The sequence below is a fragment of the Choloepus didactylus genome, chromosome 18, assembly GCF_015220235.1.
Source record: "Choloepus didactylus isolate mChoDid1 chromosome 18, mChoDid1.pri, whole genome shotgun sequence".
NCBI lineage: Eukaryota > Metazoa > Chordata > Mammalia > Pilosa > Megalonychidae > Choloepus > Choloepus didactylus.
Window position 1 is genome coordinate 12,399,201 of NC_051324.1, and position 70,701 is coordinate 12,469,901.

The window sequence follows — 70,701 nt, forward strand, 5'->3', positions numbered from 1 at the left end:
AGTCTCCCACAATTATTGTGGAAACATCAATTGCTTCCTTTAGTTTTGCCAGTGTTTCTCTCATATATTTTGTGGCACCTTGATTGGGTGCATAAACATTTAGGATTGTTATTTCTTCTTGTTGAATTGCCCCTTTTATTAGTATGTAGTGGCCTTCTTTGTCTCTCAAAAATCCCTGCATTTGAAGTCTATTTTATCTGAGATTAATATTGCTACACCTGCTTTCTTTTGGCTGTAGCTTTCATGAAATATTTTTTTCCATCCTTTCACTTTCAATTTCTTTGTGTCCCTGAGTCTAAGATGTGTCTCTTGTATGCAACATATTGATGGTTCATTTTTTTTAATCCATTCTGCGAATCTATATCTTTTAATTGGGGAGTTTAATCCATTTACATTCAATGTTATAACCATGAAGGCATTTCTTGAATCAGCCATCTTATCCTTTGGTTTATGTTTGTCATATATATTTTTCCCCTCTCTCTATTAATATCCTTTAATGTACCCATACCGAATCTCTTTAGTACTGAACCTTTCTCCAAGTCTCTCTCTCTTTTCTTTGTTTCTCTGACTGTAGGGCTCCCTTTAGTATCTCCAGTAGGGCAGATCTCTTGTTAGCAAATTCTCTCAGCATTTGTTTGTCCGTGAAAAATTTAAGCTCTCCCTCAAATCTGAAGGAGAGCTTTGCTGGATAAAGTATTCTTGGTTGGAAATTTTTCTCACTCAGAATTTTAAATATATCATGCCACTGCCTTCTCACCTCCATGGTGGCTGCTGAGTAGTCACTACTTAGTCTTATGCTGTTTCCTTTGTATGTGGTGAATTGCTTTTCTCTTGCTACTTTCAGAACTTGCTCCTTCTCTTCCATGTTTGACAGTGTGATCAGAATACATCTCGGAGTGGGTTTATTTGGATTTATTCTATTTGGAGTTCGCTGGGCATTTAAAATTTGTGTATTTATGGTGTTTAGAAGATTTGGGAAGTTTTCCCCAACAATTTCTTTGAATATTCTTCCTAGACCTTTACCCTTTTCTTCCCCTTCTGGAACACCGATGAGTCTTATATTTGGATGTTTTATATTATCTATCATATCCCTGAGGTCCATTTCGATTTTTTCGATTTTTTCCCCCATTCTTTCTTTTGTTCTTTCATTTTCCATTCTGTCATCTTCCAGGTCACTGATTCGTTGTTCAACTTCCTCTAGTCTTTTACTATGAGTATCCAGAATCTTTTTAATTTGGTCAACAGTTTCTTTAATTTCCATAAGATCATCTATTTTTTAATTTAGTCTTGCAATGTCTTCTTTATGCTCTTCTAGGGTCTTCTTGATATCCTTTGTATCCGTACTATGTTCTCATTGTTCATCTTTAGTTCTTTGATTAGTTGCTCTAGGTACTGTGTGTCTTTTGACCTTTTGATTTGGGTGCTTGGGCTTGGGTTATCCATATCGTCTGGTTTTTCCATATGCTTTATAATTTTCTGTTGTTTTTGGCCTCTTGGCATTTGCTTAACTTGATAGGGTTCTTTTAGGATGTGTAGACCAATTGAAGTCCTTATCTCTAATTTATCAGATGTACAGCTTCGTGGAGTACACTTTCTCTAACTAACCAGCAGTTGGCGTCCACGAGCCACCTGTTCTCCACAAGCCAGTTCTCCCCTGCTTTGCTTTTGTGGTGAGTAGGGGAGTGAGTCTTGTGGGGTCCAACTGGTGTATCAAGCTTGCGTGTGTAGTTGGTGTTGCCTGCCCTGTATATGGGGTGTGTGTCTGGACGGTCGGGGGGGGGGGGGTGGCTCTAACAATCAAATCTCCCTGGTGTTCCTGGAGTTTTGAAGCTGCTGCAATAGTCTAATCCTTCAGTTCAGTCCTGCCACAGTTTGTCTCTGCCACTGACCCACAAGTCCTTGGTATTGGCGTATGGCTCCTGAGACTTGCAAGTGGGCCCCTCTTCCAGGCCGTGCACCCCGGGTCCTCTGTTGAGGGATGACTGTGCTATGTCACAGGTGAGTGCTGTCCCCCCAGGGTGGTTCTGTGCTGCTGGGCTGTGTAGGGAGGCTCCCAGTCTGCTGAAATGGTGGCTGAATGGGGCTTTGTTAATTCACACTGCTCCACCTTCCCAACTCTGGGACAATCAGCTGAGGGTACAGGGAAGGCTAATGTCCACACCCAGTTTTGTGGTGTGTGCCTGTTATTTGAAGCACTTCCGTCACACTGGGTTGTCTGGGGCAGCTCGGGGCAATGGGGCTGGCGACGGGCAGGAGTGTTTCCTGTCCACCAGGATGATGGCTGTGAGCGGACACCCCCCTTTTCTTGGGAAGTTGTGGTGTTTAGTGAATTTTCTCAGCCACTGGATTATTGCCTTTTGTCTCAGAGCTCTCTTATTTCTGCTCTTGTCTTGACCTGCCCAAATTGCAAGTCTTTGAGGCTTTCTGTATTGGGCTTCTTAGAGTAATTATTTTAGAAACAGGAAAAAAAAAAGTTAAAAAAAAAAAAAAAAGCCCTCCTCACAGATCTAATGGGTTATTGAAATGCTAAGAGACAAAGCAGTTAGGGCCATTAAGGAAAGATCCAGGGGGCAGTGGGATCAGTTTTTCTTTGGGATTTGCATATGAGCCTCAGAGCCTGAGCTCTGCCCTTCCCCTTTCTATGTTCACCAGAACTCCAAAAATCCTCCGCTTTTATTTTGGAGTTTTTCTTGCTGTTTTTTGCTATGCCTGTCTCCTCTCTGCTGGGCTGGCTGCTCTCAGATTCTCTGGTGTCTGGTCTCAGTCTATCTATGGTTGGAGTTTGGATCAGTAGAATGAGTTTCCGATAAGAGCTGCCACTGCAGTTCTCCCTTCTCCTTCCCAGCGCTGACGGCCCCTCCTCCCACAGGACTGAGCCTGGCAGGGAGGGGTGTGGGTCCCGTGGCCACAGAAACTTACAGATTTCACTGATCTCAGCAGTTTGACGTGTTCATGAGTGTTGTATGAAGTATGCCCAAGGTCAAATTGCTCTGTGGTGTCCAGTCCACGCAGTTCCTGGCTTTCTACCTACTTTCCTGGAGGAGTAACTAAAACATACAGCTCACCAATCCACCATCTTGCCCCGCCCTACTTTTTTATTGTAGTAACATAATATGACCTAAAATTTCCCCTTTTAACCACATTCACATATATATTCAGTGCTATTAATTACACTCACAGTATTGTGCTACCATCACCACCATCCATTTCCAAAACTTTGCAATCAACCTAAATAGAAATTCTGTTCAAATTAAGCAGTAACTCCCCATTCCCTACCCTCAATCCAGCCCCTGGTGTCCTATATTCTACATTCTAACTCTATGATTTTGCGTATTCTAATTATTTCATATCAGTGAGTTCAAATAGTATTTGTTCTTTTGTCTCTGGCTTATTTCACTCAGCATAATGTCTTCAAGATTCATCCATGTGGCAGTATATATCAGTGGCATAATGTAACAAGAAACACAAACTCCTTATTTTTTATTTCCTCCTTGTTTTTGTTTGTTTGTTGCTTTTGTGTGTGTGTGTGGCTTGTTTCTTTCTCAGATGAAATGATTTTCTCAAATGATTTTTCTTCTTCTCACATTTGCAGATCTTTCACAATCTCCTAGTGAAATAAGCCAAGATGTCTGTTGATCCAATGACGTATGAGGCCCAGTTTTTTGGCTTCACACCCCAAACTTGTATGCTTAGGATCTACATTGCATTTCAAGACTACCTGTTTGAAGTGATGCAGGCTGTTGAACAGGTTATTTTGAAGAAGCTGGACGGCATCCCAGACTGTGAAGTTAGCCCAGTCCAGATTCGTAAATGCACAGAGAAGTTTCTATGCTTCATGAAGGGACGTTTTGATAACCTTTTTGGCAAAATGGAGCAGCTGTTTTTGCAGTTGATTTTGCGTATTCCCCCAAACATCTTGCTTCCTGAAGATAAATCCCAGGAGATGCATCCTTATAGTGAGGAAGAATTCCAACTTCTCCAAAAAGAAATCAAACAGTTACAAGAGAAGTATAAGATTGAATTGTGCACTAATCAGGCTCTTCTTGCAGAATTAGAAGAGCAAAAAATTGTTCAGGACAAACTCAAACAGACATTGACTTTGTTCGATGAGCTTGAAAATGTTGCCAGAGATCATGGGACTAGTGATTTTAGAGAGAGTTTGGTGTTCCTGGTCCAGAATTCTAGAAAACTACAAAATATTCAAGACAGTGTAGAAAGGGAAGGCAAAAAACTGAAAATATCTTAATTTCTAAATAGTAAAAAGAAAGAACCTGTCACAAAGTACAATGGTAAGGGAGGTATGCCGATGATTATTATTACTCTAGTGAATCATATATTTTACTGGATTTTCTCTGTTCACTCTTTCTTGTATTCCACATCTTCCTCTTTCTTGGCCCACTCTTCTAAAGGATTTATGCACTAGTCCTTGAAGCATCTGTTTCTTAGAGGCCTCTAATTTGTGGAAACGGATCCCTGATGCAATAATGGCTCATTTGTGGACATAACTGAAGAAGCAAAGTTATTTCCTGGCTAAAGATGTTTTGTGAAGTCATATCTTGGTCATGATTCCCTTTGACTTTGATCCTTTTGGCTTATTGTTTGGATGAAACTTACTGAGAAAAAAGGTCTAATGGGTGGCCCCTTTATTAGCCAGCCATTACACCATGGGGCAGCCAAAATAGAATGCTTGCTCTTGCCCAGTAACTTTTCTTAGGTGAGGAAGTTGATACCTGGTTGAAAGAAGCAAGTTATCAGAAAAGACAACCTTGATCTTTGATAAAAAAGAAAGAAGTTGTTTTAAATTCCGGAACAAATCCTTTCTATGACAAAGGCCTCAGTGATGTTAAGAAATTTACCATCTTGGACCCCAGGTATAGAAGACCTTGGGCAATAAAGAAGCATATCCCACTGGAACAGGAAAAAAAAAAAGCACAGAACATACCCTATAGCAAAATTTACATGAACTGACTGTTAGGTCTTTATACCAAATATTTTTTTTTTTTAATTTTTCAGTTAGTTTTCAAATCTGTTGTGCTAATATTTAATTTATTTATTCATGCTCTAAGCATCAAATATTTAGTGCCCTCAGTGGGAAATTTTAGCTGAGTCTTGTGCTTAAATTCGGTGGAGCCTAATATTTCTTTTTTCTAATTAGTGCATGAAAAATGTTAGCTCATCTAATGAATGGGGAAAAATAGCAATATTTGTTCTTAAGGTAGCTTAAGCTCCGTGTCTTCTTCATGTAGAGAGAGATAACTTAAGGTATTAGTATTTGCAATTAAATATTCATAGAATTAGTCTTAATTTACATGAAATATGTATATTATCAAACAGTACTTTTCTGAATCCTGTACATTAAATGCATATGCTTTAAAAGCTTTGGGCTTTTGGTTTTTCTGCTATCTGTGTCATGGTATGTTTCTTTCCTCAGTATGACTTTGTACCCAAGTGAAATTTTTCTATTTTTTTTCTATTATTTTAACATTTATAGCTTATTCAGAATCTCCTAGTATAATGTTTCTATTATTTTAACATTTGTAGCTTATTCAAAATCTCATAGTATAGTGTGTTGGATGGTGCCTGCCCCCCCCCCCCCCCCCCCCCCGCCCCATATGTCCCCACCTTAATTCCTGGAACCTGTGAATGTTACCTTATTCAGGGGGGAAAAGAGACTTTGTAGATGTAATTAAGTTAAGGATCTTGAGATAAGGCCCTAAATCCAAAGGCAAGTGTCTTTAAGAGAGCAAGAGGGAGATTTGAGATAAGAGGAGGAAGAAATGTGACAAGTATCTATTTACTCTCTTTAGTGCATGTCCCCATATACCCCAAAATAGTGTATATCCCCGAAAAAGACTTTTTCCATTATTCAGCAGTGACAGCCAACTAGGGAGACAGCTTAGCATGATATTAATAAAGAGAGGACACTGCTAATGACCTTACAGAAGTAAAAAGAAGTATAAGCAGATACCATGAATAACTGTAGGCCAACAAATTAGATAATTTAGATGAAAAGGATAAATTCCTAGAAAGAAACAAATTAGGGAAACTAACTCAAAAAGAAATAGGAAATTTCAATAGACCTACAACAAATAAAGAAATTGAATTAGTAATGAAAGAACATTCCACAAAGAAAAGCCCAGGGCCAGATGGCTTCACTGTTGAATTTTAACTAGCGTTTAAAGAATGATACCAATTCTTCACAAACTCTTCCAAAAAAATAGAAGAGGAGGGAACACTTCCCAACTTATTCTGTGAAGCCAGTATTACCCTGTTGCCAAAGTCAGACAAAGACATCATAAGAAAACTATGACCAATATCTCTTAAGAATATAGATGCAAAAATCCTCAGCAAAACACTAGCAAATCCAGCAATATATAAAAAGGATTATATATCATGACTAGGAATGTTAGGTTGGTTAAACATCTAAAAACAATGCAATACACCATAACAATAGAATAAAGGGAAAAAACCCACAATCTATACATCAACAAAAGCATTTAGCAAAATCAACTTTTGATCTTGGATCAGGTAGTGATCTCTTAGATACAACAACAAAAGCACAAGCAACAAAAGAAAAAATAAGTAAACCAGACATCATCAAAATTTTAAAACTGCTTCAAAGGATACTAATCGTGAAAGTAAAAAGACAGCTCAAAGAAAGGGAGAAAAGTTTTGTAAATCTTATCTCTGGTAAGAGCCTTGTTTCTAGAATATACAAAGAACTCTTACCACTCAAAGAGACATCTCAATTAAAACAGGCAAAAGATCTGAATAGACATTTCTCCAAAGGAGATATACAAGTGCCCGATAGGCACATCATTAGCCATCAAAATCACAATGAGCTTTATATAATTTTCTTTTTCATAGTTGCTAGGGTATTAGAATAGTTAGAAGGAGAGAATTGAATGATTGAACTGTAACCCATAGCATCCTCTGAAATTTGTTCTATAGCTACTTGTTAAATTGTAATTTGAGAACTATATCTTTTTGTATATATGCTAGATTTCACAATAAGGAAATAATTGAAACTATGGTACTATAACTCAATAACTTTGGAAACTTCCTATATATGTACTTGTTAAATCATATTTTGAAAGATATTATCTTTTAAAATTTGTTATATTTCATAATAAGGAAATACCTGAAACTGTAGAATTGTAACCTATAATATTCTTTGAAATTTGAAATTTGCTCTCTACTTGTTAAATTGCACTTGGAAAGTTATCACTTTTATGTATATAATATTCTACAATGAAAATTATGATAAATCACAATGAGATAGCACTTCACCACCACCAGGATGGCAATAATAAAAAATATAGATGACAAGGAAATGGAGAAATTGGAACTCATACACTGCTGGTGAGAGTGTAAAATGGAGAATTTGCTTTGCAAAACAGCATGGCAGTTTCTCATTTGGTTAAACATTGAGTTCCAAATAACCCAGTAATTCCACTTCTAGATATGTACCCAAGAGATATGAAATTATATGTCCATACAAAAACCTGTACACAAATGTTCACAGTAGCCTTGTCCATAATAGCTGTTGAAGATTAAATCATGTACCCCAAAAAGACATGTTCTTAATCTTAATCTGCATTCCTGCAGGTATGAACTCATTTGTAAGTAGGACGTTTTGAAGATGTTATTATTAACTTAAGGTATGGCCAAACTGAATCAAGGTAGGCCTAAATCTGCATTCCTGGAGGCTTTATAAGAGGAAATTTCAACACAGTGAGAGAAGCCAGAAGTCGGAGAAATAGGGAGAAACCAAGGATATCACCATGACAAGGGGCAGGGGTGCAAGCCAAGGAACCCCCAGGATTGTGGCAAGCCGGAACCAGAATGTGACAGGCTTTGAGGACAAAGCATGGCCTTGGACTTCTAGCCTCCCAAACCATGGTATATCCATACATGCAATATTATTTGACCGTAAAATGGAATAAAGTACTGACACAGGCTCCATTGTGAATGGACTTTGAAAACATGTTACGTGAAAGAAGCTCATCACAAAGGACCACACATTGTATGATTTCATTTATATGAAATGTCCACGAAAGGCAAATCTATAGAGACTGAAAGTTGCCTAGGGTTGGGGAGGTTGGGTGGATTGGGGAGTGATGGCTGAGGAGTGCAGGGTCTCTCTTTCAGGTAATGAAAATGTTGTAAAATTGTGATGGTTGCACAACTCTATGAATATATTAAAAAGTCATTGAATTGTATACATTAAAGGAGTGAATTCTATAGTATGTGAGTTTTATCTCAAAGCTGTTTCAAAAATAGTAAGAATATACACTTTGGAAATAGTGCCTGAGTGCAAAATCATCATTAATGCTGTGACTTTGGGTAAATCACTTCACCTATGCCCATTTCCTCATCTTCAAAATTGGAAGAGTGATAGTAGCTAACACATAGGGTTGTGAGAATTCAGTGAATCCATACTATATAAAACACTAAGCCTGGCACATGTTAAGTTCCATTAGCAAAGTGAGCTCCAGGAAGGCAAGGGTTTTGTTAATCACTATTCCCAGTGTTTGGTACCTAATAAGTAGTTAAACACTGAAAAAAAAACACTTAAAAAAAATCCATTATCCTCCTGATTTCAGGTTCTGCTGTCCCAAATAGCTAAATTCCAACCTTCTCCTCCAAATAAACTTTCTGCTATCCCGGGATATTCAGAAATCACTCCTTGCTTCACAGACTTCATATATTGACCCACCACCCAATACATAATAGGATAATTGTCCAAAACAATTGGTTCACCCCTCATCATTTGTGATCCACTGAAAGTCAGGTTAGTGGATGTCTATTGTTTTCGCTTGCCCATCACCCATGCTCTGGATAAAAGTACTTCAGTGCTCCTTTGGGAGACTGTCTCTTTCCTGTTGCATGCTATTTTTGGGACCACTTGTTAAGGTATCTGTTCTGCTTTCTGGTCACCAGCCAGGCCAATAAGACTCTAGAACTTGATTTTTGGGCAACATGGCACAAGGACCTAAAAAAGAAGACCCTTTTGTTTCTATGGTCAAACCGTGGAAAGGGTACTTAGTATGAGTGGACAGGGAAAGGCTTGATATTTAGGGCAAGGAGCCCTCTTCTTGGCATTCCAGAAATTAGGGAACAATTTAGAGTTCAATGTAGGGAAGCAGTAACTCTGACATTAGGTGGAAAGTGGGGAGCAATGTGATCAAATATCCTGGGATGCTTAAGCTACATAAAAGGAAAATTGGCCAGATCAGACACATGAGGATGCTAAAGCTTTGGATCATGTAGGAACAGTGGACATTTAATACTGGCTAGAAAATAGGGGCCAAACATTGGAGCTCCACGAATTTCAAGGAGAGTGGGTGGCAAGTTTGGGGAGAAGTAATGCACTGACAAGGTAAAACATGAAGGTATAGGGAGAAGATGGTAGGAGTTTGAGTATGGAGTAAGCCTAATACTGAAGGTGGCAGAGATGGGGGAAAATGTTAGGAAAGTTTGGAGCATAATATTGGGGAGATGGTAAGAATCTAAGCAGTGGGGAATAATGTAATAAATCTGAAATAAGGGGATTAAATAGAGGTGGATATTTAGGGGAATGAGCCAATGTTAGGACTGAAGAGGCAATAGGATCTAATGTTATAGTTGTGGGAATCAGATATTGGAATTTGGGGTAGAAAATGGAGGCCCAGATTTGGTAGTACAGGATGGGTCATGATCTTGTGGAACTATCTATCAAACATTTCCAGAATAGAAGGGGGCTACTATCAGGGGATTAGCTGAGGGAAGGATACTTGGGGAGCATACCCTGTGTAGTCACTGAAGGTCTGTATAATAAGCAATAATCTGGGCTGTATGAATTTGAAACATTGGGACCACATGTTTGGGAGCGCCAGACCACAGACTAAGATTCAATGGGTTGTCAATATTAAGGGACAGTGTTCAAGACTGAATACTGAAGATCCAGTATGCATGAGTGAAAGCTGGATAAACAGTGAGGGGTACCAATCATGGTACTTTATAGAGACTTGATTGTGAGGAATAGTGCCCCACTAATTGAGGGGATGATTGTAGTTAAACTGTGACGTTCAAGTATGGGCTGACTCTAGGGGAACAGTGGGTGTCATACTTGTGGCACTGAAATCAAGTGTAGATATGAAGGCACAGTAGTGATATGGGATAACCAGAAGCTTGAACTGGGGAGTGACAGCGTATGCTATTGGAAAACAGTGAGCTCATCTAAAGACACACACCGGGTGAATCAGGGGCAAATTCTAGAGCTCAGCGGAGGGACTATACTGGCAATTGAGACAACTGGGGGCTCAACAGTGAGCGGAAGCGGGCAATGCCCTAATGGCACAGGGGCAGACCTGCTGTTAGGGGGTGGCAGGACTGGATACTGGCATGTTGTGGGGATCTGATATAGAGAAAGATGCCACTGAGGGCCTGTATTGCCATTGGGTGGCAAGAGACACCGTACCTTGGAATGCTGGATAACGGGATGAAGTCTGTTTTGGAGGGGCGGTAGGAATGTTGGTGAAGATAGTGAGGTGAATCTTGGAGCTGACTAGGGCCTAATGCGTGACTGGAAATTAATAGGAAGTTGAATATAGAGGAGACTGAAAAAAGAGATTTATTCCATCAGAGGTACCACAATCACAGACATTTCCAAGTAAAACATACACTGTTCAAGTGTGCATTTAACATTTTTAACATTGAACATTTAATATTCATGGGTACACAGAAGTGTGCAGGTAGGTGAATAACTCTCGTAGGTGGGTGAATAACTCTCATATTAGGCCTTCTGGGTCTGAGATACAAATCCCTCGGGGTCGGGTTTCAGGACAAACACTTTTCAGTGTCAAATCCCACCCCCTTCGTCTTGGATCCCACAGGATGAGGCCGCCGCCGCCGCCGCCTGCCCTCCCGCCGACCCCAGCCAGGGCCCCCGCAGTCTCATTCCGCGCATGGGACACGCTCTGGGCCTGCGTCCCGCGCTGTCTGCAGCCGCGGGTCCCTAGCAGTCCAGGATCCGTCCGGAGCTTGCCTTCTTGATGATACAGTCTTCACAGCTGTGGGGCTTGGTCCGACTCAGCAGCAGCAGCAGCAAAACCTAAGGCAGGAAAAACGCCCGGTCCGGGTCAGTCGCAGCCCTTGGGGGCGCAGCGCGCTGCTTGGGCGAACCGCACTCACCCGGTCTAGCGCTCCCGCGGCGTCCGCTGCGCGCTCCGCTCCACTGCCTCCCGCTCTCCGAGTGCTTTCCCCTCGCCAGCTCCCGAGCAGAACCGGCTCCCCCCGAGGGCCATGCAGCATCACAGGGCTCCAGCCCAGCCCCGGCCAGGGCGTCAACCCTCCCCGCGGGGCCCTCTCTGGAAGGCCGCGGGCCGGGGTCTGGCTCATCCCTTAAAGAACAAAAGGTTGGGTTTGCTGTGCGCACCCCAAACACAAAATGATGGGCTCCCTGCGCGTGGCCCCAGCTCACCAAGAGATAAGGTCCTGGAACATTATCTTAATCGTAAACAGGTTCAACCGCACCCCGGAATTCTAAACGCTGGGGGTTGACTGTGCCCCTCCCTCCAAATCTCCAGGTGCAAACAGCACCCTTATTCCATTGCCGACAGCTACTTTGCACCTTCCTACTGATGGACAATTAGACAGAGTGACAAGCAAAGAAGAAAAGAAACAAGCATCGAAAGCTAGATGAAGGGGGTGCAACGCGTCCCCAAAACGCAAAATGCCGAGCCCTTTCCCCGCTTCACCCGCGGCCCTGCGCCGACCGCGTCCCGCCCGGGCTGCTCAGGCGAGCTGTAAATGGATATAGGTAAAGATGCAAGAGGTGATGGAGAAGGCGATGGCCGCGTAGATGAAGATGGAGAGGTGCGGAAAGTGGTCGAGATAGCAGCCCTCGTCCTGAGGGGGAGCCTCCTCCTTGGGCGGGGGGCGGGCGGCGGCCTTGAGGGGCTGCCCGGCGCGGGCCCCCTGCGCCTTCCAGCCTGCGCGCCGACCAGCCTTGTTGCTCGCGGCCGACGTCGACCTGGGCGCGCGGGCTGCGGGGGGCTCTTCCGGGGGAGGCTTGTCAAACAGGCCTTCGGAGTCCGAGTCGGGGTCCGGGCCAATCTGCTCGGGTCCCCAGGGCTTGCGCTGGAAGGGTCCGTCAGCCATTGGCGAGGTCCGCGGGAAGGTCGTCCTGCGGGTCTCGGCGGTGGTCTCCGGAACGACAGCGCAGTGCGCGGCTGCAGCGACCGCGGTTGTTGTTCTCCTACTCGGGAGGGGGCGGCTGGGGGCGGAGCCAGCGGAGTCGGGGGGCCTCTGCAGGGTCCGCTGGGCCTCTCAGCGAAGGCGCCGCTCCCCCCGCCTCCTCCTTCCGCCCCCCGCCTGTTGCAGAGGTTGGCTCGCCCTGTTCCAGCCCCCGGACGCGCGGCTGGTAAGTCTCTGCGCAGCCTGGTTTGTTTCCATGGCAGCTGGACAAGGGTCGCACGGGGGAGGGGGCGCGAGTGATAGTGGGGACCCAGGGGCGCGAAGAGGGGGCTTGGCGCGCCAGACGCTGGGAGCCCAGAGGCGGATCCGTGAGCAGCTGAAACGCAACGGGTTTCCTTCTCCTTTTAAAAGAAATATTTATTGTGGGGTCTTTTTAAAAATTTTTATCTAAATTTTAATGCATGAAAAAATATTTATTACAAGATCTTTGTAGAAAACTTAAAATTAGAAAACAGCAAAGGCAAAAACAAAAAAAAAATAAAGCCTCCCATAACCCTAGCGCCCAGAAATAGTGTGGTTAATATGTTGGTGCATTTATCCCTCTGTCCCCTCCTTCCTCTCTCTCCATCTACATATGTATTCTGGGTTTTCTCTTCTTGCCCCTCACCCACAAACACTGGACCCCAGCCTATTGGGCATCTCAACTATGAGGAGGAAAAGTACGTTCAAAAACCCTCCTAGCCTGAGCCCATTTTCTCCCTTCTTTCTAGGCAGGTCCCTCTTTGCATCCACCAGGCCCTTCTCTGGCATCCACTTGTGTTACGACAGGCTGCTTGGCCCCACCATCTCCTGGCACACCTGTTGTGCCAGAAGTTAATAGGCTGGCTGGTGTTCCCTCCTGGAATAGGAGAACTGCCTTTTGGACTTATTTGGGTTCCAGTGGGCAAGAGGGGTACACTGGCAGGGCCTGCCAGTTGGAACTGACTCAATTCAAACTGCCATCAGAGAATTAATTGCCTCCTGCAACTGAAAAGCCCGGGGGTAACCAGTACTAGGGCATAGAAAAAAGGTTACTGGGGCACTGACTCTCCATTTTACAGTGGTGTCATGGACTTCTGGCAGGGCTAGAGATCACCAAGTAGGGACAGGTGTTCACATAATATTTGTTGAATGAGTGGTAGCAGCAGACTCAGGTTCTCACAGTTTAGCAACTCCAGCTGAAAGACCTTCTAATTGGCGAGGATGTGAAGAATATGGAACCCTCATATATTGCTGTTTAGAATGTAAAATGGTGCAACTACTTAGGAAAACAGTTTGATGGTTTAGTAAAACGTTAAACATACACTTAGGATACAGCCCAGCAATTCCACTTCTAGGTTTCTACCCAAGAGAAATGAAAATGTGTGTCAACATAGTGACTAGTACGCAAATGTCCACAGCAGTATTATTCGTAATAGCCGAAAACTGGAAACAATCCAAATGCCCATCGACTGGTAAATGAATAAGGTATGGCTTATCCATACAAGAGACTACTATTCAGCCATAAAAAAGGAGTGAACTACTGATACATGCTACAACGTGGATGAACCTCAAAAACACTATAATAGGTTAAAAAAAAAAAAAAAAACAGATGCAAAAGACAGATTGTGTGATTCTATTTATGGGAAATGTTTGGAAAAGACAAATGTATAGACACACAAAGCAGATCAGTGGTTGCCTGGGCTGGGTTGGAGAGGCAGTTCACTGCAAACAGGCCCAAGGGAACTTTATAGAGCTGTAGAAATGTTTCAAAACTGGATTGTGGTGATGATTGCACAACTTTGTAAATTTTCTAAAATCCACTGACTTGTACTTGTGATAGGTAAATTATACTTCAAGAAAATGTAAAGCAACACTGAGTCATCATGTCTCGGGTATCAGATGGACAAAACAAAACAAAGGAAAAACTCCTTGATTTTATCTACAATTCTGGGGGTTGATTGGGAGGCTCTCCTGTTTGAACTGGTTCAGCTGATCTCTCCTGGGTTCTCTCATTTGTCTGACAAGTGGGCTGGGTGATCTAGGATGACCTCACTCACATGGCAGAAGGTAGGGCAGGAGAGAACCGAGAGGCCATGCTGTCCAGGAACCTGTGTGGGTTTGAAGATCAAATGCCCCTCTCCCAGTGCCCCTCTCCCACACACCTTACTGGTTCCCTGGTGCCTTGACCGCAACAGGGAAAGAGGGAAGGGGATTACAAAAAAATACCAAAATTAACATTTCCTGCCAGTCTATGGGGATGGAGTCTTGAACAAACATTCTGTTGAAGAATAAGTGTAAAATCTTATATTCTTACTCCTCTGTGGAGTGAGATTCACACCTGCTCCTTATGCACAGAAAATTTGTAATTATTCCCTTCCCCCAACCCCAAGTCTTGAGTCCTCCAGTGAATAATGGACTGGACTTGGAGCTAGGAGCCCAGGGTTCTTGATTGCAGAGGCAGTTTGGCCTAGTGATTGAAAGCACCGACTCTGTGGCTGGATGGCCTGGGGTACAAATCCTCCTTCATCATGTACAAGCGGCATGACCTTAGACGGGTAAAGTCACAGCCCAATGTGCAGGTTTGTATATTTACGTCCCCCAGAAAAAGCCATATTCTTTAATGCATTCTTGTGGGAGCAGATGTATTAGTGTGGATTGGGTTGGAACCTATTGGTTCAGTGTCCATGGAGATGTGACCCACCCAACTGTAGGTGATAACTCTGATTAGATAATTTCCATGGAGGTGTGGCCCCGCCCATTCAGTGTGGGCCTGATTTAGTTTACTGGAGCACTAAATAAGCTCAGACAGAAGGAGCTCACAGGTAGCTGTAACTGAGACAGACATTTTGAAGACGGCCGTTGGAAGCTGATGCTGACATTTTGGAGGACACCATTTTGAAACACAACCTGGGAGCAAGCAGATGCCAGCCACGTGCCTTCCCAGCTAACAGAGGTTTTCCAGATGCCAATGGCCTTTCTCCAGTGAAGGTACCCGTTGTTGATGGACACTTTATGGCCTTAAGACTGTAACTGTGTAGTCAAATAAACCCCCTTTATAAAAGACAGTTCATTTCTGGTGTTTTGCATTCCGGCAGCATTAGCAAACCGGAACACTCCTCTTTGACTCAGTTTACTGATCTGTAAACTGGGGAATGTAATAGTATCCACCTCCTAGAGTCATTGGGAGAATTACATGAGTTCATAAATGTAAAGTGCTTAGAAACATGTCTGGTAGATGGTAAAGGCAATATCAGTGTTAATTATTACTAATTTAATAAAGATTTATTGTTCCTACCAAGTGCCAGGTGCAGTTCTACCCACTAGGGAGAGAGCAGGAAATGAAACTATTGCCTTCCAGGGACTTACATTTTAGTATGGAAGACAAACAAAAATTAAGAGAAGGAATTAAAATGCATATTATATTAGAGAGAAATAAAGCAGGGAAGGGGATGGTAGGGAGTCAGGATAGTAATGGGGTGGCAATTTTTGAGAGAGCAGCTAGTGAAGGCCTCACTGAGAAAGTGGCTTTTGGGTCGAGACCTGAAGAAGATCAGGGAGTTTTGCTCACAGCTGTTTGGGGGAAAAATTCCAGGCAGAGGAAATGGCAAGTGCCAAAGCCCAGATCCTTCTTTGGCAAGTCCCTTCACTATTGGTAAATGGGGGTTGGGGGCTAGAGGGTGGGCTTGAGGCCAACCCTGTCCTTAGGAAGAGTGGAGGGTATCACCAAATTAACTGTGTGACCTTGGGCCAATGACCTTTACCTTCTATAGGTGTCACATGTGTCCTGGAGTGGATTGGAGCAGTGGTGCCCAAACCGGCCTGAGAGCAGAATCACCCAGGGAACTTGTTGGGGGTGCATACTCCTGGGCCCCACCAAAGACCTACTGAACAGAATATCCAGGGGTGAGCAGAGGAATTCACATTTATTCAGGACCCACAGGTACCTCTGACGTGAACCACAGGACTGCCTCCTTCTAGATCTGATTTTCTAGGTCTTTCTCCCCATCAACACCTCTTCTCTCAGGATCTGCCCTTTGCTGGTCTGTTGAATAATCTTGGCCAAAAATCCAGAGAACCAGACATTTTGGCATTTTGTACTTTTTAGCTTCTTTAAGGAAGTACAACACGTATACAGAAAAATGCAGAAAATCCTGTGTATAGTTTGATGAAATTTCACATATTGAATGCACGCAGATAAAGAAACAGCATTATCAGTACCCCAGGAGGCCCCTCATGCCCCCTTAGTCACTGCTGCCCCACAAAGGGGAACCACTATCTTGACTTTTAAAACCAAGGATTAGTTTCGCCTGTTTTTGAGCATAGCGTAAGTGGGATTGTATTGTATGTACATTTTTAACTGTTTTTTTAAATTAAGATTTATTCACACACCATACAATTATCCAAAGTTGTATGTACATTTTTGATGTCTATCTTCTTTAGTTCAACATTGGATAAACTACGAGTTTTATCCTTTGGGTTGCATGTAGCTGCAAAACATTCATTCTCATTGCTTTGGAGACACTCCATTATATGAATATACCAGAATTTATCTATTCTACTACTGATGGGCATTTATGTCTCTTTGTATTTAGCCATGACCTTGCTTTTCAGAAAATGCTTCTGAGTCAGGATAAAATCAGTATCTGGAACCTCAGTTTCTCTACCCAGACTTAAAACCAAGGGTCAAGGAATTTTTCAAGTTGTAGACCAGAAGAGGCATATGAGAACATGGATGTGTGGTGTGGCATGGAAGAGCTGTGGGTGGGGCCGAGGCACTGAGAAAGCCACCACCTGCTCATGGATTTGGTGGTGGGTAGGAGTCTCAGGGTACCTGGCCTTGGAGGGAAGGCCATGTAGAATTTAATGGGGAGGGGTTGTGGGGAGAAGTAAGATGTGCTTTAGGCACTGCAGGGACCCACTGCTACATATTAAGAAGGTGTGAGATTGAACAGGGAGCTCAGACATCAAAGACGCCATATTCCTTGTTCTTTTCCACCTGATCCACATGGACAGAAATGAACATTATGCAAAGCAACTCTGTTCCTGGCCCAGGGACTCTCTGGAGCCTTTCTCTGGCTGTCAGGCATTGAAGGAGCTTGGCAGTGTTGGTGAGCTCACCTTTGCAAAAGCCCTGCCTAGGCCCAGAATGACAGAACTCCATCTGCCCAGGCCGGGGGCCTTGGGACCCAATCGCCCAGATAAGGCAGACACTTGAGGGTCCCAGGACCTCTAGCACCATCGCTGCAACTTCACTCCCTGCTTGGTGCCAGAGTATTCCAGGAAACACCTCATGAGTCCAGGGCCTGGAGCCAGAATCACCAAAAGGCCCTGAACGGACAAAGGCTGCCTTTAGTTCCTGCTTCTGGGATCTGCCCAGAGCACATGTCCCTCCCAGAGGCGGGAATACCTGCTCCCGTGATGTACCTTGGCAGTTTCATTCCTCCATCCAGGGGGATTTGCCCATGGAAGGAGGATACACCATCTGAATGAACAGAATCAGAGATCTGAGTCTGCCAGGCCAAAGGGGAGATACGGACAGTGGCCACGTCACCATATTGGTGAGGAATCCCTGTGAGGAATCTCAGGACACAGCTATAAATAAATAGATAGATAGATAGATAGATAGATAGATAGTAATGAAAATAATTGAGATCAATTACTGAGCACTAACTGTATGTTAGGAACTGAGCTCAATGCTTCTGCAGAGATGATCTCAATTTTCATGTTCTTGTGAGTTAGAAACCAGCATTTTCTCCAATGCTGAAATGTGGAAACTGAGGCTGAGGGGTGAAGGAACTTATTCAGGATCTGCCACTAGGACTGACAGTGCCAGGCTTTAATCCAGTGACCCAAGGGTAAGAGCCACACCTCCCGACCCCTCTCTCACCTCTGCTGCCCACCCCAGGCCTGCCCAACTCCAAATCCCCCATCCTGCCAGCCAGCCCCTCACCATTTTCTGGGCCTCACCCTGCAGTCAAACAGGATTTGTTCCCTTTAGAATCTGTACACAGAGCAAGAGGCAACTGCACAAAGACCACTTTCTGCTCACAGTGTGCACACCTAGTTGAGGAAACACTCTTTGGCAGTGGGGTGTGTGTGTGTGTGTGTGCAAGTGTGGGTAGGTAGGTGGGAGGGGAAAGGGGTGGGAGAGGGGCAGGAGGAGGGGCTCTCAGGAATCCTTGATGACTGCTGTCTGGCTGCACCTGTTTGTCATCTGGGAAACCACAACATCACATCCAGGACAGAGCATATAATTTGCAAGGCCTGGTGTAAAATGAAAATCTGGAAGTCTGTGCAAAAAGTAGGAAAAAAGTAATGCTAAAGGTGCTAAAATAAAAAGATTTTTCCTTTCTTCTGCAATCTCGTGACCTGACAGATGTTTTTCCAGGGCTGCTTAATGTCGTGCTCCCTTAGGTGCTTGGATGCTCACTCAAGGCGAGTGGAGTCCAGCACAGGCCCTCGGGGAGACCCAAGACTCAGCATGGCCCACTGGCCGCTGGATTCCTTGCCCTGCACCACCACTGTATCTACATGCAGATCTGGCTGGGGACTGGGAAGTCAAGTCAGGCATTTCTCCTTCTCTCGGACCTCCCACCCAAACCCATGGTGGATGGACAACCTCCAAGAGGATTGTAACCTAGGTACCTGATCAGGAAGGGGTGGCAGGCTCAGTCCCGCTGAATCACCTGATGAACAAGCCTTGGCGCTGCCAGCATGGGGTGGAGATGGTGGCCCCAATGCCCAGCCTTGAGACACCACAGAGAGCTTACACTCAACACTGAGCCTCCCCGAGCCTCACCTAGGCCCCTGTTGGGGCTGGAGAGCAGCAGTGTTTGCCAAATGGGGTAGAGAAGGGAGGCTTGGAGGAGCCTGGGGCTCCAAGGGTGGGAGAGTGGGCAGCCAAGAACTTGTGGGGATGTGGGAAGGGGGTAGGAGGCAGAACCACAAGTGAGCTGAGGTTCCAAGTATCTTGGGGTTTGTGCTCCATTGTCCCATCGGACTTCCCTTACAAAACACAAATTCAAAGATAAAATGATTAAACATGAGGCGGGGCAAGATGGCGGCATAGAGAGGAGTGGAAACTAAGTAGTCCCCCTGTAACAACTACAAAAAACCAGAAACAACTAGTAAATAATCCAGAATAACTGCGGGGAGACAAACGAGACCATCCACTCATCATACACCAACCTGAATTGGGAGGAATGCCTGAGAACACAGCATAAAATCTGTAAGTAAAACCTGCGGATCCAAGTCGTGAGACCCCCTCCCCCATAGCCCGAGCTGCAAAGCCTTGTGGTGCCAGAGAGACGCTCTCTCCCAGCAAGCGAATATAGCTCAGCTGAGCTCCAAATGGGGTTTTAAGTAGCAAGTGTGAACTGCTCACTACAGGTACGCATCCCCAAAAAACAGACAGAGGCTTTGGGTGACGACTGACCTTGGAGAGCCGGAGGGTCACCTTGGACTGGGTCTGAAGGGGAATATCTGTTTCTTTTTTGGCTCAGTGGAGAAAGCCCCAGTCATATTCAGTGTCCAGGGCTGTGACTCAGGGAAGGGTGGAGACAGCACAAGCAGAGAGCGAGACCATTGAAATGCTAATGACCTCCACCTGGGGGCTCTGTCTTCTCTAGGAGGAAGGGGGTGGGTCCCTTTCCATTCAGAACCAGATCCGAGAGCCTGGGGGAACACGGCCACACCTCCTCACACCAGTCAAGAATTATAGGCTAACAGGCATCACCTGCTGGGCAGAAAAGCACAGTGACCCGAGGCATCAAAGGGTGGAGCAATTTTCTAAGACACACCCACAGGGAAACCAGATACTGAATATTTCTTCCCTCTGGGACCTGAGCCTGTTCTGGTCTGGGAAAACCCGATTTGGATAACCAAGGAAACCATGCCTAGACAACAGGAAATTACAACCTACGCTAAGAAAAACAAAGTTATGGCCCAGTCAAAGGAACAAACGTACACTTCAACTGAGACACAGGAATTTAAACAACTAATGCTAAATCAATTCAAAAAGTTTAGAGAAGATATTGCAAAAGAGATAGAGGCTGTAAAGGAAACACTGGGCATATATACAGCAGAAATCAAAAGTTCAAAAAAACAACTAGTAGAATCTATGGAAATGAAAGGCACAACACAAGAGATGAAAGACACAATGGAAACATACAACAGCAGATCTCAAGAGGCAGAAGAAAACACTCAGGAACTGGAGAACAAAACACCTGAAAGCCTACACGCAAAGGAGCAGATGGAGAAAAGAATGAAAAAATATGAACAACGTCTCCGGGAACTCAAGGATGAAACAAAGTACAATAATATCCAAGAAGCACAGCGTACTCCAAACACAAGAGATATGAATAGGCCTACGCCAAGACACTTACTAATCAGATTATCAAATGTCAAAGACAAAGAGAGAATCCTGAAAGCAGCAAGAGAAAAGCGATCCATTACATACAAAGGAAGCTTCATAAGACTATTTGCGGATCTCTCAGCAGAAACCATGGAGGCAAGAAGGAAGTGGTGTGATATATTTAAGATACTGAAAGAGAAAAACTGCCAACCAAGAATCCTATATCCAGCAAAGCTGTCCTTCAAATATGAGGGAGAGCTCAAAATATTTTCTGACAAACAGACAATGAGAGACTTTGTGAACAAGACACCTGCCCTACAGGAAATACTAAAGGGAGCACTACAGGGTGATAGAAGACAGGAGTGTGTGGTTTGGAACACAATTTTGGGAGATGGGAGCACAACAATGTAAGTACACTGAACAAAGATAACTATGAATATGGATGAGAGAGGAAGGTTGGGAGCATGTGAGACACCACAAGAAAGGAGGAAAGATAAAGACTGGGACTGTGTAACTTGGTGAAATCTAGAGTATTCAACAATTGTGATAAAATGTACAAATACGTTCTTTTACGAGGGAGAACAAGCACATGTCAACCTTGCAAGGTGTTAAAAATGGGGAGGCATTGGGGGAGGGATGCAATCAGCATAAACTAGAGACTGTAACTAATAGAATCATTGTATTATGCTTTCTTTAATGTAACAAAGGTGATATACCAAGGTGAATCCAGATAAGAGGGGGGGATAGGGGAGGCATGTTAGACACTTGACATTGGTGATATTGTCTGATTCTTTATTCTACTTTGATTTAAGGTTATTTTTCCTTTTGCTGCTTCCTAGCTGTCATTTTTTTTTCCTCTTTCTTTTGCCTCTCTACCTTCTTTGACTCTCCCTCCTGCCTTGTGGAAGAAATGTAGATGCCCTTATATAGATAGTGGTGAAGGTGGTGAACACATAAATGTATGACCATGCAGAGAACCATCAATTATTTACTTGGGATGGAATGTATGGTGAGTGAACAAAACCATATTAAAAAAAAAAAATGGGTTGATGACAAAACCTCAAGGGCAATATACTGAGTGAAATAAGCCAGACACATAAGGACAATTATTGCAGGGTCTCACTGATAGGAATTAATGATAATATGTAAACTCATAGACATGAAATATAAGGTACCAAGATATAGGACGAGGCTTAAGAATGGGGAGTGGTTGCTTAGTATGAGCAGAATGTTGAATTCGGATGAACTTAAATGTTCGGAAATGAACAGGGGTGTTGGTAGCAAGGTGTGAGAATAACTAACAGTGCTGAATGGTGCATGAATGAGGTGGAAAGGGGAAGCTCAGAGTCATATATGTCACCAGAAGGAAAGTTGGAGGTCAAAAGATGGGAATGTATAAAACTGAATCCTATGGTGGGCAATGTCCATGATAAACTGTACAAATACTAGAAATTGCTTCCATGAACCAGAACAAATGTATGACAATACAATTACAAGTTAATAATAGCGGGGCATATAGGGAAGAACTATATACCTATTGCAAACTATGTACTACAGTTAGTAGTATTTCAACATTTTTTCATAAACAGTAACAAATGTACTATATCAATACTATGAGTCAACAATTGGGAGGGTTGGTTAGGGATAGGGGAGGATTAGAGTTTCCTTTTCTTTTTCTCTTTTTTCATCTTTCACTTTATTTCTTGTCTGGAGTAATGAAAATTTTCTAAAAATTGAACAAAAATTAAGTGTGATGGATGCACAGCTGTATGAGGGTACCCAGGGGCAAGTGATTGTACACTTTGGATCTTTGGATAATTGTATGGTATCTGAACAATCTCAATAAAAATGGAAAAAAAAAAAAGATTAAACATTTCAAGACAGTGACCCGAAGCACCAGGGTATTCTGAGCATGGGCCTGCCACACACCCTACCCCAGGCCTAATTTAGGACTTGGGCACTGACTGGTTCTCCACCACCATCAGCCGAGGTCCTATACTGAGCTATTATCCTGCTATAGTAGATTTCTCCCACTAGAACTCAGAGCTTTCAGCTTCACCCAGAGTCTGTTATCCTTGCATTCTAGAGATTCTCATCCCCTTTGTCCCCGTCACCATCTTCTTCAGCGCATATAGATCCTGCTTTCTACACATGATCTTCCTCTGGGGAAATGTTTGTTCATTAAAAAAATAAAGTCCCAATTTAACCACTTTCATGTCTACAATTCAGTGATATTAATCACATTCTCAGTGTTCTGCTACCATCATCACCATCCATCACCAAAACTTTTCCTCACCCCAAACAGAAACTCTATACCCATGTGTTCTAGTTTGCTAATGCTGCCAGAATGCAAAACACCAGAGATGGATGGGCTTTTATAAAAAGGGGGTTTATTTGGTTACACAGTTACAGTCTTAAGGCCAAGGTAACACATCAGCAATCGGGTACCTTCACTGGAGGATGGCCAATGGTGTCCGGAAAACCTCTGTTAGCTGTGAAGGCACGTGGCTGGTGTCTGCTCCAAGTTCTGGTTTCAAAGTGACTTTCTCCAGGACGTTCCTCTCTAGGCTTCAGCTTCTTTCCAAAATGTCCCTCTCAGTTGCTCTTGGGGTGTTTGTCCTCCCTTAGCTTCTCCCGAGCAAAAGTCTGCTTTCAAAGGCTGTCTCCAAAATGGCTCTGTAAACTGCAGCTCCTCTCTCAGCTCCTGTGCATTCTTCAAAGTGTCCCTCTTGGCTGTAGCAAGCTCACTCCTTCTGTCTGAGCTTTTCTAGTGCTCCAGTAAACTAATCAAGGCCCTTGCTGAATGTGTGGGGCCACACCTCCAAGGAAACTATCCAATCAGAGTCATCACCCATAGTTGGGTGGGTCGCATCTCCATGGAAACACTCAAAGAATTACAATCTAATCAACACTAATACATCTACTACACAAGATTACATCAAAAATAATGGCATTTTGGGGGACATAATGCATTCAAACCGGCACACCATCCCAGTAAGCAATAACTTCCCATTCTTCTCTGCCCCATAGCCCTTGGTAACCTGTAATCTACTTTCTTTCTCTGTGAATTTGCATGTTCTAGGTATTTCATGTACACAGAAAATTTGTCCTTTTGTTTCCAGCTTATTTCACTAAACATGTTGTCTTTAAGCTTCACTCATGTTGTAGCATGTACCAGAACTTCACTTCTTTTTATGGTTGAATAATATCCCATTACATGCTACATTTTGTTTATTTGATGTCCATCATCTGTTCATAGACAGTGTGTTGCTTCTACATTTTGGCTATTATAATCCTGCTATGAACACCAGTATAAAAATATATGTTTGTCTCCATGTTTTCAATTCTTTTGGCATACATACCCAGAAGTGGAATTGGTGAGACATGTAGTAATTTTATTCCTAACTTTTTGAGGAACTTCCAAACTGTTTTCCACAGGGGCTGCACCATTTTACATTCCAACCAGCAATGTAGGAGGGTTCCTATTTCTATGCATCCTTACCAGCATTTGTTATATTCAGTTTGTTAAAAAATTTTTTTTTTTTTAAGTAATAGCCATTCTAGGGGGTGTGAAGTGGTATCTCACTGTGGGTTTGATTTGCATTTTGCTAATGGCTAATGATGTTGAGCATCTTTTCTTGTGCTTATTGGCCATGTGTATATTTCTTTGACAAAATATCTGTTGAGTCCTTTGCCCATTTTTAAATTGGGTTGTCTTTTTGTTATTGAATTGTAGGAGTTCTTTATATATTCTGGATGTTAAACCCTTATCAGAAGTTTATTCACTTTTGTTCAGTGCTCTTTTCTCTGTACTGTCCCTAGTAACCAAGGATTGTCAAACAATGGTTGTGGCAAGATCATTTCCCTTCCTTTCTCCTTCTGCTCCCCACCACCCCAGGAACCCACCCAAATTGAACAATTAAGAACCATGAGGATATATTTGGTTCTCACCCAAACTGTGAGCACCCTGGAATCAAGACCTCCTGAAATGAACAATCCACAGCCACCACCAAAGAATCTTGAAATTCCTTTGGATCAGCAAAAAATGTCTTAGGCAGATGTATATATTTTTTCAATTGGAAAAGTTTTATTGTAGCCATGTGCAGGCAGGCTGAATCCTAAGAGTGGCAGCAGCCCGGAACACAGGTGGGAGTACAGTTTTATAGGTTTTTGGGAGGGGGGTTGGGGGGATAATTGTTGGTAGGTAAGATAGAGAAGTAAGGAGTTGAGTCAGGGGATTGGTTTGCTCAGGGTGGAATAAGGAGTTGATGTTAGGGGTGTTTAGATTAAGATAAGGAGTTGATGTTAGGGTAAGATAAGGAGTTGATGTCAGGGAGTTTATTACATTATGGAAAATTTTTGTTTATGTTCTTGCTCAGACTGCTATATTAGCTAAGAGTGGTTGGTTTTTTTTTTTTATAATTCAGTTTTATTGAGATATATTCACATACCATGCAGTCATACAAAACAAAGCATACACTCAATTGTTTACACTGCCATTATATTGTTGTTCATTCATCACCAAAATTAATTTTTGACATTTTCATTACCACACACACAAAAATAATAAGAATAAAAATTAAAGTGAAGAAGAACATTGGGTGCCTTTTTTTTTTTTTTTCCTTCCTCCATTTTTCTACTCATCCATCCATAAACTAGACAAAGGGGAGTGTGGTCCATATGGCTTTCCCAATCACATTTTCACCCCTCATAAGCTACATTTTTATACAATTGTCTTCAAGATTCAAGGGTTCTGGGTTGTAGTTTTATAGTTTCAGGTATTTGCTGCTAGCTATTCCAATTCATTAGAACCTGAAAAGGTTGTCTATATTGTGCATAAGAGTGCCCACCAGAATAGGCAGATATTAGTGCCTTTCCCTTCTCAGTTCCCATGGGTTCTGTGACCAAGTTATGTGCCCCTAAAGACTTTATCTTTTCAACATGTGGATCCTGATGCCTCTTCTCAAGCCTTGTACTCTCCACAGCTCACCAGAGCTTATAATGTACAGATGACCCACCAGGCTGAGGGGCAAGGTCTGAAGGAGAGAGAGAGCCCCCAGGCCTTTGGGCAGTGGTGGTAGGAGTGGCTTTAGGAAAACATGGGGCATGGCTTTGGGGAGAGAGGATGGAGCCAATGGGCTTCCCAGTCAGAGCACTTGTCTTCTCTGTATCATTGCTCTGCTGATTTGCTTGTCTTTCCCATTAGACCACAAGCTCCACTTTCCAAGGGACCATGTTGTCCTTGTTTACACTTATATCCACAGGGCCTGCCATATCACAGCCCACAAGAAACTTTATTTAATGAAGGGATATAGGGCCCTGGCCCCAAACTATGCTGCAGTAACACTTCTATTGCATGATGGGCTGTTTTGAATATTCCTGAGACCAGGCCAAAGGCAGTTTCAGGTAGAAGGGCCTGGGCTGTGTGCCAACGAAGACTTGCCTAGCTGGCCCCAACGACCCATTTCCATCTTTCCAGTCTATAATAGGTTTGTCAACACAAACACACCCTCAAAATGTTTAGGTGAGAAAACAATTATGCCTGTATCTTGTTCTATAGGAGCTAGTAGATGAATTAGCTGAATTCAATCAAACTCAATAACTGGGGTCAGGCCAGGGACCTAGAACTAGGGTTGTTTCTCACTGTGAGACCTTGGGCTAATCCTTTCTCTTCAGATGGTCTCAGTTCCTCTTTTCACAAGTGAAGGAATTACGGTATTATAGCAGGTGAGGTGAGATTACTACATCTCAATGTTGCTCAGTGTGGAGAAAATGGTGTTTTTGGGAAGCCATTTACCAAGCCATAGAAAGTCAGAGGAATACTTGTGTCCTTTGATACAGTCTTCCCCCTCCTTACTCTTGATTTCAAGACAATGATCTAAAAGATAAAGAAAAGCTGTCGGCAGAAAGATGTGCATTGCAGTACTGTTTGTCATGGCAAAAATCAGAAGCAGATAGAATGTCAAAACAAGAGGATAATGCTTAATTAGATTATGGTGTATCCACTGCACGGAACTGTATGCAGAGAGGATTATTTTGAAAACTCTTAAGTAGCTGGAGGGATGCCTGTGATGATTTACATCAAAGTTGAAAAAGTAAGATTTAAAATGACATTTGCAGAGAAACTAAGATGGCGGCTAGGTGAGACAGGGCAAAAAAACACCTCCGTGGAAAACACTAGATAAAAACTAGAAAGTGACCCAGAATACCGGTTACAGTGATGCGCCAGCTGGACGAGGTCTGCTAGTATCACAGGGGCCATATACTTGATGAAACTGGGAGTCTGCATTCTGAAACGAGTGAATAAGCTGGCTGGAAGACCCCTAGCCACGCGGCATTGTGGGGAAGCCAGGGCTTGGTGTTTGGAGACCGACTGGCTCTTTAAAAAAAAAAAAGGGAAAAACCCAGGAGCAGCTGCAGTTGCGGAAGTGGGAACCATGCAGTAAAACACAGCAAGGGAGGCTGGGATGGCCTCTCGGTGGCTGGCCTGGAGGATAGCCTCCTGCAGATACCCGTGGGGCCGGGGGAATAGAGGGGAGAGCTGGAAGCAGAAAGAGACCCCACGGCTAGCAGCTGGCTCCCTGGAGAGCTGGATAAACTCCTGCCCGGGGCCGTGCCCACAGCCCAGAGCCTCACCAGTTGTCCCAGAGCTGGGAAGAAGGAACTGTGTGAGGAGGGGGATGTGGAGATGCCCCGTTCAGCCATCTTTGCATCAGGCTGAAAGCGCCCCGGCACGGCTGGTGGCCCAGGGCTTCCCTTGAGGGATGGCATGCACTGGTGACATGGCATGGCATTCCCTTGGCAGAGCTCCTGGAGGATTGCAGCTGGGAGGCAGGACCCGCTCGGAGAACCCAGGGACGCTATGCCAAGTCTGGTGGTTTGTGGGACAGCGAGAGAGAGGGTCTGGGGCTGAAATGAAATGAAGGCTTAGACTCTTGCGGTGGCCTTGAATCTCCAGGAACCTGGGGGATTTGAATATTAAAGCTGCCCTTCCTCCCTGGCCACCCATACACACGCCCCACATTCAGGGTGGATGGCTCCAGCAACACACCCAAACTGAGTTCTCCAACTGAACCCCACAAGAATCATTTCCCCACACACCACGGGAACAAGGTTGAGAACTGACTTGAGGATACGATGACTCACAGATGCCATCTGCTGGTTAGTTAGAGAAAGTGTATGTCACCAAACTCTGTTTCTGAAAAATTAGATTGATATCTTTTTTTTTTTTACAACTTGAAAGAACCCTATCAAGCAAAACAAATGCCAAGAGGCCAAAAACAACAGAAAATCTTAATGCATATGACAAAACTAGACGATATGGAGAATCCAACTCCAAACACACAAATCAAGATATGAGAAGAAACTCAGTACTTGGCAGAATTAATCAAAGAACTACAATCGAGGAATGAAAACATGGCAAAGGATTTAAAGGACATCAAGAAGACCATGGCCCAGGATATAAGTGACATAAAGAAGACCCTAGAAGAGCATAAAGAAGACATTGCAAGAGTAACTAAAAAAATAGAAGATCTTGTGGAAATAAAAGAAACTATTGGCCAAATTAAAAAGACTCTGAATACTCACAATACAAGATTAGAGGAAGTTGAACAACATCTCAGTGTCCTAGAAGTCCACAGAACAGAAAATGAAAGAACAAAAGAAAGAATGGAGAAAAAAATCAAAAAAATTGAAATGGATCTCAGGGATACAATAGATAAAATAAAACGTCCAAACTTAAGACTCATTGGTGTCCCAGAAGGGGAAGAGAAGGGTAAAGGTCTAGAAAGAGTATTCAAAGAAATTGTTGGGGAAAACTTCCCCAACCTTCTACACAATATAAATACACAAAGCATAAATGCTCAGCGAACTCCAAATAGAATAAATCCAAATAAACCCACTCTGAGACATATTCTGATCAGACTCTCAAATACTGAAGAGAAGGAGCAAGTTCTGAAAGCAGCAAGAGAAAAGCAATTCACCACGTACAAAGGAAACAACTTAAGACTAAGTTGTGACTATTCAACGGCCACCATGGAGGCGAGAAGGCAGTGGCATGATATATTGAAAATTCTGAGAGAGAAAAATTTCCAACCAAGAATACTTTATCCAGCAAAACTCTCCTTCAAGTTTGAGGGAGAGCTTAAATTTTTCACAGACAAACAAATGCTGAGAGACTTTGCCAATAAAAGACCTGCCCCACTTCAGATTCTAAAGGGAGCCCTACCAACAGAGAAACAAAGAAAGGAGAAAGAGATATAGAGAATTTTAACAGACATGTAAAGTACCTTACATCCCAAATCACCAGGACACTCATCTTTCTCTAGTGATCACGGATCTTTCTTCAGAAGGGACCATAAACTGGGACATAAAACAAGCCTCAATAAATTAAAAAAAAAATTTGAATATAGTCAAAGCACATTCTCCAACCACAATGGAATACAAATAGAAGGCAATAATTTTTGAACTGTAACTCCACTATTTACTTCCTACATGATATAAAATACACAAACTCTAATGACAAATCAGCGGTTTTGAACTCAACGTAAAATATGTAATTTTAGACAACTATATAAAGGTGGGGGAATGGAGGAGTATAGGAACATAGTTTATGTGTCTTATTGAAATGAAGGTGGTATCAAAGAAAAACAAGATTTTTATGGATTTAAGAGGTTAATTTTAAGCCCCACAGTAAACACAAAGAAATTATCAGAGAATATAACCATAGAGATGAAAAGTAGAGTATGGGTTAAGAGAAATGGGGGAAGGGGCAATGGGGAGTTAAGAAATGAGTGTAGGGTTGCTGTTTGAGGTGAAGGGAAATTTCTAGTAATGGATGGTGGGAAAGAGCATTACAACATTCTAAATGTGATTAATCCCACTAATGGAAGGCTAGGGAGGGGGTGGAATGGGAAGATTTAGGCTGTATATATGTTTCCACAATTGAAAAAAAAAAAAAAAAGACAGTCTAAATAGATGACAATTGAATGCCAAGGATGAACCTGGATGGGATTGGAGGATGGAGGACAGGAGGCTCAAAGGGTCACAGTTGAGACATAAGGAAAAGGAAATATAGAATGTAAGCTTTGAATCATTGTTGAATCTCTTGTACTTCTTAGCTGTGCTTAATGGGATTGCATAAAAGAATGTTCTTATTCATGGGAAGTGTACATGTGAATTATAGTGTTTGTTCAAGGGTGTGAGCAGCTAGCTCTCATATGTTCAGAAGACAGAGCAATAGATGATGGATGATAGGTAGGGAGGGAGGGAGGGAGGGAAGGAAAGAAATAGCGATGTGACAGCATGTTAAAGTTGGTGGATTGGGCTATTGGGGGGGGGGCAGGGTATGATGGAATTCTGTGTATGGGGTTAGTATTGTTTTTGCAACTGTTCCTATAACTTTGAATTTATTTCAAAATTAAAAAAAAAAATGACATTTGCTAGGATGACAAGATAGAAATATGTGGCCAGAGAGAAAGTCTGGAACAGGGGAGGTAAAGATGGTAGTTCTTATGCTATTTGGCTGATGAGATCATGGCTAATTTCCTTTTCAATTTTTCCAGACTTCATGTACCATTGTTGTGTTGTTATTATTTTTTTTTTTTGGTACAATAAAAGCCATTAATAGTTGAAAAAATTGAAGTCATGGATCCTGTGGTTGCTTTCAGAGTTAACAATACTCTGTGATGTTCTATCCATCCCACACAGACTGAGGCCCTTACCCAACTGTCTGAATGGCCCCACGTTGCCTAGCAACCACTGGCTCAACCGCGGTTGCTAGGGAACCAAGGATAGAGCCAGGACTTACTAATAGCTCAGCATTCATACTATGGCCAATCTCTTCCCCTCAAGCATCTTTGTCCCCCTTGCATTCCTCTCCTCTCCAGCTCTCCTCCCTCAGGTTCCCTAACTCCTGGGGGTATCCTGCCAGCAGCATGCAATGGGTCACCACAGTCATAAAGTGGATCACAGGTAATCACAGCATAGCACAGGTATTCAGAGTTCCCTGGAACCCTCTTCCTTCCCCTGCTCCAGGGTTAAGGACTGGACAGAGCTCGTGCATGGCTGGATGCTGAAGTCTGTAGTGCTCCCACCCTGGAGACAGGAATTGCCTGTGTCCTCTATAGGGCCCTGGGCCCTAGCAATCCCCTCTCCCCTGGGGAGTCATCCCTCAGGAAAGAACAGAGCTCACCCGAGGGCTCCCACCCCAGTAGAATGCATGACACAGCAGAAACATTAAATCCATGGCTCTTGAATCCATTCTTTGACAGGGCCCCATGTGGACATCTCCCTATTCTTTAAAGAGAAAGGAAAATCCATCTAGGTTGGATCCATCTGAACCTGACGATCCTGGAAAGCCCCAGTTTCTCCCCCATGGGAATTCTCCTGAGGGTGACCCATGTGCCCTGTGTGTCATCCTCATCACTCCCAACCATTGCTCTAGCATCACGTCCGTCTCGTGGAAGTCACCTTCTACCCACACTTGGTATTCCATTGTATGATCCTCTGTGACTACTCCATTCAGAAGGTGAACCTGAGAGCCAGAAATACCAGGCTGGGGTAGGAGGACGGCAAACATGAAACATAGCCAGAGAGCCCCCAAGACAGGTTCTCAACAGGGAATAGGGATGGGCCTCTTATAATTCGGTCCTTGATGGGGGGTGACTGAGCCTGCCCGCTGCTCAGCCATGGGCTGGTCTCCTGGCTCACGAAGATCTTCCTGGGATGAGTCTCAGTTCCATCACCAGTGCCAAAATGACTTTTTGCTGACCAAGGGTGAGAGTACCAAGAAAAAGAGGGTGTCAGGGAGAAGCTGTATCCTTTTATGACCCAGCCATGGAAGTCTCAAAGCATCACTTCCACCCTACCCTATGGTGGATTCAAGGGGACAGAACTGGACCAAAAGGATCAGAGATGTTTCCAATAATGTCCATGATCTGGGTATCTGAAGGATCATACATGTCTTCTGAGAGTCCCAAGAGTCAAAGAAGTTGGGGAGAGTACAAGATATAAAGGCAGCTCTGTCTTCTGGGTAGGGTGATGGCAAACCAAACCTGATTGTCAGCCTAAGAACTCCTGGGAAAAGGGTTTTTAATGTGCAATGGTAGGATGTTTGATGGGTGTGGCACATTATGTATATAATACACATACTCTTCTTACAGTGTGACTGACAACACCACCTGCTGAGAGGTGGGGTCTAGTTCTGTCCCCTTGAATCCACCATAGGGTAGGGTGGAAGTGATGCTTTCAGACTTCCACGGCTGGGTCATAAAAGGATACAGCTTCTCCTGACACCCTCTTTTTCTTGGTACACTCACCCTTGGAATCCAGCCCCCATGTTATGAGGTAAGCCTTTCCTCCTTCCCTCCCCTCCTCCTCCTCTCCCTCCCTCCCTCGCTTCCTTCTGCTATATTGAGGTGTAATTGACAAACAATAAACTGTACATGTTTAATTTGTAAAATTTTATAAGTTTTGACGTATGTACATACCCATGACACCATCACCATAATCAAGATAGTAAACATATCCATCATCCCTCTAAATTTTCTCTTGCCCCTTTGTAATCCAGCTTGTCCCTCTCTGTACCCCCTGCTGCTGTCCCATCCCCAGGCAACTACTAATCTGCAGTTACTGTAGATTAGTGTTCATTTCATAGAATTTTATATCACTGGGATCATACAGTGGGTACTTTTCTTTCACTTAGTATAATTATTTTGAGTTTCATCCATATAATTGTGTGTATTCATATGTTCCTTTTAATTGCTACACAGCATTCCTAATAGTCCATTGTATGGATATACCACAATTTATCTATTTACCTTTGATGGGCATTTGGGTTGTTTCCAGTGTTGGGCTATCACATGTAAAGCTCCTATGAATAAATGTGTACAAGGCTTTGTATGCCCAGGTGCTTCCAATCCTCTTGGGTAAGCACCTAGGAGCAGAATGGGTGGGTGTTCTAGTTTGCTAATGCTGCCAGAATGCAAAACGCCAGAAATGGACTGGCTTTTATAAAGGAGGTTCATTTGGTTACACAGATAGGTCTTAAGGCCATAAAATGTCCAAAATGATGCATCAACAATCAGGTACCTTCACTGGAGGATGGCCAATGGCATCCGGAAAACCTCTGTTAGCTGGGAAGGCATGTGGCTGGCATCTGCTCCAAGTTCTGGTTTCAAAATGGCTTTCTCCGAGGACGTTCCTCTCTAGGCCGCAGCTCCTCTTCAAAATGTCACTCTCAGTTGCTCCTGGGGTGTTTGTCCTCTCTTAGCTCCTTCGGAGCAAGAGTCTGCTTTCAATGGCCGTCTTCAAACTGTCTCTCATCTGAACTCCTCTCTCAGCAACTGGGTGTTCTTCAGAGCGTCCCTCTTGGCTGTAGCAAGCTCACTCCCACTGTCTCAGCTTATATTGTGCTCCAGTGAACTAGGCTCACGCTGAATGGGCGGGGCCACACCTCCATGGAAATTATCTAATCAGAATTATCACCTACAGTTGGATGGGTCACATCTCCATGGAAACACTCAAAGAATTACAATCTAATCAACACTAACACGTCTGCCCACACAAGACTGCATCAAACATAATGGCATTTTGGGGGACATAATACATTCATATTGGCTCAGTGGGTTATCATCCTGGCTCAGCACTCTGAGAGCCAATGGGGAAAAGAACCACTGGTGAGGATGTGAACCATCACTTGCTTGCCCCTTCACCTTTTACAACACAATACCTCCCTCTGCCCTTCAACTGTGGCTGAGGGTCTGGAAGCTGTAATCTGTCTAGTCGCGCCTCTGCAGAAACTAAGCATTGAGTGACCAGTGGCATGACCAGGCCCTGTAGGCTGGCAGGGGTGGGGGGATCTAGGTATCTAACTGCTCCTATTACAGACTTTGAACAAATATTGCTGCTTTCAATCTTCCCACCCCAACTTCAGAGAGACTCGGCACCTCCAGTTCCTGACCCTGCCTGGGTTCTGCAGTGCAAACAGGCTCCTTCTGAAACTCTGCAGCTTGGGCTTCAGCTTTCCTTGCTCTGCTAAAGCAGATTTTTATTCATCTGCTTTCCATCTTCCAAACTTTTGTTGACATCTCTCATTTGTTACTGTATTTTCTGCAATTCTTGTTGTCCTCTGAGATTGTAACTTTTCTATTCCTTGACTGTGGTTTTAGAGGGATTTCAGTTTCATATTGCACTGAAAGTCTCTGCTGATCTCTGTGATGTGAATCACGCATGTGCATTCATTCATTCCTCCAGGTGCTACCACGTCCCAGGTACTCTTCTAGGCACTTGGGATGCACCAGCAACCTATGCATAACAAACAGAAAAAATTTAAAATTATAGCAGAGTGGGGGGGATTAGGAGTAGGGGGTGGGGGTGTATTACAGTATGAAGTAGGGTTGTTGGGCTAGGCCTGATTTGCATCGTCTTCAAGGAGGTGAGGGGGTCAGCCATGTGGATATGGGGGTGAGTGGGATCTCATCCCAGGCAGAGAAAATAGTCAGTAGAAAAACCCTAAGTTGGAATCATGTCTGGCAAGGAGGCCACCCTGCTGTAAGAGCAGTTTGAGAGGAGTGTGGGGCTGGAGGGGCAGAGCTTATATATTTGATAAAACAGTCAGAAACCCTGTGTGTGTGTGTGTGTATGTGTGTAACTGGATATGATTATATGAGAAGCAAACAGGTATGGAAAGATTCACATCAAGGTTGGTCTCAGAATCCCTGTGTTTATAAGGCACAGGCCCGCGGCAGGGCTACAAACCACAAATGATGTCTGCTGGCAAAGACCTGGTTCAAAGGCCACCTGCTTCAGAAGGTCTTCCCAGAGCATCCAAAGTAAAGTTGTCCATCTGTCCAATTATCACAGACCCAAATTTCATTTTCTAAAAAAATACTTAGTACCTGAAACGATCTCATGTAAGTATTTGTTTACATATCTTTAATCTCCTTGCCACTAGAATATACATTGTGGGAGGACAGAAACACTGCCACTTCTGTTTCCTTACCCATTAGCAACTAGAATGGTTTCAGGCACAGTAATATAGGGTTTGTTGACTGACTGCTTAATGGTTGTTCAGTGGATGAATAACCATGTAACAACCCTTCACACACGAGTATACGTAGTCCTCAAACATCCCTTTGATGCAAGTAGTGTTAGCCCCTTCTTACAGATCTGAAAACCATGTTCAGAGAGGTTAAGTTTAGACTTCTCCAAGATCACACATCTAGTAGCAAAGTCAAGATTGCCAGCTTGCTGTCTTTCACTCAAAAAACCAAGTCGTCACTACTAGATTTGGGATCAGAAGCAGACATGCATCTCTCCCGCGGTCCTGCCCCCCAAGTGCCTTTCTACTACTCTAAAGCCCTCCCCACTTCGGAGTCGGCTGCTTTGGAAACGGCGCCCAATTTGGGAATCCATATCCCTAGCAAAGGGCTGCAGGAAACTGGTGGAGGGATGGTAGGGGAGCTCCGCAGAAGGCGGCGGGCATGCGGGCCTTTGCTGCGTGGTAGAGCTGCGGCCGCCGGGCCCCTCCATGCGCCCAGGCCCCTCTGTCCCTCCTTCCGGCGCACGCTGACCCCAGCGCCCCGGCGCAGATCTAGAGCCCATCCCACGCCTGGGTACTCATGGACCAATCGCCGCTGTCCCAGTTGTCCCCAACTTGGCCGGCGGAGATCCCGAGCCGGCCTTCCGTATCACCCGGCCTAGGCGCGAGTGAAGAGGCCGTAGCGGGCTGTGGCCGGAGCTGCTCCGCGAGGAATCTCCCAGGGCGCTGGCGCCTCCCTGCCCCGGACCGCGCTCTCCGCTTCCATATGATGCGCCCTGGTCCTCTCACACACCCACCAGGAGGGTCGGGAGAGGAAGGACCCGATGGGCGGGTGGGAGAGAAGATGAAAGTAGGTGAGGCCCTAGACTTCTGTGCTCTGTTTTCGGGGGTGTTCACTACTCAGTCGTCTCCTGACTTGGGGAAACTTTCTCTGCTCCGTGTCTAGATACCTTTGTACCTGTCCTTTGTTGTCAGTTCTCCCAGGGGAAGAGAAGACTGACGACTGACAACTGCCACCACCAGAATAAGGTGCAGTTTGCACCTGGATAGTTTTCCTAATCTCATTTGAGGAGTGTTGCTGAATCCCATTTTGTTCGCCCAAATGTTTTGCGAATTGGGGAGACGTCCCAGAATCATCCGATTTGTTCCGCGTGGAACAGGAGGTTAGAGGATGGGGCAGCCCTGGGGGCAGTAAACTTATCCTTCGTGGCTTCTATGATGAGTGGGCCTAGAATAGTGGGCTCGGATGGGGGGCAAAGACCTCTCCTCCTTGGCGGTGGGAATCACGGCGCCCCTTTCCGTTCTTGGGCTGTATTGAAGTCAGAGGGGTGGGCTCAGGATCTCCCCCAGCGATGAATCAAACCCGGACCAGAGGCCTTCCGGAGATGGCCCCGCGGGGAGGGTCGGCGCCCTGGCCCGGGCTGGGCAGGGGCCCTGTGATAGTGCATCGTTCTCAGGGGGCGCCAGCTCTGCCAAGCAGCTGGCGCCCGCAGAACCCAGAGGGTCGGGAGCCGGCGGACCCCAGCGCGCAGCGGTCGCCGCGGGAGCACGCGACAGGGTGAGTGGCGTTTGCCCCGACAGCGCGCTGCGCGCCCAGACCCTGAAGTGCGTCTCTCCTGCTTTCCGATTTGCGGTGGTTGCCGAGTCCCGCCAAGACCCGCAGCCAGGGGAGCTGTCTTGTCAAGAGCCCAAGCTCAGGACGTGTCGTTGGCTGCGGGGAACACGCGGCTGCAGACCGCACGGGACGCAGGCCCGGAATGCACGCGCTGCGCGTAATTAGACTCTGGGGTACCTGCTGGGATGCGTGGGGCGGGGGACCTTGGGGACTGCGGCAACCAACCTCTCCGGGCTGGGAAGGAGCCTAAACGCGGAAACCTGAGAGATCTTTTCTAGGTTAAAATAGTTCAGAGGAAGGGAAGAGGGATCAACAATGCGCAGAGGGGAGGAAGAGGCTCCCCAATGGAAGAAAAGGGAGGGCGGGAAGGGGGAAGGTATTGGGGTGTGGGGGTAGGGAGGTGTTCAGGTTTGCTAATGTTGCTGGAATGCAAAACACCAGAAATGGATTGGTTTGTATAAAACGGGGTTTATTTGGTTACAGTTACAGTCTTAAGGCTATAAAGTGTCCAAGGTAACACATCAACAATCGGGTACCTTCACAGGAGGGTGGCCAATGGTGTCCGGAAAACCTGTTAGCTGGGAAGACAATGGCTTTCTCCAAAATGTCTGCATCAGCTTCCAATGGCTGTCTTCAAAATGTCCGTCTCAGGTACCGCTGGCTGACTACCAGCGCCTACTGTCTGAGCTTTCACAGAGCTGCAGCGAACTAATCAAGGCCAATGCTGAATGGCTGTGGCCACACCTCCAAGGAAATACTGAACCAATAGGTTCCAACCCAATCCACACTATGTCTACCCCCACAAGATTGCATTAAAGAATATGGCTTTTTCTGGGGGGACATAATATATACAAACCGGTACAGGGGGAGACTGATGCAACTTAGCTGCTCCTGAGATTTCATTCACTGTTTAAATGCAGCAAACATTGGTTGAATGTCCTTCCTGTGCCGGCTCCAGCAACGCGGGAGGCCCAGAGGGTGCTTGGGTGCACATGTGGGACTGTGGCCACTAGGCGAAGCAGTGGGAAAGTAGACATTGGTTTTACCTGTGGGTGGTGGGTGGAGATGGGGATATTTCTAGGCAGTTACTTTATTAACTAATTGTGCTAGGGAAATCTTTAGTGTTGGTGCATGTTTGAGGCTAGAGGCTTTGTGGGTGTTGCTTTGTTTGTATCCAAATTGCATTCTATGGTGTGGAAATTGTCTTAGGGGGTCTGTGCAATAAAGCTTTGTTCTCTGCAGGCTGACCAGCCCTGAGCTTTTTTTGCAGCCTGAGTGCTGACACTCCCAGCTGGGGAGGTTTGAGGACCTCTGCCCTTGAGCATAGGAAGGGATCCTTGTCTTGGTTGGGGCTGTGCCTTCCAGGGGACTGGGCTGACTGGTTCTGATGGGAGGTAAGGTGCCCCTGGGAACAAAGGCCATGGAGGAATTCTCGGGGCACAAGGGGATGGCTCTCACACTCAGGCTCTACTCAGTAGGGGCTGGCCCTGCCGGAATGGAGAGTCCTTCCACTGGCTCTTCTTGACTTGTATTGATGTGTCACTATCTGGGCTCACCTTGCTCCCCTCTTTCCCTCTCTTTTCTCCTAATAGCAGGCCTTCTCTTCTTGCCTTCCCAGTTGTCTCTCCTTGTCTTTCCAGGAGGAAACTCAGCAGCTCCCAGTGCTGGCCCCTCCAGATTACCCCACAATTCAATATATAATCTAAATTATAACATTTCCTACATGATCTTCAGCATTCTGCCCTGTAGTTCCCTCAATTTGAGGATTGTAATTTCATGATAAATGTGAGAATGAGATTAAGTTTAGCATTCACACAGGATAGGTGTGCCTGGCAGGGTGGGGCATTTCAGGAACTGGCAGAAGGTTAAAAAGACAAACTGTAGTCCACGGTCGGTCCCCCTGTTTATCCGCCCACTATCCACGGTCGGTCCCCCTGTTTTTCCGTCCACTGTCTACTATCCTTGCAAGGTGGAGACTCGGGGGTAGAGTTTCCCAAAATATCCTCATATCTTGTTACCAAACTAGCCCAGACTGGCTCTAAAGAGGCCTGGGCAGAACCATTATAGTCAGGGCTGGAGATTCCTTCCAACCACTTCAAATATTGCAAATTCCCCCTGGGAAACTTATTTAAAATGTTTCCAATTTGTGCAGCTGCATGTTTCAAATTGCTCTGTGGAATAGAATGTAACCTCTGAAGTATCCAGCCACTGGAGAAACAGGGGAGGGACTCGCGAGTTAGGTGTAGAGAATAAATAGTGCTGGGTCTATTGTTCTGTGTGCCAACCCCCCACATTTTGGTTGGGTGCCCCTTCTTGCAAGATTGTGAATAAATTTTTTTCTTCTCCACAATCAGGTGAGCGTTTATTCCTTTTAGGAGTAGTGCTTGTTTCTCGCAATATACAAATGTCCACTACCCCCTAATAAAAAGAGTATTTTCTCCTGAGATTTCATTCACTGCTTAAATGAAGAAGAACCAACAGGAGATCTCTGTAAAGATGAGATTTTATAAAACTGTCTCATACAACTGTGGGGATATACGAGTCCAAATTCCTTAGGGCAGGCAACAAACTGGCAACTACGATGAAGGTGTTCGATGAACTCCTCAGGAAAGCCGAAGAAGAAGTGAAGGTCTGCTCTCTCTCTCTCTCTCTCTCTCTCTCTCTCTCTCTCTCAAAAGCCTTCAACTGATTGGATTAAATCCAGCTGACTTCATTTTCTCATGGTGGAAGACATGCCCTTCGTTGATGTAATCAGTCACAGGTGCAGTTGATTGACAATTTAATAAACCAGCCTTCTGGTTTACAAACCAGCCACAAGTGTCCTTGCAGTAATGGTTAGGCCAGTGCTTGCTTGACCAGACACCTGGACACCATCACCTGGCCAAGTTGACACATAAACCTAAGTTAAGATCAGGCCCTAAGTTTCTGCAGAGGCCACAGCCTAGCATAGAGGAGGCAACAAGGGCTGAAGGCGAGCAGCCGCCAAGGTGGGCAGAGGGCCTATGGGCTGGTACAGGGGTCTGGCTAAAGGAGAGGTACCAACCAGAGAGGGGTTTGGCCTGGGCCCAGCCCAGAGGGTCGACCACCCCAGGACTCATAGTGGCACCTTGGCACATTGTGAGGGAGTGCCCAGCGCCATTGTGACCCACTTAGCAGCCCCCAGAAGCCTCTGGTCAAGGCGGGTGGGCTGGCAGACTGGGGGGCACAGCAGGCTGGGGGCTTAGGGACCCCGGAAACCCTAGTGTTAGAAAGAAAGCTGTATCTGAAAGAGAATAAACACTCATCCGATTGTGGAGAAGAAAAGAAATTTATTCATGATCCTGCAAGAACATTTGGGGGGGAGGGCAATCAAACCGTGGTGGCTGGGGCACGGAACAATAGAACACAGCTCTATTTATTCCCTAAGCCTAACACACAAGACCCTCCCCTGTTTCTCCATTGGCTACTCCAGAGGTTACAGTCTATTGGATAGGCCTAACTAACCCTCACAAATCTGAAACATTTGAAAAAAAGAAACATTTGAAACAAGTCTCCAGCCCTGACAATAAGGGTTCTGCCCACATAAGGCCCTGACACCTATGCTTATGTGGCCTCTTTTCTTCGCTCCTTAGTTGCAGAGCCAGTTGGTAACAAATTATGAGGCTATTTTAGGTCTCCACCTTGCAAAGACAGTAGGCAGATAAACAGGAGGACCGGCCATGGACTACAGCTTGGCTTCTTGACCTTCTACCATCCTCCTGAGTCATTTCCACCCTGTGTGAAAGCTAAACTTAATCTCATTCTCACACTAGGGACCCCCCATGGCCATAGCTGAGCAGCCACAGCCTGGGTGGGCCTCGTGTCACAGCCCCAGCACCAACACCTGCCAGGACCTGGGCAACTCCATCCTGGTGCTGCTGGGCCTCGTCATCTGTATCAATATCGGCATCAACACGGTGACCCTGGTCAGGGCAGGGCCGGGCGGGAGGGCCCCGTGGGGCAGCTGGGGGCAGGCCTGAGGGCCACGGCCTGCCTGGGCTCACCGTGTCCTTCCCCACCTAGCTCTGGCGCCGACTCCATTTCTTCTTACTCTGAGTATTCTGTAATATTGGTGAGAAAGGTAAGTGGGGTGTGCATTGGGGCAAAGGAAAAAGGGCCTTCTAAGCCCCAGCTCTAGGTAATCCCTTTCCCCTCTGCCCTCACAGCCCTGGGGGCTGCACAGCTTCCCTCCCTGGGCCGCCTCTCCCCCCTCACCTCTCCCCCATCCACAGAAGCCCTCAAGTCCTCTTCACCCAGGAAGCGGCGCATCTCTCAGCCCGCGAGGAAGCAGAGCTCCCAGGACATCCACCTTTGATGCACCATGGACCCTGTGACAATGACCGTGACCCCCCCACCCACTCGCCGACACCATCATCGAGGCTCCCCCACCCGCCGTGCCCACTGCCCCGCAGCCTGGGCCCCTGACACCCATGACGAGGAGCCCCCAGGCCAGCACCCAGCCATCTGCTCCCACAACTGGGATTGCCCCGAGGGCTGGGAAGCCTTCAAACTCCCCCAGGAGATGTGGGCTCCCTGGGCCCAGGACAGCCTGAAGCCAGCTGCCCAGACCATCTGCTTCCAGGAGACCATAGAGGGAAGGCCCACCAAAACTCAGATCCAGTCTGAGCTGGGCCTCCAGGCTTACGTGTATCCTGTGTGTACCGACTCGACATGCTCTGACAAACATCTGGGGTGAGACCTGCCACCCACGGGCCCCAACCAAGTGGAACCATGGTGCCCGGCCATGACTCAGGCCCCTGGCACTGCCCTCTCAGGGTCCAGAGTTACCCAGAGTGAGTGGTGCCCCCAAGCACCCAGCAGCAGCAGCTGTAGCCCTGGGGTCCTAGCCCAGCCTCGTCACTCAGCGAGTTCACTCTGTGAGCCGCCGGGACTGCCAGCACAGCAGAAGTGACCAGGATCCCAGGATTGTGTATGTGTTGTAGGGGGGACTGCCACCAGCCAACCGCACCGTCCCAAGTAACTGCCAGTGCCCACCACCCACAGACAGACAAAGAGACAGCCTTTCCTTCAGACCATTGTTCATCTGTCCCAAAATGGGAAGTCAGGTTTTGAGGGGTGGGGGGAACACACTTCTCCCAAATGTGCTGAGGATTTCCTGGTCCTGGGCTGGGTCAGGGGACGCAGTGGGGGTTTGTGGGATCTGGGTGGGGGGAGGTGGCAGTTAAGGGAGCCCGGCCTGTGCCTCTTTTCTCACTCTATCTCATCCCTCCCTCTGTGCCTCAGTTTCCCAATTCTCCTCCATCTCTGTCTTCCTATCTCAGTGTCAGATCAACTTTCCCACAGATGACCACACCCCACATTCTTGCTCCCTGTTCCCCATTCTCTCAGCTGCCAGGATTGCAGGCAAGGGGATGGGGAAGCGAGGAGAGAGCTTTTCCAGGAGGGGTTGGGGAGACAATGAGGTCAGCCGAGAGGGGAGCAGGTGGAAGGGGCAATAGGTGTGGGGTTTGGGCAGAAGAATTTGAAAGGAAATGTGTAAAGTGACTGCCTGGAGGGAACCTGCGGGGAAAGACTGAGTCTTTGGAGCAAAGAACAATGGCCAGCAGGCAAATGTGGGGGGCTGTGAGAAACAAGCACTATACCTAAAAAGGAATAAACGGTCATCCGGTTCTGGAGAAGAAAAGAAATTTATTCACGGTCTTGAAAGAACAGGGCACACAACCAAACTGTGTTGGCTGGCCCACAGAACAATAGAACACAGCACTATTTATGCCCTAAGCCTAACACGCAAGTCCCTCCCCTGTTTCTCCATAGGCTGGATACTCCAGAGGTTACAGCCTATTCAACAAGCCTAACTAACCAGCTCAAATTTGAAACATTTGAAACAACCCTCCACCTCTGACTATAGCTTTTATGCCCATATAAGTCACTGACACCACCCTTAAGCTACTGGCCTCTTTCCTTTGCTCTTTAATCACAGAGCCAGTTGGTAACAAATCATGAGGCTATTTTAGGAGCCTCCACCCCCCGAGTCTCCACCTTGCAAGGACAGTGGGAGGATAAACAGATTAGACAATGGCTTGGCTTCTTGACCCTCTGCTGTCTTTCCAAGCTGCCCCCACCCTGTGTGAAACCTAAACTTAAGTCTCATTCTCACAATTCTCCCCTCTTTCTTTTAAACTCCTTTTAGCTTTTACATTTCAGTCTTTCAAACTTCTGAAGCGCTTTCTTGCATTCCTTATTTGTAAAGATCTTTCTCCTTGAGGAGGTACAAATTATTTTGCATGTATTGAACCAGGATTTGTTTGGTTAGGGCCATTTCAAATAAGTCTTTGAGTTAATCCCCAGGTGCATGGGATGGTGCAGCACCCGACTGCTGTACTTCAGCTGCAATAATGAGAGGTTAAGATGGATAACGCCACCCCTTTCCACTTTCCAACCACCCAGTGAGGCCTTGGATAAGGCCGTTAGACCTGGGAAAGCTTTGGTGGTTGTTACATCCAGAGCTGTTTAAGAATCCACACAATGCAGCGAGTCATGGTTTAAGTAGAGAGTTTAAGGTTTATTAGAGGAAGAAAGCAGAAGAAAGCAGGTGGGAGCCATCAGAAAAGATAGAAAGGAAAAATGGCTCCAGCCCTCTGAGAGCAGCATTTTTTAAAGGAAAAACCCACGTTGGGAGGGAAGGGTGTTGGGGGAGAAGGGTGCCTGCTGAGCGCGTCCTGTGCCTCGATTGGGTGGGTGTCTGTCAGTTTCTAAGCTGATAGGTTGTTAGGATTCTAGCCCATTATTATTCTCAGAAAAGCAGCTGTGTTATCTAGGGAGAGCAGGCCTTTTCGGTTATTCGTCTTTTAGACATATTTGACCTTGCTTTTACCCGCCTTTTGGGGTTAGGGTGCCTGTGTCTGGAATAGCCTTGAACAGCCTTCATTCTTTAGTTTAGGGGGCACCTATTTTCTGTGAGATAAGCAGCAGGGCCCCTGGATCAGACATTCCTTCTATATGCTAGACTCTTTTTTCTGGGGTCTGACATTCCTGCCTTTATTTTTCATAAAAAAATTGGTACGGGTTTGGGTTGAGTTTTGGGTTAACGCTTTAACTTAGCTCGAAGCAACTTTTGTAGGGAATAGGGACGTCGCACTCGTCTCTTAGCTGCTTCCAGCTGGACATGGACGGAGTTGGGGAAGAGTTGCTTTGAACTAAGTTCTAGCATTATTAGATTGATGTTTGGATATCTTCTGCTGGAACCAGCTGGTAGTGAGGCTTTTTTGTGGCAGGAGCAGATTTTCAATTTTCAGGGATCTGAGGTTGGAGTTATTTTCCAGGATTTGGACAGAGTTGCTGGGTACATATCATCCGGTTCAGGTACTGGTCCCTTTACTCAGGTGTAGTGAATCCAGCCTTTTTCTGCCGTTCAGACTGCAGTTTTAGTTGTTAACAAAACTTGATAAGGTTGAAGTTTGGACTCCTTCCATGACTTGATTAGGACCCAGCTGCTGGGCTGGTGCTGATGGACAGCAAGTTCAAGAGGTAGAGTCTGGGCCAGCAAACCACAATGCCTGAGGGATGACAGAGTAGGAGACAAAGCCAGGACATAATTCTTAAGCAATTATATCCCCAAATTTTTGGGGACTGGAGGGTATTAGAAATATTAACTTTAAAGGGGGACAGAGGGAGGCCTCCTTAGCCTTTTCATCCGCTAGCCTATTGCCTTTTGCCTTAAAGTTATGACCTTTCTGGTGTCCAGTTATATGTGTGAAAGAAGGGAGCCCACTCCGTCCTCTGTGTTCCTGCAAAAGAAAGTTTTATTCTACTCATTTCTACAGGTTTTTATAGCATGCAAGGTAGTCTCCTACGTGACTGTTTTCAGGTGTTTCAGGCAGGGTACATTTTTTCTAAAGCCATAAGTTGTGTTTACATGTCTTTAATCTCAAGGACAATTTCTTTGGGGCTAGACAGGAAACAGCAGGGGCAGGAGACAGGAGCACAGAAGGAGCCCAGTGACTATTCCCTTATCTAAATTGCTGCCTGCCTTCAGGCACGCAAAGGTTTGGCCTTCCCCCAACCTGGTGCCCACCTTCAGGCTTCCAGAGTTTGGGAATGGGCTCCCTGTATAAGTTATCCAGCCAGGGAACTTTCCATGTCTCCAGATATATGCACCACTGATATCTCTCTAGATAAGAGTAGATTAGCTGAAACTTGTTTTACCAATTCCCTGTGGACCAGTTCTCTTTTACACTAGGACCACCCCCCACTTTGGGACTCGGGAATGAGCCAGCCATCTCCCTGCCCTGAGAGGAGGGGCACTGACCATCAGTGCCCCTTCAGAGGTTAACCTTCCACTTTCCTCCACCAGGAGAGTGGTCACTGCACAGCCAGAACACACCCTGGGCTACCCTCCATAGACGGCCCAAAATCCTAGAAAGGGGCTCAGTATTTTGAAAGAATATGCTGGAGTCACTGAATGAGTGAGTGGGCAGTGAGTGGATGATGGAGGGAGTGGAGAAGGGAGGTGTCCTGGGCTCCAGGCCTCATCTGACTGTCCAGACTGAGGTCACCCATGCCCAGTTACCAAGCAACTCCAGATGCAGCCTCCTCTTCCTCCCCCTCCCTCACTGTGATCCTGACCAACCCCCCAATTTGACCCCATCCCTCTGTCTGCCCCAATCCTGGGCAAAATCAGGGTCAGCGTCAAGGGCAGTGTTTTCCAATGAATGGACAGCACAGTCCTTCAGGATATTGGAAAGTGCAAGTTTCTTTCTGGCAAGCGTGTGTGGGCCGGGGGCCCAGGTTGTCCTGGGACCGCCAGTAATTGATGAACAAATATACCATAGAGCCCAGATGTGCTCTAGCACCAACCCCAGGTAATGCCAGGAACTGGGAGACTCAATACTTTTAGTTCTGGGCACCATCATCCTGCTCAATGTGGGATTCAACGCGGTGACTATGGTCAGGGCGGGGCCTGGGCTGAAGGGTGGGGGGAAGTCTGGGGTCTCACAGGGGCTGAGGTGGGAGGGTTGCTGGGATGTGGTCAGACAAGGGTGAGACTTCAGGGCTCACCTTACTTTCGACTCTCTTCTCCTCTGCTTCCCTCAGTTCTGGACACAGCTGAAGAGCTTCGTGCATAAACATTTCGCCTGTTTTTTCCCCAAAGGTGAGTGGCCACAGGGATGTGCTCCAGGAGATGTGGGCCTGTCCCCTTTCTTCTATCCCTGTTAATTTCCTCAGCCCCTCAGGGACCCAGGCCTTGTCCCATCCCACCTCTCTCTGCAGACACGCAGCACAACTGTACAGGCAGATATCCCATGTGCACATGCTGCTCTGTGGACCCCAAGACCCAGAGCTCAAGAGCGTCTTCTCACTTCCATTGCTGCCCAAACTACCAGCCCAGGCACTCTAACCACCTGGACTCCTGGATCCCAGACTGGAAGGTAGAAAAGCCTTCCACATGCTGCTGGATGCCACCTTGATGTGGGCACACCAGGGCTCCCATGGAATCTCCATGGGGATCATGGAAGGAGGGGATGATGGGAGCTGGGAAGGCCTCTCAGGTCACAGCCTTAAAGGCATAGCCTCCTTTTTTCTCCAGGCCAGAGACTCTTTCCCAGATCCAAGGACAGTTTCAAGGCCAATGATCCAAAGACAAGGAAGGTGGACATGGTTCCACTGCTTTTGCCTCAAGAGAGCAAGACTAAGACCCCAGAACATGCCCTAGCCCAGTCCCCAGGCCTGGTCCCTGTGTGTACTTCAGCCCAGGCCTGGACCTATTCCCAGGCTCATGCTCCTCTAAACCACACCCATGCCCACACTCCGGACCCTGCCCCAGTCTTCACACCATCTCCTCCCTGCACTCCTGCCTCAGCCACTCCTCCTATCCCGTACCCTACCCCAGCCCCTGTCCCAACCCCTCCCCCAGCCCCTGACTTTACCCCTGCCCCAGCACAGGTCAGGACCCTGTCAAACACTCCAGTCACTGCCTCCACCCACACCCACATCCTAACCCCTATTCCCTCTACTCTGGCTGCCTTCAACCATGGCGTTTCTACTGGGCAAGTAATATATTATGCCCACAGGAAAAAACAGAACTGTTGACATTTGTGCAGCCTTCAGAACTCTGGGTATTCCAGAAAGGACTTCTGTATCCCCTCCAGACCCCAAGAGAGACAAAGCTCTGGTACATTGGAGGAGACATGAAAGCCACACATTGGGGATGGTACCAACTCCCTGTCAGGCTCCATCTGGGCTACATGGGGTTGAGGAATCTGGAATGGAAGATCTCAGATGATGGCAAAGACAAGTTCTCACAGCCCAAGGCCTTCCCCTACAGTTCTGAGAGGAGGGACATGGACTCCCAGGCTCCAGTGTACCCCAAGTTCCTGGTCTACTCTCCAACAAGTGCCCAGAGTTCACTGTCTACTCTTCGTCCACCATGCACTGTTTCCCTGCCTTTCATTCCTCCTAGACCTTTAGTCCTTTCTCAGTCCACCAGCCATCAGAAGTCCTCCACCTCAGTTCAACCCCCAACCTCTCTTCCAGCCTCTAAGTCTCCTCCCATCCCTCCCCAGTTCGCCACCATTTCTAAGCCTCTCATCAAACAACAGTTCTCTGATATTTGCAAGAATCAAGGCCTTACCCAAGATCTTGGTCTCCAAAGGAGCCCATGCCCTTCAACAGACTCGAACACTCACAAGATCCCAGGCCCTAACCAAAATCCAGGCCTCCATAGGAACAGGTCTTACCCAAGATCCAGTTCTCCAAAAGAACCTGAGCCTTCAACAGAATCCAGGCCCCACAAGAACCCCGGCCATAACCAAGGATTTTACCTCTGAAAGAATCATAACCCTCCCCAAGACGCTGGCCTTCAGAAGACTCCAGGCCTTACCCAAGATTCTGGCCCACGAAAGAGCCCAGGCCCTGCTCAAGATGCTGGTATCCTAATGAGTCCAGGTCTCCCCCAACCCTCTGACCTCCAGAAGAACATAAAATTCACCCAATCTTCTCAGTTTCAGAGGAGCGTGGGTTTTATGCAAGACTCTGGAGTCTATAATAATCTAGACATAACCCAAGAGGCTGCAGTCTACAAAAGCCAAGGCCTTCCCCAAGCACTGGCCCCCATAAGAGCATAGGCTATGCTCATGGTTCTGGAGGCTATAGGAGTGCAGATGTTGTCCAAGACCCAGGAGTCTTCAGAAGTCTGGACCTTACCCAACAGTCTGGCCTGCAGAAGAGTCCAGGCCTTTCCCAAGACTCTGGATGCAACAAGAGCCCAGGACTTGCCCAAACCTCTGGGCTCTGTAAGGGCCCAGGCCCAGCCCTTATCCAAGACTTATCCAAGACTCGAGGTATACATAACTCAGAACATACCCAAGACCCTAATCTCCACAAAGGCCCAGGAATTAATCAAGATCCAGGCCCCTATAAGGGCCCAGCCCTTCCCCAAGACTCAGGTCACTCCAAAATTCCAGGCCTTAACCAGGAATCTGGCCTCCACAAGGTCTCTAGCCTTACCCAAAATCCTGGCCTCCACAAATGTCCAGGGCTTGTTTGAGGTACTGGCTCTTTCCAAGGCCCTCAACAGATCCCAAAGTCAACACCATCCCTGATGATATCATTTGTATTCGAGGACCATCCTCAGAGGAAGAATGAAGAGCAGCACATACCTTGGACTTCTGTTGCACTCAGAATTCCTGCTCTTCCAAGGCCCCAGTGATGTGCAGTGACCTGCAAACCCTCCCAGAGGTTCCTGTACTAATTGAGCTACAGCCACCCTCCTGGGAGGCAGCCAGCCAAGACTGGGTGTACCACCCTGTGGATACAGTTCCTTCAGCCTGCCAGACCTTTCGTCAGATGTCTGTGCCTCTCAAAATCAACTCAAAGCTCCACTTCCCTGGACCAGGTGCCCAGGCTGGGCATGTCATCTTTGACGCCTGCCAGAGAGAGTTAGGAGTGATCAGGGACAACTGTGAAGCTGTCTCTCCCAGGCACCTTTGCCAGGAGACACCCAGCAACTCAGGGGAGAGCAGCAAGGAGTGGGGCTATCAATATATAATGAGAACCTTAGATAAAGAGGGGACAAAGTGACAGCTTCAGTAAAGAGAGATGGAAGAAGTATTCTGTAGTTGTTTGGGGACATCCACTGAGCCCCATTCCTGACACTGGCCGCGGACAGGGTCTGTTGAAAACTGTAACTACCCTAGCCCCCGCTTGGTCTTTATGGCTGCATAGCTAAACCCATTATCCTCAAGGTCCTAAAACTACATTGTCCAATGCAGTAGACCCTAGACAAATGGGGCTGTTAAAATTTAAATTGATTAAAATCAAATAAAATTTAAACCTCTGTTACTGAGTTGCATTGTCTACATTTCAAGTGCTCAGTAGCACTATGTGGCTAGTGGCAGTATTGGAAAGGATTCAGAACATTTCCATTGTCACAGAAGAAATTATTGGACAGTCATGCTCTAGAGTTCAAAGGAACTTTCCATTCCCTTTCCATCTTCTTCCAGCGTCTTCAAAGCTCTCAGAGAGCCCAGAGAACACAGTTTCTCTTAGGGTGGCTCAGAGGCCACCCCTTGAGGAGCAGGCGAGATGGAGGGATGCCTGTCACCCCAGGCCATGAGAAGGAACCCAGTCTTCATTCAGTTCTCTTGACCTGGCTTCCTGGATCACAGCCAGATCAATGGAAACCTGCATCTCCAGTTCCGGGCTGAGTTTTGGGGCTCTCAGTACCCCAGGAGCCCCAGCCCTGGTTGCTGAAGGGGAAGAACATTCTTTGTCAGTGAGGCCTAGGAACCCCTGAGGCTTGGGTGCCCCGAATGGAGCTCTGGAGTCAAAGAGCCCCCTCCTCTTCAGGCCCCTAGTTTTTCTAGGTGTGTCCCTGCCTAACTCTCTTGCCCATAGACTTAGGCCTTCCCTGCACTGGAGACAGTCCCTGGGCAGAGGGAATGTATGAAGTCCTGGCCCAGCAATGGACTGCTCTGCTCTGTGAGCTTGTCCCCTTATCCTTAGGCTTTCTACCTGTTATCCTAGCTCCTGGTCCCACCCTGGATTTCAGCAGTGTCCTGGTCCCTGACAGCAAAGATTACTGAAAGCAATTTCCTGCCCTTGATAATGTTCCAGTGCCCTGCCCCAAACCCACTGAGAGTTTCCTCTGGACTTGATCTTCAGTCTTGATGACCCTTCCGTGTGTGCATATAAGCTGTGTGGCTCAAAAGTTTTTTTTCTGCCACCTCATATGTGTGTCTCTTCTCTGGGCCACATGTCCTTCTTGAGTCACTTCCTGAATGTTCCTGCCTAACACTGCCACCACTGATGCCAAAGATGCCTGCCCACCTAGCTGGGGAGCCCCTTCCAACACCTCCGTGGCTCAGCTCTGTGACTTTGGACAAATCATGTGCCTCCTGTTTGGGCTGCAGTTTCTTTATCTCCAAGATGAGGGACTTAAAATCGCATGGAAGAGTCCTCCCAGTTCTAAGTGAACTCACACAGGAGATCCAGGGGCCCTAGGGTTTATCTCCCATTATTTGCTATCCAGCTCCATCCTATTTAGCCTCTTCCCCAACTCCAGGGCATGCTTGGGTTGGGTAGATTGGGCCTTGGGAAGATGTGCAGCTGTCTATCTTCATAGAAACTACAACTTCCATCAGGCACTGCTTCAGGAGAACAGGAAAGGATGTGGGGACGTGCCTCCATCATCCAGGACAGCCCGAGATCTCAGCACCTGGAAAGGAGGACATGCACTCAGACCCGAGACTGACCGGGCCGGCACCAGTCCCGAAAGTCACCCCAAAGTGGCATGGTTGTAATCTAGGGGTGGGGCCAGGTGGGCAAGAGGAAGAAGTTACCTGTTGAATCCTTCTACACACCCTCTAACCCACTCTTGCAGCTTCCCCTAAGAAGGGAGGTGAGAAGATAAGCCTCTTTCGAAACGTGGTAAAGGGAAGTAGCTAAAGGAAATTGCTGGACTGCTGCAAGGACTGGCCATTGCATCCCGTAGGAGGGACCCAAGAGCCACTTTATACCTGCTGAATCAGAAGAAATGGCCTTAGGGGTGGGGACTGCAGGAGAGAAGGGCAAAGACAGAGGCGGTGTTTATTCATTTTGAAGGCTACATTTGGAGCCCCTCATCTGCAGACCCTGTTGTACATTGTGTTTGGGACCCTCACTGGGTCTCTGGAAGAGGGAAGATTGTAGGTGACTTTTCTGCAACAAAGACTGGTCTTGGCTGTCTCCTGTCAGTATTTTCTGTTGCCACAAATGATAGAGCCACATGACTTCTGTGGTCTGGGGGCGGGGGGAGGGTTGCCACATGGTGGGGCCCACTGCCCACGGCCCCAGCCCGGCCGCTCACGGACATAGACTTCTGCTCTGGGGCGCAGCTTCAGGGACTGACCCAGCTGATCCAGGAGCTGGGGGTGCAGGAGAGCTGGAGTAATGGGCCCAAGCCGGGACCAGACCTCCTCTGGGCCAGGGACTTTGTCTTCTCAAGGTAAGTAACCCTCCTTGATTTCGGGAACTCCCAGCTCTGGCAAGCTGCGTACCCAGCCCCGCTTGGTCCATGCCCCCACGATCTTTTTTCCTCACTTAGGCCTGAGCTTTTGCTGCTTCATGTTGGGATGTGCGAGGCCTCCCTGGATCTGAGACCTGCATCTCTGGGTCCCTATGCCCGGGGACCTCACTACGATGCCGGCTTCCCGCTCCTGGTGCCATTATTTTTGCTGCACGGCACTGGGCTAGAGCTGCAACTGGATCTGGAATCGTGTTAGGCTTGGATCTGCCTCCCAGAGCTGGAGCATGGATACTCGGTCCAGGAGGCCTGACAGGATTGCCTAGGACCTGTGGTCCCGGAACGATGTGATTCCATCAAACCGATAATGAAGGAAGTCTCAAAGACCCGGAAAGCTCTGCGGACCAGCCACACGATAACCTCACTGAGCCTGAGCTACACGTGACTTTGGAAAAATCACCCAGTGCCCTTTCAGAGCCTGAGTTGCCTTGGTGTGACATCCCCAGACTCTTCATCTTTTGCCAGATTTAAAAGTGTACAGAGCCACAAAGGATTGGCCAGGTGTGTGTGTGTGTGTGGGGGGGGGGGGCATGGGATCATCGGAATTGCTCCGGGGAGAGGGGCTGGGCATTGGAGTCCATGGCTGAATTATGGGGTCCCCCAGACCCTCTCCTTTGCCCCAGCTCAGGGGGTGGGGGGCATCTGTTTCTACCGTTCGGGGCCCAGAGTCCTAGCATTTGGAAGGCATGACTGTTCAGACTGGAGCTACTCCAGGCAGGGGAAAGGGACAGAAAAGCACTCAGTTTACATGGGTGGAGGGAGGAAGGGCCAGGGACTGTTGGGAGGCAACATTCTGGGGAGTCAAGACCAGGGACTTTGGATTTGGGTGTCAGTGGAAAACAGCACCCCACCCCCTACTCGAGTTTGGTACTCACACCCCCAAAAGGGTCAGCAAAGAAAGGTTCTGTCCTCCTCCACTGGTGTCCCTTAAAGCCCTTCTGGACATTGGACATTTTTATTTGCCCCAGAGACTCAGTCTTTGCCTGCAGGTTCCCTCCTGGCTCCAGGCAGTCACTTCACAAACTTCAACTTCTTCTGCCCAAGCCCCACCCTGACTACCCCTTCCACCTGCTCCCCTCTTGGCTGACCTCATTCTCTTCCCCAACCCCTCTCAGGAACCCCTCCTACTCCCCTTGTCTGGAATCCTGGCAGCTGAGAGAATGGGGTGCAAGGGGCAAGAAGATGGGGTGAGGTCAGCTCTTGGAAAGTAGATGTGACACTCATATAGGGAGACAGAGATGGAGGAGAATGGGAAACTGAGGCAGAGAGTGAGGGATGAGAAAGAGTGAGAAGAGAGGCACATGTGGGAGAAATGTCTTCTGCTTACCTCCTCAAACCCACCTTCCCAGATTGGCACAGATGAGCAAAGGTTTGAGAGAAAGGCTGTCCAGAGACCTGGGGTGAGGGCGTTGGTGAAACATGCACGGACCCTATGGGTGAACTCAGCATCTCTGGGAGAGGGAAGTCTAGAGCCCTCCCCGTGGATCTGTCCATCCTCGACAGCTTCTGTTTTCAGTCTGTTCCCATCTGCTGCATGGGTAGAACCAAGTATGGGAACAGGGGAGGGGTGTGTGTGTGTGTGTGTGTGTGTGTGTGTGTGTGTGTGTGTGTGTGTGTAGGGATGGATGCACTGGGAGGAAAGGGGCTGTCTGCATGGGAAAACACACACCTGCATGCAAGAACATGTGTCCACTCAGAGCAGTATGGGAACAGGGGAGGGGTGTGTGTGTGTGTGTGTGTGTGTGTGTGTGTGTGTGTGTGTGTGTAGGGATGGATGCACTGGGAGGAAAGGGGCTGTCTGCATGGGAAAACACACACCTGCATGCAAGAACATGTGTCCACTCAGAGCAGCATGTCCTGGAGCCATGGGAAAACAAGTTCCAGGCAGCACAGGGGTGCACAGATCTGTGCCCTCCTCTTGCAGGAAACCTGCATCTACCATCTGTGGAAGGTGGGCACCTACCTGGGGGAACGTGCTTGGCCTGACATGTGCCACAGGGGGTAAACATGGTTTGCTGAGACGGGGGGGGGGGGGGGCAGTGGGGTCCTCAGTCTATTGTCTGGTGGCCAAGGGTCACTGTGAACACAATGTTTCCAGGGCCTCCATGGCATCGGTGGTGGTGGGGGGTACAAGGTGGGAGAAGGCATGAGGGAACAGGATTCCGGGGTACAAACCCCTGCAGAAATTCTTTGAGGGGCCCCACATGTACACGGCGGCAACAAAACAAAACAAAACAAAACAAAAACACCTCACCTGAGAAAAGTCCCCCTTGTGAGAACGCGCAGCTCCACATGGGAAAATACTTCCCTGTTTCCACCCACTGAAGACTGTTGCCCTGATGGAGGGGGAAAAATCACCCCCAGTTGTCCAAAGGCCCAGGTGCCTCTCTGCGTGGGAGACACTCGGATCCCACTGAGGAGACCCACGGCCCCCTAAGGCTCCTCGTGTGACAGCTCCAGCAGGAAGAGCCTGTTGCCAGGTCCTCCTCCCTGCCTTAAGGGTGGCTCTGCCCACCCGGGGTGGCCTGGAGGGCCGGGGAGGGGGGGCCTCCCCAAGCCGCCCCCTATACTCACGTGGTGGAGTGGGGGTGCGGTAGCGTGTTGTTGTGGCCTGCCCTCCTCGCCCTAAAGTGTGAACCTCCCATCAGAGGCACCAACCTCCCAGCTCCTGCTCTACTGCCCCCAAACCCTGGCTGCATTTGAGGTTCAGTCCTCAAATAGGGACCAGGAAACACAGTCCCTTGAGCCCACTTGAGACATAAGGTGCCAGGAGGTACTGGGTGGCCGGAAGTGTGTCCACAGTCAGGAAAAGGCCCCAGACTGGGCCTGGAGATTGGCTCTGGGCTTTCTTGGAGGGTTTGGCCAGGGCTGAGCTGGCGCCCAGAGGCCGAGGGGACCCCCACCCCAGGCTTCTCCCCGACAGCACTGGCGACCAGCATCCGGAGGGATGAGCCAGCAAGACCCAAGGCTGCTCCCAACTGACCATGATGGGATGGAATGAACTCAGCAGGGCCCACGCGTGCATCAGAATTCATGAAGTGTACATGTGTGAATCCCCCCTCTCCCGCGGGGTCTCCGTGCCTGGTCTAGGTACACCTTTGTGCTTATCTCCTTATCCTTCTTCTAGAAGGGAAAAATTTAAAGGGCAGAGGTGAAGTGAGGTGGAGAGAAACGAGGGATCTCGGCCGCCTTCTGGGCCCCACCTGCTTGGGCCCAGGCCCCGCCTCTGTCTCTGTCACACCCCTTCCCGCTCTCGGCGTGCGGGGCCTGTGGGTCCACCAGTCGCGCCCACCGCGCGGATTCCAACCAGTAACGGATCTCCGCCCGCCGTTTTGGGTCCAACATCTGCAGCAAGCTCCGCCCCCGCCTTGCCAGCCCGCCCTCCAGTGGGTCCACCAGTCCCATCATCCTCCCCGGCTCCACCCCCGGGTGCCCGGCAGCCCCGCCCATGCGTGTCCATTGGTCCGATTTCGGCCCAATCTTCGCTAACGGCTCACCCGGCACTCGGCCCGGCCTCTCCCCAGGCCCCAACCCAGCCTGTCCCTCCGGCTTACCCTGCCCACAGCCGCGCCCCCCAGCCTGTCAGGGCCCGACCTCCCCTCGGGCTCGATCCCTCACCAGGCTGATGAGCTGCGCCAGGCTGAGACCAATGCTGACCAGGACGCGGTCGCCCAGCTCCCGTGCCGGGCGCACCGAGCTGTCATAGCCCGAGAAAAGTTTCTCGCGGAGCCGGCCTTCGGCCTCCGAGCCGTGGGCGCCTGGGGGAGGAGAGCACCAAGTGGAGCCATGGTGCCCGGCCACGACCCCGGCCCCTGGCACTGTCCTCTCAGGGTCCAGACATACCCGGAGCGAGCGGCGCCCCCAGAGCCCCCAGCAGCAGCAGCAGCGGCCCGAGGGTCATAGCCCAGCCCCGTCACTCAGCAAGTTCGCTCTGTGAGCCGCCGGGACTGCCAGCGCAGGGGAAGTGACGAGCCGCCCAGGAATGTGCACCTGTTGTATGGGGGGCGGCCGCCAGCCCACCCGCCCCGCCCCGCCCCGCCCCGCCCCGGGGCCTTTGTCCCACCCCGAGCAACGGCCGGTGCCGCCACCCACAGACAGACAACGGGACAGACTTAACCCTCAGACCATTGTTCATCTGTCCCAAAATGGGAAGTTAGGTTTGAGGGGTGGGGGGAAGACCCTTCTCCCAAATGTGCCGAGGATTCCCCGGTCCTGGGCTGGGTCAGGGGACGAAATGGGGGCTGGTGGGATCCGGGTGGGGGAGAGGTGACAGCTAAGGGAGCCAGCCTGTGCCTGTCTTCTCACTCTATGTCGTCCCTCCCCCTCTTCCTCAGTTTCCCATTCTCCTCCATCTCTGTCTTCCTATCTCAGTGTCAGATCAACTCTCCCACAGCTGACCTCACACCACTGTCTCACCCCCTGGGCCCCATTCAGGATTCCAGGCAAGGGGTGGGGGGGAGGGAGGAGAGAGCTTTCCCGGGAGGGGTTGGGGAGAGAATGAGGTCAGCCAAGAGGCGAGCAGGTGGAAGGGGCAGTAGGGGTGGGCTCAGGCAGAAGAACTTGAAAGGAAGTGTGTGAAGTGACTGCCCAGAGGGAACCTGGGGGAAGACTGAGTCTCTGGAGCAAAGAATAATGACTAGCAGGTGAATGCTGGGGGGATGTGAGAAACACCACTATACCTAAAAAGGAATAAATGCTCATCTGGTTGTGGAGAAGAAAAATTTATTCATGATCTTGCACGAACGGGCGGCAACGAAACTGTGGTGGCTGGGGCACAGAACAGTAGGCCCTAAGCCTAGCACACAGGTCCCTCCCCTGTTTCTCCATTGGCTGGATGCTCCAGAGGTTACAGCCTATTCGACAGGACTAACTAACCTGCCCAAATTTGAAATATTTGAAACAAGTCTCCACTTCTGACTATAGCTTTTATGCCCACATAAGGCACTGAGAACACTCTTATGTTTACGGGGCCTCTATCCTTTGCTCCTTAACTGCAGAGCCAGTTGGTAACAAATTATTAGACTATTTTAGGAGCCTCCAACCCCCAGACTCCACCTTGCAAGGACAGTGGGCGGATAAACAGGAGGAGCAGCCGTAGTCTATGCCTTGGCTCCTTGATCCTCTGCCATCTCCCTGAGCTGCCCCCACCTTGTGTGAAAGCTAAACTTCATCTCATTATCATAATTCCCCCCTCTTTCTTTTAAACTCGTTTTAGCTTTTGACATTTCAGTCTTTCAAACTTCTGAAGCGCTTTCTTGCATTCCTTATTATAAAGATCTTTCTACTTGAGGGGGTACAAATTGTTTTGCATATATTGAACCATGATTTGTTTGGTTAGGGCTGTTTCAATAAGTCTTTGAGTTAATCCCCAGGTGCATGGGATGATGCAGCACCCGACTGCTGTGAGTACTTCAGCTGCAATGATAAGAGACGTTAAGATGGACAACGACATCCCTTTCCACTTTCCAAACCGGCTTTCCAACCAACCAGTGAGGGGTTTATTAATACCTGAGTTCTCTGCTAATTCCTTTGATAATGCCATTAGACCTTGAAAAGCTTTGGTGATTGTTTCATCAGGTGCTGTGTTATTGGGGATACAAGAATTCCCTCCAATCATTATGCATATGCCTCCTTTTTCAGGTATCATTATGTCTAAGACTATTTTATTTTTTCATGCCATTCAGCTATTAGCATTTAGCTGCTCTGCGATGCCCTTAACTGCATCCTTGGTGTAGTTGATAAATATTTGTTGGTTATAATATATGTAAATAATCCAGTTTACGCTCTTATTAATCATTACCCGCCAGAACAAGAATGACTCAAATCCTGCAGCTACCTCATTTCTAGCCTTAAACTTATTTGGGATCTCCTGTGGAACTCTTATACTGTTTAAATAAATTCGGTCATTGAAGAACCAGGTAAACTTCTTTTTTCTCAAATGCCAGGGTGAATGGGAAGGCCAATTGAACCAGAGCACAGGTCCCTTTCCACTTTGTACGTAACACTGGTTGGAGGATGCCCTTTCCACAGGGCCACCAAAGGTCTGCTCGGGGGGTTAACCTGGGGAAACTGCAAGTACTATTCTTAGTCACATCCCACACTTGGGTATAGGAGGCCATGGTCCCGAGATCCTGGAGCCCCTCTCCCCATCTAGAGAGTCAGGCAGAGTGGTTTTCCAGTCCAAGGTGGGGAGCTGGTATGGCCTTGATGTTTCCTCTCCTAATTGGAGGGAAAAGGGAGGACAACGTACTACAGTTTTCACCAGGAGTAGTATTCTGAAAAAGATGTACCATACACTTGAACTTCTTTTCATGCTTTTCCATACCAAAGGGAAAGGGCATGATCCAAGCAGTGGGTCGGCTTGTTGCACTAGCCTACCAGTTACTTTCATTTAGGCTCTGGACTGTATCCTTAAGTCATTCTACCCAGGCATTTGCACTCCCATATCCTGTTTCTATTTCTATGGTTTGCTTTAAGTTTTCTGCTTTGAGTATACTAATTAACTTGGGATCATTTTAAACTGGGGAGCTGGCGTTCAGCTGAGATTTTTCTGGTACCACTGAAGAGCTAACTGGAGAAGACGTTATTGGGGGTGTGGCTGTCGCAGAGGGGAGGACTTGTATTTGGAACCTTCCCAGGGGGTCTTTACCAGTGATGTTTGCCCCCATTCCATATACTTTGTTAATTACTTGATTTCTGATACTGCCTCTAGTTACTAGTCTGTCTTTTTAATAGTTATTATTACTGGGTTGTACTGGAAGTCTTTGCAATCTGGTGGGATATTGCCTTTATAGAAGGTTATCTTACTCTGTAATAGGGTGTCTGTGCTGGCAGTCCACCCCTTATACTGGGTAGTCCACCACACAATGGACCACGACGGGCAAGGCCAATATGGCCAAGGGGGTATTGGGCTTCTTCCTACTGATTCTGGGCATAGATACTTATTTTCCCCACTCAGCCATCACCGTGTTTTAAATTTCTACAGTTTATTACTTGGCAGGCATCGAACTGAACAGTTTGGGAGTCTAAGCCTTTGGTCCCATTTACTATAATGTAGCGGGGTATCATGCCTGTTGGGAAACCTGACATTCTATAGCCAATAGAACTAAGTTCATTCCTAGGCTAGGCTTTAAGCTGCTCATTTTTCAGTTTTCTAAGGGGCTAGACCAAGTGGTTTGGAGACACAGGGTTTGACCCACCCCACCACTTTTCTGATATTCCCTCCCAGCTACTGTCTTTTCAGAGTGATCCTTAAGGGATCTGAGGTTGGAGTTAATTTCCAGGATTTGGATGGAGTTGCTGGGTACTTATCGTCCAGTTTATGTACTGGTCCCTTTACTCAGGTGTAGTGAATCCAGCCTTTTTCTGCCGTTCAGACTGCCATTTTCATTGTTAACAAAACTAGATAAGGTCTTTCCCAGGCTGGTTGAAGTTGGGACTCCTTCCATGACTTGATTAGGACCCAGCTGCTGGGCTGGTGCTGATGGACAGCTAGTTCGAGAGGCAGAGTCTGGGCGAGCAAACTACGATGCCTGAGGGATGACAGAGTAGGAGACAAAGCCAGGACATAATTCTTAAGGAAAAGGTTCTTTGAATCTAAGGAGGGAGAGTTCTACTTTTTCTTGGAAAAACACAAGCCAAAGAGCATTTCATAGGAGGAGATCCCTAGTTTTTTCCTAGGGGCAGTTCTGATTCTTAGTGGAGCTATGGGTAAACACTTAGTCCAAGATAACCTGGTTTCCAAGACCAGTTTAGAAAGAGGTTTCTTTAAAGTCTGACTTATTTTTTCCACCCTTTCTGAGGATGGCAGATGCCAGGGTGTGTGGAAATGCCATGCAATAGCCAAGCTTTGCATAACATCCTCGAGTACATGGGAGGTGAATTTGTATTGTTGGAATTTGTATTCTTTACTAACCCATAGTGGGGAACGATTTGTTTAAGGATAATTTTTGGAAGTTCCCGATGCTATGGCCGAGGTGACAGGATATGCCTCCACCCACCCTGTAAGATGGTCCACAACAACCAGAATGTATTTTAGCCACCCCACTGGGGGCATCCCAGTGTAATCAACTTGAATACTCTAAAATGGCCTGAGGCCTGGTTCCCTTTCCCCTTGTACTTGGTTCCTTAGGACCTTCTTATTAAACCCTTTGGCAAATTATGCATCATTTGCATATTTGTTTAGCTACATTATAAATGCCCACACATCCAACATGCTTAACAACCAGAGTACACATGGCCTGCACTCCCCAATGACTCCCCTGGTATAAAATTGCTAATACCTCCTTCACTAATTGCTTATTTAACATTTCCCTGCCATTTGGGAGGAGCTGTTTCCCTTGATTATCTAAGGTTGCTTTTAACTGCCCCAGCTCTTTCACTTCTGTTGCAGAGAATGTAGGGACTCCAAACTTCTCCGGACTGGAGGGTATCAGAACAATTAAAGTGGGACAGAGGGAGGCCTCCTTAGTCTTTTCATCCACTAACCTACTGCCTTTTGCCTTAAAGTTACGACCTTTTCAATTACATGCACCATCGGTATCTCTCTATGTAAGAGCAGATTAGCTAACACATGTTTTACCAGTCTCCTGAGGACCAATATTTTTTAAATTAGGACTGCCCCACATTTCAGGATTCGGGAATCAGCCAGCCATCTCCCTGTCCTCTGAGAGGAGGGGCACTGACCACCAATGCTCCTTCAAACTTTAACCTTCCCCTTTCTTCCAGCAGGGGAGTGGTCACCATAACAGCCCGGACACACCCTGAGCTACCCTCCAAAGAGATAGGGCACAAAATCCTAGAAAGGAAGGTCACAGGTCTCCTTTGGCCCCCAACCAAGCCTGGGTCAGGACCCCAAGACTTCCCCCTCCCCCTCATCCACTGTATCAAACAGGCAGAGAGGCCCCTCGAGGGAGGGGAGGGTCAGAACTGGAGCCCACACCAGTGCATGTCCGAGCCCACACCAAACATCTCCCTCTCCCCCTCCCTCTACTCCAAACTGCAGGCTCCTCCTCCAACAGTCCCTGGCACAGCCCCATAGCTCAAGACACAAGAGTTCACTCACAATGCACAGTACCCCACTAATCCTGGAAACCTCCCCAGCAGCCCCTCCCCCATCTGAGGAAGAGGCAAAGCCAACTACGGCTGGAATTCCCTCTGGACGAATCCCTCCGTCCCCTCAGGAGCCTCTGGAAATGGAAACTGCTATATATGCTTATTATACTGTTCAAATTCTTTTCTTAACTGTTGGTGGGTTGTAACCGGTAGAGCAGTTGGTACTGATTGGCTCTCCGATTGCCTGGGGGCATGGACTGGTTCCATTGAATTTCTAGGGTTAAGGGCTCCAGCCCCAGTGGGGGAGGGGAAACATAAGGCAGGGGAATACTTAACAAAGGATCTCAGGTTTTAGTTTCTAAAGATTCAGTTTCTGGATCTGGGGTTCAAACTTTCATGGGATAAAACTGGTCTCCTTTCCTTGCATCCAGCAGATGGCATAGTTAGATTCCTCCTTGAAAAAACGTTTTTTTTCATTAACACAGTGTATGAGGTTGGCACAGAGCCAATCATCATCTGCCCCGTATTTAGGCCAGATATACAATGGATGGCAAAATGCTTTTTTTTTTTTAAATGTAACAACAATATTTGATCATTTTCCTTTTATTCTTTCCCTTGGTCCAATCACTTTTGGCCAAATGTTTCAACATCCTCCCCAATGGACTATACAGAGGAATGTTCCTGGGGGACCCTTCAGGTACCCTCTTCCCTTACTCCAGCCAACCAACTGCCTCTGTTCCCCATTTTGAGTCTTGTCTGGGCATCTCTCCCTCAGGATTAGCCTCAGACTCATCAGAAGGTCCTGACCACCAAAGCAATAATTAATAGTTCTTTTTTCTTACCTTGGTCTATGCACAGAGTTACCTGTTTGCTGCAAGGCACTTTTTTTCCTTCCCTTTTTCTTGTCCACAATCAGCAGACCTTTTTTGTGTCTGATCATGGGTCTGAGTCCACCAAAATGGCAGGGTGCACCATCCCTTCTTCCATTTCGGGGTTTGTGTTCAATGCTTTGTGTCCTGGACGATCCCCCAAGAATTGTCAGAAACAAGCACTATACCTAAAAAGGAATAAATGGTCATCCAGTTGTGGAGAAGAAAAGAAATTTATTCATGATCTTGCAAGAATGGGCACACAACCAAACTGTGGTGGCTGGCGTGCAGAACAATAGAACACAGCACTATTTATGCCCTGTGCCAGTTTGTGTGTATTGTGTCCCCCAGAAAAAGCCATGTACTTTGATGCAATCTTGTGGGGGCAGACATATTAGTGGGGATTAAGTTGAAACATTTGGATTAGGTCGTTTCCATGGAAATGTGCCCCACACAACTCTGAGTGATAACTCTGATTGGATAGTTTCCATGGAGGCGTGGCCCCAGCCATTCAGCATGGGCCTTGGTTAGTTTGCTGGAGCGCTATATCAGCTCAGACAGAAGGGGCCGGTTTGTTACAGCCAAGAGGGACACTTTGGAGAATGCACAGAAGTGAGAGAGTAGCCGCAGATGAGAGACAGTTTGAAGATGGCCGTTGAAGGCGGACTGTTGCTCTGCAGAAGCTAAGAGAGGACAAACACCCTAAGAGCAACTAAGAGTGACATTTTTGAGGAACTGCAGCCTATAGAGGAACGTCCTGGGAGAAAACAATTTTGAAGCCAGAACTTTGGAGCAGATGCCAGCCACGTGCCTTCCGAGCTAACAGAAATTTTCCAGATGCCACTGAAGGTACCTGATTGCTGATGTGTTACCTCAGACAGTTTATGGCCTTAGGACTGTAACTGTGTAACCAAATAAACTTCCTTTATAAAAGCCAATCCATTTCTGGTGTTTTGCTTTCCGGCAGCATTGGCAAACTAGAACATGCCTTAAGCATAACGTGTAAGTCCCTCCCCTGTTTCTCCACTGGCTGGATACTCCAGTGATTACAGCCTATTCCACAGGTCTAACTGACCTGTGAAAAGTTGAAACAATTGAAATAAGTCTCCTGCCCAAATTTGAAACATTTGAAACTTTTGAAACAAATATCCACCTCTGACCATAGCTATTACACCCATACAAGGCAGTGACACCACTCTTATGTTTACGTGGCCTCTTTGCTTTGCTCCTTACCTGCAGAGCCAATTGGTAACAAATAATGAGGCTATTTTAGGACCCTCCAACCCGAGTCTCCACCTTGCAAGGACAGTGGGCAGATAAACAGGAGCACCAGCTGTAGACTTCAGCTTGGCTTCTTAACCCTCTGACATCTCCCTGAGCTGCCCCCACCCTGTGTGAAAGCTAAACTTAATCTCATTCTCACAGGGGCTGCAAAGGTCATGGAAGGGGAAATAAAGAGAAACAGAGTCCAGGAAGTGCTGTCATGGTCAGTGGCTTGGAAGCACCGGCCCTTCTGCTAGCCCTAGCCCTTGCCCTTGCCCTTGTCCTTGGCTTCTGGAAGCTCTTGGTAGGAGTTTTACTTGGGCCCCTGCTATCAGGCCCCTCCTGGGCCTGCACCCTGAGCTGAGAAGATTTTGCAGGTGCAGACTCCAAAGCACCAAGCAAGGCACCCACCCAAGACCCTGAGGACAGATCCCAGACCTGGGGCTGATATGTCTGGGCAGATCCTGGGCAGGGAGATGTCAGGCTCTGGGTTCCAGCCAGGCTCTCCAGTTTACTAATGCTGCCATCCTGCAAAATACCAGAAGTGGACTGGCTTTTATAAAGGGGGTTTACGTGGGTACAAAGTTTCAGTTTTAAGCCCATAAAGTGTCCAAGGCACCAAAAATAGGCTACCTTTAGTGAAGAACACAGATGGTGTCCAGAAGACCTCTGTCCACTTGGAAGGCACAGGCACATGGCTAACATCTGCTCCAGGGCTGTGGTTTCAAAATGGTTTTCTCCCAGGATGTTTATCTCTAGGTTGCTGGGCGTGTTCTCTTAATTTCTCCCAGGGAAACTCCAGACTATCAAAAGTCTACTTTCAAAGGCCATCTCCAAAATGTTTCTCTTGGCTGCTCTGAGTTCCTTCTGTTTGTGAGCTCTATTATAGGAATCTAGTGATTAAATCAAGACCCACCCTGAATGGGTGTGGCCCATATCTCCAGGGAAATAATCCAATGAAACACTTCACTCACAGTTCATTGACTCATATCTCCATGGAAACACTCAAAGCATTCCAACCAAATCAATTCTAACACATCTGTCCTCCACAATATTACCTTAAAGAATATGGCTTTTTCTGTGGGGATATAATACATATTTGCAAACTGGCACACAGACCTCCCCCAAAACTTCAAGGCCAATATGTTGCCAGATTCAGGAGTGGTCAAAGGATGAAGGGGCTCAGTATTTTCAAGGAAAGTGCTGGAGTGACTAAATGAGTGAGTGGGCAGGGAGGGGGTGATGGAGGGAGTGGAGAGGGGAGGTGTGCTGGGCTCCAGGCCTCATCTGACTGTCCAGACTGAGGTCACCCAAGCCCAGTTACCAGGGAACTCCAGATGTGGCCTCCTCTCTCCCCCCCCACTGTGACCCTGATCACCCCCCCCAGTTGTGAACCCTTTGCCTCTGCCCCTCCCAACCCTGGGCAAAACCAGAGGCAGGGGCAGGGCAGGGGCAGTGTTTGCCAATGAAGGGACAGGCACAGTCCTTCAGGATATTGAAAAGTGCAAGTCTCTTTCTGGCAAGTGTGTGTGGGCCAGGGGCCCAGGTTGTCCTTGGACCCCCAGCCATGGATAAGCAAATCTACCATAGAGCAGAGGTGTGCTCTGGCACCATTCCCAGGAAATGCCAGGAACTGGGAGACTCAATACTGTTATTTCTGGGCACCATCATCCTTCTCAATGTGGGGTTCAACGTGGTGACTATGGTCAGGGCAGGGCCTGGGCTGAAGGGTGGGGGGAAGTCTGGGGTCTCACGGGGCTGAGGTGGGAGGGTTGTGGGGTGTGGCCAGACAAGGGCGGGACTTCAGGCCTCACCTTACTTTTGGACTCTCTTCTCCTCTGCTCCCCTCAGCTCTGGATGCAGCTGAAGAGCTTCTTGGGTAACCATTTCACCTATTTTTACCCCAAAGGTAAGTGACCATGAGGATGTGCTCCAGGGGATGTGGGTCTGTCCCTTTCTTCTATCCCTGACCCTTTCCTCAGCCCCTCAGGGACCCAGGCCTTGTCCCATCCCACCTCTCTCTGCAGACACGCAGCACAGCTGTACAGGCAACTATCTTGTGTGCATGCGCTGCTCCGTAGACCCCAAAACCCAGAGGTCAAGAGCCTTTTCTCACTTCCATCACCGTCGAAACTTCCAGAACAGGCACTCTAAACACCTGGACTCCTGGATCCCAGACCGGAACGTGGAAAAGGCTTCCAGAGACTGCTGGATCCACCTCCATGTGGGCACACCGGGACTCCCACGGAAGCTCCTTGGGGACCATGGAAGGGGGAGATGATGGGAGCTGGGAAGGCCTCTCAGGTCACAGCTTAAAGGGCAAAGCCTCCATTTTCTCCAGGCCAGAGACCTCTTTGAGGTCCAAGCCCCCATGGAGAGTTTCAAGGCCCATGATCAAAAGACGACCAAGTTGGTCATGGTTCCATTGTCCTTGCCCCAAGGGAGCAAGGCTAAGACCCCAGAGTACACCACAGCCCAGTCCCCAGGCCTGTTCCCTGTGCATCCTTCAGCCCAGGCCCGGACCCACTCCACAGCACATGCTCGTCCAAACCACACCCATGTTCACACTCTGGCCCCTGCCCCAATCTTTGCCCCAACTCCTCCCCCCACTCCTGTCTCAGTCACTCCTCCTATCCAAGACCCTACCCCAGCCCCTGCCTCAACCCCTGCCCCAGCACAAGTCATGGCCCTGAAAACCACTCCAATCACTGCCTCCATCCACACCCACATCCTAATCCCTATTCCTTCTACTCTGGCTGCCTTCAACCATGGCATTTCCACTGGTCATGTAGTATATGATGCCCACAGTAATAAACAGAACTGTTGGCATTTGTGCAGCTTTCAGAACTCTGGGTATTCCAGAAAGGACTTCTGTACCCCCTCCAGACCCCAAGAGAGACACAGCTCTGGTACATTGGAGGAGACATCAAAGCTGCACATTGGGGATGTTACCAACTCCCCGTCAGGCTCCAGACTGGGCTACCTGGGGTTGAGCAATCTGGAACAGAAGATCCCAGATAATAGCAAGGACAAGTTCTCATAGCCTAAGACCTTCCAGTACAGTTCTGAGAGGAGGGATGTGGACTCCCAGGCTCCAGTGTACCCCAAGTTCCTGGTCTCCTCTCAGGAGGCTGCATCTGCTTAACCTTGCCTTAATTCTCCAAGTGCCCAGAGTTCACTGTCTACTCTTCCTCCACCATGCACTCTTTTCTGCCTCTCATTCCTCCTAGATCTTTTGTCCTTTCTCCTTTCTCAATCCACCAGCCATCAGAAGTCCTCCACCTCAGTTCAACCCCAACCTCTCTTCCAGCCTCCAAGTCTCCTCCCATCCCTCCTCAGTTCTCTACTGTTTCTAAGCCTCTCATCCAACCCCATTTCTCTGAAATTCACAAGAGTCTAGGCCATACTCAAACCTGTGTCCCCTAAGGAGCCCATGCCCTTCAACAGACTCGAACATTCACTAGAACCCAGGCCCTAACCAAAATCCAGTCCTCCACAGGAACCCAGTTCTTACCCAAGATCCAGTTCTCCAAAAGAACCTGAGCCTTCAACAGAATCCAGGCCTCCACAAGAAGCCCGGCCATAACCAAGGATCTTCTCTCTGCAAGAGACACAACCCTCCCAAAGATGCTGGCCTTCACAAGACTCCAGACCTTACCCAAGATTCTGGCCCCCACAAGAGCCCAGGCCCTGCTCAAGATGCTGGTATCCTAAGGAGTCCAGGTTTCACCCAACCCTCTGACCTCCAGAAGAACATATCTTTCACCCAATCTTCTCAGTTTCAGAGGAGCATGGGTTTTATGCAAGACTCTGGAGTCTGTAATAATCTAGACATAACCCAAGAGGCTGCAGTCTACAAAAGCCAAGGCCTCCCCCAAGAAACTGGCCCCCATAAGAGCACAGGCTATGCTCATGGTTCTGGAGGCTGTAGGAGGGCAGGTGTTGTCAAAGACCCAGGAGTCTTCAGTAGCCTGGACCTTACCCAACAGTCTGGCCTGCAGAATAGTCTAGGCCTTTCCCAGGACTCTGGATTCAGCAAGAGCCCAGGACTTACCCAAACCTCTGGGCTCTGTAAGGGCTCAGGCCTTACCCATGTCTCAGGAGACCATAAGAATTCAAGTCGTACCCAAGATACTGGGAATACAGGAACCCAGGCCTTACACAAGCCACTGAAGTTGAAAGGAGATTTGGCCTTACCCAAGTTGTTGGAGTTTCCAGGAACGCAGAATATACCCAAGAGCCAAATCTCCATAAGTGTCCAGGTATTAATCAAGATCCAGCCCTTTCCAAAGACTTAGGTCATTCCAAGATTCCAGGCCTTAACCAGGAATCTGGCCTCCACAAGGACTCAAGCCTTATCCAAGATTATGGCCTCCACAAATGCCCAAGGCTTGTTCAATGTACTGGCTCTGTCCAAGGCCCTCTTCACACCCCAAAGTCAACACCATCCCTGATGACATCATTTGTATCCGAGGACCATCCTCAGAGGAAGGATGGAGAGCAACACATACTTTGGACTTCTGTCCCACTGAGAATTCCTGCTCTTCCAAGGCCCCAGTGATGTGCAGTGACTTGCAAACCTTCTCAGAAGTTCCTGTACTAATTGAGCTATAGCCACCCTCCCAGAAGGCAGCCAGCCAAGACTGGGTGTACCACCCTTTGGATACAGTTCCTTCTGCTTGTCAGACCTGTCTTCTTTGATGCCTACCAGAGACAGTTAGGAGTGGGCAGGGACAAGTGTGAAGTTGTCTCTCCCAGGTGCCTTCGCCAGGAGACATCCAGCAACTCATAGGAGAGCAGCAAAGAGTAATGAGGACCTTGGATAAGTAGGGGGCAAAGGGACAGCTGGAATAAAGAGAGAGAGATGAGAGCAGTATGCTGGCCACCGACAGTCTGTTGAAAACTGGAACTATCCTAGCCCCTGCTTGGTCTTTATGGCTGCATGGCTAAACCCATTATCCTCAAGGCCCTAGAACTGCATTGTCCAATGCAGTAGCTGCTAGACAAATGGGGCTGTTAAAATTTAAATTGATTAAAATCAAATAAAATTTAAAATTCTGTTACTGAGTTGCATTATCTATATTTCAAATGCTCAGTAGCCCCATGTGGCTAGTGGCAGTATTAGACAGCAAGGATTCAGAACATTTCCACTGTCATGGAAAAAATTATTGGACCATCATGCTCTAGAGTTCAGAAGAACTTTCCATTCCCTTTCCATCTTCTTCCAGCATCTTCAAAGCTCCCAGAGAGCCCAGAGAACACAGTTTCTGTTAAGGTGGCTCAGAGGCCACCCCTTGAGGAGGAGGTGAGATGAAGGGATGCCTGTCACTTCAGGCCATGTAAAGGAACCCAGTCTTCATTCAGTTCTCTTGACCTGGCCTCTTGGGTCACAGCCAGATCGACAGAAACCTGCGTCTTCAGTTTTGGGCTGGGTTTTGGGGCTCTCAGTCCCCCAAGAGCCCCAGCCCTAGCTGCTGAAGGGGAAGAACTTTCTTTGTCAGTGAGGCCTAGGAACCCCTGAGGTCTGGGTGCCCTGAATGGAGCTCTGGAGTCAAAGAGCCCCCTCCTCTACAGGTCCCTAGTTTTTCTAGGTGTGTCCCTGCTTAACTCTCTTGCCTGTAGACTTAGGCCTCCCTGCACTAGAGACTGTCCCTGGGCAGAGGGAATGTATGAAGTCTTGGCCCAGCAATGGACTGGTCTGGTCTGTGAACTTGTCCCCTTATCCTTATGCTTTCTACCTGCTATCCTAGTTCCTGGTCCCACCCTGGATTTCACCTGTGTCCTTGTCCCTGATAGCATAGATTATTGAAAGCAATTTCCTGCCCTTGAGAATGTTCCAATACCCTGCCCCAAACCCACTAAGAGTTTCCTCTGGATTTGATCTTCAGTCTTGATGACCCTTCCCTGTATGCACATAAGCTGTGTGGCTCAAAAGTGTTTTCTCTGCCATCTAATATGTGTGTCTCTTCTCTGGGCCACAAGTCCTTCTTGAGTCACTTCCTGAATATTCCTGCCTAATACTGCCACCAATGATCCCAAAGACGCCTGCCCACCTAGCTGGAGATCCCCTTTCAACACCTTCATGGCTCAGCTCTGTTACCTTGCACAAATCATGTGCCTCCTTTTTGGGCTGCAGTTTCCTTATCTCCAAAGTGAGGAACTTATATTTGCATGGAAGATCCCTCCCAGGTCTAAGTGACCAGAGCTCCTCTACTTATAGAGGGGACACAGGGGCCCTAGGATTTGTCTCCTATTATTTCTTATCAGGTCCATCCTACCATGACTCTTCCCCAACTCCAGGGTATGCTAGGGTGGGGTGGATTGGGCTTTGGAAAGATGCAGAGCAGTCTACCTCCACAGAAACTACAACTTCCATCAGGCACTGATTCAACAGAACAGGAAAGGTTGCGGTGGCGTGACTCCAACGCCCTGGGAGTTCATGAGACAAATTACAACTCCCAGGACAGCGCGAGATCTCAGTACCTGGACAGGAGAGTGTGCACTCGGATGCAAGTCAGGCCGGGCAGGCACCGCTTCCGAAAGTCACCTCAGAGGGGTCTGGTTGTATTCTAGGGGCAGGGCAAGGTGGGCAAGAGGAAGAAGTTACCTTCTGAATCCTTCTACACACCCTCTTCCCCACTGTTGCAGCTTCCCCTAAGAGGCAAGCCGCAGACCATAAACATCTTCTGAAAAGTGGTAAAGGGAATTAGCTAAAGGAAATCTCTGTGCCACTACAGGGACTGGCCACTGCATCCTGTTGGAGGGAACCAAGAGCTACTTGCTACCTGCTGAGTCAGGTGAACCAGCCCTTAGGAGTGGGGACTGCATGAAAGAAGGGCAAAGACTGAGGCGGTGTTTGTTTGTTTTGAAGACTACATTTGGAGCCCATCATCTGCAGACCTAGTTGTACATTCTGTTTGAGACACTGGCTGGGTCTCTGGCAGAGTGAAGATTGTAGGCGACTTTCTGGCAACAAAGCAAAGGCTGGGCTTGGCTGCCTCCCATCAGTGTTTTGCCTTGCAAAAACAATAGACCCACGTGGTCCGCTCAGGAACATCGACTTCTGTTCTGGGGTGCAGCTTCAAGGACTGACCCAGCTGATTCAGGAGCTGGGTGTATAGGAGAGCTGAAGTAACACGCTGAAGCCAGAGCTAGACCTCCTCCGGGCCAAGGATTCTGTCTTCTCATTGCTTGGTAAGTAACCCTCCTTGCTTTTGGAAACTTGTAGCTCTAAGCCATGCCTCATACCTGCCCCAGCTTTTGGCCTTGCCCCCATGGTCCCTTCTCTTCCCTTAGACCTGAGCTCTTTAGGCTTCATGGCAGGACCTGCACCCCTGGGTCCCTTTACCTGGGGACCTCACTACAATGCCAGCTTCATGCTCCTGGTGCCGATATTTTTGCTGGACGGCACTGGGCCGGAGCTGCAGCTGGACCTGGAATCCTGTTATGCACGGATCTGCCCTCCAGAGCTGGAGGTCCGGGAGGCCTGGCAGGATTGCCTAGGACCCGTGGTCCCAGGATGATGTGATTCCATCAAACCGATAACAAAGGAAGTCTCAAAGACCCGGAAAGCTTTGTGGACCAGCCACACGATAACCTCACTGAGCCTGAGTCTCATGTGACTTTGGAAAAATCACCCAGTGCCCTTTCAGAGCCCGAGTTGTCTCTGGGTGATGTCACCAATCTCTTCATGTTTTGCCAGATTTAAAAGTGTACAGAGCCACAAAGGATTGGGGTGGGGGGAAAATGGGACCATCGGAATTGTTCTGGGGAGAAGGGCTGGGCATTGGAGTCCGTGGCTGAATCATGGGGTCCCCCAGCTCCCCTCATTTGCCCCAGTTCAGTGGGTGGGGGGCATCTGTTTCCAGCATTCAGGGCCCAGAGCCCTAACATTTGGAGGGCGTGACTGTTCCCAGTGGAGCTAGTCCAGGCAGGGGAAGGGGACAGAAAAGCACTCAGTTTACATGGGTGGAGGGAGGAAGGGCCAGGGACTGTCGGGAGGAAATGTTCTGGGGAGTCAAGACCAGTGACTTTGGATTTGGGTGTCAGTGGGAAGCAGCACCCCACCCCCTACTCAAGTTTGGCACCCACACCCCAGAAAGGGTCAACAAAGAAAGTTTCAGTCCTACTCCAGTGGTGTTCCTTAAAGCCCTTCTGGACATTGGACATTTTTCTTCACCCCAGAGATTCAGTCTTTCCCTGCAGGTTCCCTCCTGGCTCCAGGCAGTCACTTTACACACTTCAACTTCTGCCCAAGCCCCACCCCGACTGCCCCTTCTACCTGCTCCCCTCTCAGCTGACCTCATTCTCTCTCCAACCCCTCCCAGGAAAATTATCTTCTTCCCTCCCCCTCCCCTCCCCTGGAATCCTGGCAGCTGAGAGAATGGGGTGCAAGGGGCAAGAAGATGGGGTGTGGTCAGCTCTTGGAAAGTTGATCTGACACTGAGATATGGAGACAGAGACGGAGGAGAATGGGAAACTGCGGCAGAGAGAGAGGGACGAGATAGAGTGAGAAGAGAGGCACAGGCCGGGCTCCCTTAACTGCCACCTCCCCCCACCCAGATCCCACCAGCCCCCACTGTGTCCCCTGATCCAGCCCAGGACCAGGGAATCCTTGGCACATTTGGGGAAAGGTCTTCCCCCTACCCCCACAAACCCAACTTCCCAGTTTGGCAGGACAAGCAATGGTCTGAGGGAAAGGCTGACCAAGGACCTGGGTTGAGGGCTTTGGTGCAACATGCATGGACCCTATGGGTGGCCTCTGCC

General features: G+C 47.8%; 3 protein-coding genes and 2 pseudogenes across 7 annotated transcripts in view; 3 read left to right on the forward strand and 2 right to left on the reverse strand.

The window, feature by feature from the left end:
- The window catches only part of MIS12 (MIS12 kinetochore complex component), a 12,049-nt gene extending 6,468 nt beyond the window's left edge, over positions 1 to 5,581 (forward strand). For 3 of the 5 annotated variants that reach the window (XM_037808359.1, XM_037808361.1, XM_037808362.1), the window contains exon 2: positions 3,593 to 5,581. In XM_037808359.1, coding sequence (XP_037664287.1) covers positions 3,626 to 4,246 — 621 coding nt within the window. In that variant the 5' untranslated portion in view covers positions 3,593 to 3,625 and the 3' untranslated portion in view covers positions 4,247 to 5,581. Of the gene's footprint in view, positions 1 to 1,653; positions 1,671 to 1,936; positions 1,999 to 3,592 lie in introns of those variants that run through there. The other 2 variants (XM_037808364.1, XM_037808360.1) reach the window with 2 other exon arrangements.
- Positions 5,582 to 10,592: 5,011 nt separating this feature from the next.
- LOC119513301 lies at positions 10,593 to 12,446 on the reverse strand. Its single transcript, XM_037808372.1, has 2 exons — positions 11,176 to 12,446; positions 10,593 to 11,095 (listed from the first exon to the last, which is right to left on the reverse strand). Exon 1 carries the CDS (start codon positions 12,142 to 12,144, stop codon positions 11,779 to 11,781), a length of 366 nt encoding a protein of 121 aa, XP_037664300.1. The 5' UTR covers positions 12,145 to 12,446; the 3' UTR covers positions 10,593 to 11,095; positions 11,176 to 11,778.
- A 27,564-nt stretch (positions 12,447 to 40,010) lies between these two features.
- On the forward strand, positions 40,011 to 41,140 carry LOC119514618 (annotated as a pseudogene).
- A 4,987-nt stretch (positions 41,141 to 46,127) lies between these two features.
- On the reverse strand, positions 46,128 to 54,759 carry LOC119513303 (acetylcholine receptor subunit beta-like). The gene is made up of 3 exons (XM_037808374.1): positions 54,593 to 54,759; positions 54,368 to 54,507; positions 46,128 to 49,903 (listed from the first exon to the last, which is right to left on the reverse strand). The coding sequence occupies exons 1-3, from the start codon at positions 54,648 to 54,650 to the stop codon at positions 49,838 to 49,840; spliced, it is 264 nt and encodes an 87-aa protein (XP_037664302.1). The 5' UTR covers positions 54,651 to 54,759; the 3' UTR covers positions 46,128 to 49,837.
- On the forward strand, positions 46,434 to 48,596 carry LOC119514619 (annotated as a pseudogene).
- Positions 54,760 to 70,701: the final 15,942 nt, after the last annotated feature.

What these genes read in the sequence shown, in the direction of transcription:
- LOC119513301 (XM_037808372.1), bottom strand. Translation starts at nt 12,144, where the DNA reads ATGGCTGACGGACCCTTCCAGCGCAAGCCCTGGGGACCCGAGCAGATT.
- LOC119513303 (XM_037808374.1), bottom strand. Translation starts at nt 54,650, where the DNA reads ATGACCCTCGGGCCGCTGCTGCTGCTGCTGGGGGCTCTGGGGGCGCCG. An exon ending in GGGGGCGCCGCTCGCTCCGG is followed by an intron (nt 54,508 to 54,592) that starts GTATGTCTGGAC and finishes CTCCTCCCCCAG; the next exon opens with GCGCCCACGGCTCGGAGGCC. An exon ending in TGGCGCAGCTCATCAGCCTG is followed by an intron (nt 49,904 to 54,367) that starts GTGAGGGATCGA and finishes CCTCCTTTCCAG; the next exon opens with GTGCTGAGATCTCGGGCTGT.